General features: G+C 33.3%; 4 protein-coding genes across 4 annotated transcripts; 1 reads left to right on the forward strand and 3 right to left on the reverse strand.

The window, feature by feature from the left end:
- Positions 1 to 19,667: 19,667 nt before the first annotated feature.
- LOC129894154 (V-type proton ATPase subunit C) lies at positions 19,668 to 30,286 on the reverse strand. Its single transcript, XM_055969696.1, has 11 exons — positions 30,063 to 30,286; positions 29,907 to 29,975; positions 29,530 to 29,657; positions 29,359 to 29,458; positions 25,496 to 25,563; positions 24,258 to 24,399; positions 23,904 to 24,020; positions 23,626 to 23,751; positions 20,822 to 20,905; positions 20,638 to 20,717; positions 19,668 to 19,997 (listed from the first exon to the last, which is right to left on the reverse strand). Exons 1-11 carry the CDS (start codon positions 30,180 to 30,182, stop codon positions 19,901 to 19,903), a joined length of 1,131 nt encoding a protein of 376 aa, XP_055825671.1. The 5' UTR covers positions 30,183 to 30,286; the 3' UTR covers positions 19,668 to 19,900.
- Positions 30,287 to 31,572: 1,286 nt separating this feature from the next.
- Positions 31,573 to 37,753, forward strand: LOC129895398 (sialyltransferase-like protein 2). The gene is made up of 12 exons (XM_055971112.1): positions 31,573 to 31,929; positions 32,020 to 32,093; positions 33,682 to 33,771; positions 34,050 to 34,127; positions 34,268 to 34,368; positions 34,765 to 34,957; positions 35,037 to 35,127; positions 35,203 to 35,267; positions 35,985 to 36,139; positions 36,259 to 36,340; positions 36,803 to 36,912; positions 37,047 to 37,753. The coding sequence occupies exons 1-12, from the start codon at positions 31,842 to 31,844 to the stop codon at positions 37,261 to 37,263; spliced, it is 1,344 nt and encodes a 447-aa protein (XP_055827087.1). The 5' UTR covers positions 31,573 to 31,841; the 3' UTR covers positions 37,264 to 37,753.
- Positions 37,754 to 39,403: 1,650 nt separating this feature from the next.
- LOC129895555 (uncharacterized) lies at positions 39,404 to 40,707 on the reverse strand. Its single transcript, XM_055971282.1, has one exon. It carries the CDS (start codon positions 40,550 to 40,552, stop codon positions 39,731 to 39,733), a length of 822 nt encoding a protein of 273 aa, XP_055827257.1. The 5' UTR covers positions 40,553 to 40,707; the 3' UTR covers positions 39,404 to 39,730.
- Positions 40,708 to 43,205: 2,498 nt separating this feature from the next.
- Positions 43,206 to 45,789, reverse strand: LOC129895159 (uncharacterized). The gene is made up of 6 exons (XM_055970821.1): positions 45,552 to 45,789; positions 44,475 to 44,573; positions 44,246 to 44,354; positions 44,081 to 44,152; positions 43,940 to 43,945; positions 43,206 to 43,537 (listed from the first exon to the last, which is right to left on the reverse strand). The coding sequence occupies exons 1-6, from the start codon at positions 45,725 to 45,727 to the stop codon at positions 43,418 to 43,420; spliced, it is 582 nt and encodes a 193-aa protein (XP_055826796.1). The 5' UTR covers positions 45,728 to 45,789; the 3' UTR covers positions 43,206 to 43,417.
- Between the last annotated feature and the right edge of the window lie 26,300 nt (positions 45,790 to 72,089).

Raw genomic sequence — 72,089 nt, forward strand, 5'->3', positions numbered from 1 at the left:
CGTTCATGAAGTCTCTCAATCAATGTTCATCCTTATAAACCACAGCCTCAAAACACATCACTGGACCACAACCTTACTCACTTATTTTGAATCACAGAGTTTTCCTAGTCTGACTACACATCCCTTCCACAAGTATATCACTTCCGCCTCAAAATCAAATCTAACACCAAAGCCATGTGTTGACATCTCAACTACACATACGCAATACTCATCACGAGTTATCTCTATAGGAGAGAGGATGAAATAAAGCGATAAAAATTAGATCGAACCAAAGACGATAGAGAGTCAAGTAGTGAAAATCTTTCCTAAAAGTCACCATAGCCTCTTGAAGATATGTACAAAAGTCTCTGTATCGATCCTCGAGACTCTATTTAGACGTGGTGTGTACACATGAGACTTATGAACCTAGGTCTCTAATAATATTTTGTCACAATCCAAAATTGGGTGTGATGACACTTGTCCTATCCCGCCAAGACAAGTCAGCCTAAATCCAACATGTGCGAAAAATAATGCGAAAAAAATCAATAAATTATATAAACAAAAACGGAAGTCTATAGTAATCTCAAATAACCCTTAAAACCTGATTGTCACATACACAAACCACTAATAAATACGAAATAAAAGATAAGTTCAAGTCTCAAATGTCTTTGTATCTCAAATAGAACAAAGCCTAAATGAAAACGGACAAGAGAGATCGTCGGAAGTCAATCAACTAACTCTAAAAGTCACCTCGAGGCCTCAGAGGATAAGGGATAACTCAAACTCACTATCGGGGCTCAGAAACTACACAAGTGTAAAAATAAGGAGTGAGTACCAAACAACACGGTATCCAGCAAATCAACTAATAAAACTAGGAAAATCTCATAAAATTCGAGAACTTTCTTCATCCCAACCAAACCTCCAAAACTACAACCTACACAGAAAATCAGTTCAACCTAGAGTTCATAATACACAGTTCATATAAATTCCACAATTACAGTTAATTCATCACAAGAAAGAATCACAAGGATCACACTGATCATACACAAAAGTCAATACATCTCACACATAAATATGCAAGGAAACTCATATACAAATAATAATTGAGTATCAGTCGCATTCACCTGCAATGACCTCGGCTTCACATACTCATCAAAAATGACCTTGACATCACACTCTCGCCGAAAATGACATCGGTAACACATTCTTGCCGACAATGATCTTTGCATCACACTCTCGCCGAAAATGACCTCGGCATCACACACTCATCGAAAATGACCTTGACAACACACTCTCACCGGCAATAACCTCGACAACACAATCTCACCGAAAATGATCTCGACAACACATTCTCGCCAGCAATGACCTCGGCAATATAATCTCATCGAAAAATACCCTAGCATCACAACATGTCCGTCTCATCACAGTGTTCAAGAATAAAATGCAATCGACATGTTCACACAATAATGAAGAATGACAAGTTCAATAAGTTCACAATCACAATGAAACTAAAGCATTTCATCAAATACACATTCATATCGAAATCAAGGCATTTCACACCTTCACAATACAAGATTACACACATTGCCTTTTTGTTAACCCTGTCTTTCAACTTAGATTAAGTCGTGTAAGAAATAGTCCACAACCTCTTTCTCATTACTTCCAACACACACAAAAAAAGAAAATTTGAAAATTCTACAAAATTTAACAGAGTTTTAAAAATTTACTTGCCTCAAATAATTAAATAATTGCTCCGAGACTTGAGCCTTCCCTTTTTGTAACGCTTTTGAACGATCGAAATCTGTTCAAATACATAATTTTTATAAGAATACGAATCCAATGACACCCTTAATGTTATATTTATTTTCGGCTAAAAAAATCAAGTCAAAAACCCTGAATTCGAATCTGAAATTTTCTTCCAGATTATATTCACCCATAATAAAACAAAGTTACATGTCGAATTTCAGCTAAAACGGATCGTTATTCAACCCTCAATTCAAGATTTTATGTTAAGAACTCTAGGGCCATATTTTCTTATATAACCATTATTTCTCCACAAATCTAGCTACCCTAAAAATATGTTCATAGTTACATAAAAGTTTAATAGAAAGACGAGAATAATTAACTTGATGATTTGAATAAAAAATTCTATTTTTCTCTTCTCCTTTCTTTTTCTTTTTCCCCTTTCTTTTCTTTCTTTCTCCGTATTTTTTTTTTCTGTTTCAGCGTCTTCTCTCTGTTCCGCCCGTGTGATGGCTGTTGCCATGAGATCCGACTAATTTATTTTAATAAACAAAGTGGTATAGAATATTAAATAAATTAATAATTTAATTCACCAATTAAATTAATTATCTAAATTACTTATCAATTAATTAATTATAATTATCAAAAATTTCAAAATGTCTAATTTAAATTTTACAAAAAGAATTTTTTATAAAAGAGATGAGTCATTTAATGACCTAATGAATCATTACATCAATATCGCTTGTTCTATTATTTTTTTTTGAAAAAATAAAACAAAATTAGTGGTCGTCTCCTTATCTTTTAGTGATGATTGTATTTATAAAGTCGGCAATTAACTTTCCTGACTTTAATAAATTATGCTTAAATTTATTGGTGCTTTGTCAATCTTGATTACCACAATTCCCCCCCCCCCCCCCCCCCTTTTCTTGCTTCCAACAAAGAAAAACCATTCACTTTATTTTGGGAAATATTCCCTTTTCTTATTTTAGGGGTTAGGGTGGGCGGTGGGCGGTGGGCGGTGGGCGTGGGAGGTTAGGAGATTGGATATAGTAAAATATTCGATAAAGTAATAATTTTGCTAAATAAATATTTTTTTTGATTTTGATTTGGGTCAGTTATATTAAAGAAATATTCTCGCTAAATGTATTAGATAATAATTAAAAATAAAGTATTAAAGGCCCAGAAAAAATATAAAGTAATAATTACTAGAATATATCAAGAATTTATATATATTTAATCAGATAATAATACTAGATCAATAACTATTTTTTTTTAAAATATTATTCTATAGTTGATTGTTTTTTCTTCCCACCAAAACCAAAATTAATCTCATTCTTAACTTTTTGAAGAGCGAACACAATTTTCGAAATATTTTGTTCGGGTTGTACCAAATAGTTTGACAATGTAGTCATTGCTTGAAATCTCTTCATATTCTATATACATGAATACAATTAGAAACATTAAACTTCACTAAATTCGTTTATCTTTTCTACATAATAAATATGGAAAGACTACACTTGTTAGTTTCCTAGATTTAAACTTTTGAAATTCTTAATTCAAATATTTTTGTTTCTTTCTTATGGCACATACTGCAAAATACTCTCTAAAATAATAAATATTTATTTATCGATAAATAAATATCTTATGAATTTATCGATAAACTAATAATCTCGATAAATGAATATTTTTTTTGATCACAAACATATGCATTTATAGATGTTTTACTGTACTCCGTTTATACAATAACACAGTTCGATTTAATGAATTATCGATTCGATTTATTAATTTTTAATTTTTAAATACTCTAAAATAATAATCAAATTAATAAGATATTTGTTATCGGTGTATCAATTTTTGGTCCTTAACGGTTCGATTTTGATTTAACCTATAAGAAAATGCTTTCAAAACAAATATACGACTTCTCCAACAATTTCACGCGATACAGACATAAAGAGAAACAAGTAAATCAAACGTTCTTGTTGTGAATACTCACAATTCACAATCCTAGCCGTAGTCTAACCCTTGATGTTGTCATTGGAAATCATAGTCGTCGCCGTTCTTAGTCCTTTAGGTTTTGACGTTGCGAACCTAAAGTAATACTAAAGTCTAAAGGATAAATACAATGTGAACTGTGAAGTAATGTAAACTGTGAATTGTGTAGGGTTTTGATAGTCTGATATGATATAGTGATTATATTAATATCTTTTGTTTGATACTTTGACATATATGTATAAATAAAAATAAAAATAGTAAATTATTATAGTCTTAATGGGTTATCAGTTGATCCAATAACCCAATATTAAAAAATCAATACCGAACTGATAACTCAATAATTATTGTTTTTTATAAAATCATTAAATAACCATTAACCCAATAACCCAATATCAATAAATCAATAACACTTTTTTCGATTCGATTTATTGGTCGATTCGATTTTTGCACACTCCAATACCCCACATAATAATGTTAGGAGATAGTATCTCTATCTTAAAGATTGAGAGATTGTTTTCAATACATTCTTGACTCAAGAAAAATAATTCAAAGTGGTATAAAAAGTAAAATAACAGAATTAAAATAAGTCATAATAAAATATTATAAAAAGCATAATAATTCATTCGAAACTGTAAGCTTCTATGTTTTTTATAAATAGATAATTTGAGTATTCCAATTTAACTCCGAATATTTTATAACGAAATTTTGTTGTTCCTTCAAGAACTTCCTGACCAGGGAAGTGTGTATGATTGCTTAAGCACGTACTTGGCTTTGATTATTCACAAAATCTATTCATTTTTATTACTTTATATTAGTTTATTAACTAAAACTAGTACTTGTGCTAAAAAAAATTAATTAGCTAGATGGTTTTAGTTCTTGTACTAAAAAATCAATATTATTTCATAAAAGCATATTGTTAGTTCAAAAGAATTACTTTATAAGCCAATCATAAAATAATCACTCGTTCCAATAAGTAAAGAATAATTTTGATTGTCCAAACCAAATATATCCTATTGGGATTAAAGAATTTACATTAATAAAATAATTTTATTTTTATTTTTAATGCGAACGACTAAATAATGCGTTCCTGAAGGTACGTGAGCCAAATCTATCTATGGGCACCATATAGCCATTTTTAGGACCACTGTATAAGTTTTAGCCAATATTTGTATATTATTTAATATCTAATCACAGTTTATAAAGCGATAATTAGATATTGCTTTTTTATCTTCGTGGGGATAATGTGTCCTTAAGTTTTTAGTTCAAAACTTTAGAACATTATCTACTTGAGTAGTTGAGTTCAGTTTTTTTAGTTCAAAATTTTAGAAAGTCTCGTGTCCTTAAGTTCAGCCGTTACATTATACGACCTTTTATCATTATAAAAAAATAAATTTAATAATTCAATACAATAAAATATATGTCGCTTAAACTAACAATACAATACAATAGGTACCAATCATCCAAACAGCAGTATGGCATTGGTTAATTAACAACAAAAGTTACTAATTTTCCATTCAAAAATAAATGTCGCTTTAGAAATTCAAGACAAAAATACTACTGTTATTTCTAATTATACTCTTATATTAAAACATTAAACTATATCTTTCATGTGATTGTTTTCCTTAATGGACATAAAATGAAATGAAATATTAATACTTATTTTGAGACGGAGAAAGTAACTAAATTCAATAATTGCTGACTTTTCAGTCTGGAATTCTTTTCTTAATCGATTAGGTTATAAAATGTAGTACAATACTAGTTAATATCAGGTTTCAACAAGGAAAAGTAATGGCTATCATCATGTGAAAGTTAATCAAATGTTGGAACCTTTCAAACTCGAGTAGAACCCTTCTGTTTAGCCAGCACAATAGCTTCATTCAATTCGTTATCGTTATAAATAAAAGTCCTAAAACTTTATCAATAAATTATTTAATTTCAACCACAACATTATATTCTTACTAAAAAAGGCAAAATGATATATACTTACTATTGGAATATAAACTCTTGGATATTTAGCATGCCGTGTCATCATTCAAAAGTCACCTGCTGATGTATACGTGCCAGGTTTTCAATCATTGGGTTTCTAAAATGACCACGTCAACAATAATTAATAATTCTCCACGTAGTCAACAACTTTTTCATGCCCTCGAGGTTTCTTGATCTTCAGTACAACGGTGTTTCTAACTTTTTATTCCTTTTTGAATTCTATGTCGGTATTCAATATTTATATTGAAGTTTAATTAATTAAAATTATGTATTGTGGAATTTATTTATGAGAACAAATTAAAAATATCTAATTAAAATTAATGGATTCCAACTATTCCATAACAACTTAAATATTGGTTCTATGATGATTTGACTATACATATTACAAAATGTATTTATATGATTATTCATCTAATCTGACTGGGACATGTATAGCTTTTATATGAATGTCGGTTTTCTTGGTTATTCAGCAATTTGTATCTTACGTGGGTAGTGTTGTAGCTTCTTTTTTTCTCTATAAATTTAATTTTGGTTTTACATTTCCTTACTATTTGGATGATTGTTACAAGTTCATAATGTTTTGTATTACGTGTGTTTTATTGTATTGTATTATCTAAATGAATATAATCTTTAAATAAATTGTATTATTTTTTGGCATTACATAAAATTACATATCAATAATTTAAAAAAATAAACTTATAAAAAAATTAAATATATATAAAATAGAGCTACTATAAAAAGACAAAGTAAATAATAAAATATTATTAGTATAATAAAAGACAAAATGAGAAAATGATAATTAAGGTAACGATTGAAATGTCCTTTCTGTGTATGGATTAACAAAGGGGATTGCTTGTACTTTCTTTGAGTACATTTACTTGTATAAAGTGTTCGTATGATATAATTATGAAGTTTTCTGAAAATTCAAAGTCATAACTCTCTATTATATGAATATATGTAAGTCAAAGTTGAAAAAATCACAATCATTGATTTACCGTACCACACATATATAAACCAATTGAAAGAAAACTACGCACCAACAGTTATTTCTAGGAACCTGGTTCCTAGAGTCGTGTTAGAACAGAAAGTGTAGGATTTCAAGCAACCTCCACTAACTTCAAAGAGCGATTTCAGATTATAACTGTATAATCTAAGGGACTAACTCTAGTACCTCAACTCAACAGTTCACTCAAACTATTATAATTATTCTCCAAAAAGTCAAACTCGCTTCTTGTTACAACCCTCACCCACACAATTACTCTCTTCAATCTAGGAATTATTACAACTCAATAATAATCCTATTACAAACCCAATTAAGACTAATAACCCTGGCCTTTAATTGATCAAACTTCAATACTCAATAATTCAGATTCGAATACAACTCATGAACCAGGTTTCAGTGTTCCCATGACAAAGTCTTGCAGTTTTACTTCAATGACTATTGCTCTCAAGATGATGCATTTCGTGAATATGCAATAGGTGGCTCTCAATGGTCTCCATGTTATATATATACTAGAGATTTGTCATGCCCTAATATATCACGGATTAGGACTTTTACTTTGAATGGAACTTGTCCTCTTATAAGGAAATTTATGATTTCCTTCCTTAAAAGGAGTTTTACTCTATAAAGAAACTTGACTCCTCTTTGGACTTTAATTTTAATTGTACTCTTTATTTCTTTCCTTCTTTACTCTTTTATTTCCTTCCTTCTTTGCTCCTTTATTTCAGCTATTTCTTTATTTCTTTTTTCACTCATTTATTTCTGCAATTTATTAGTTTCTTTCTTTGCTGCAATCTCCCATGTTGTCTACATTCATATCTAGGGACTTGGTTCACATGATAGAATACTGTTGGAGAACTACAGCAGCACGAAGAGAAGAAGAAGACAGCAAAGGAGAAAGAAGAAAGAAGACGAGCACAAAACAAAAAGAAAAAATGAGAAAGAAGAAGCTGAAGAAGCAAGAAGAAGCTGAAGAGGTTCCAGACTCTTCCACTTCTCTGATGATATCCACGTGGATATCATCTTGTCCACACAACACAACAAATATTAGATAATATATTAGAATATGATTATGCTCATATAAGTTATGGGCAAATAAAATAAAGCAATGACAAGTTAGACAAAATTAACCCATTTCTCTTTGTCTCTGTTTGGAAAAATCTGTATATAAGTAAATGTACATCTTGATGAATAAACACACAGAAAATTCCCTTTTCTTCAGTTTCTTATCCTCTAAATTTCTACATGGTATCAGAGCATCTCTAAGCTCCATCCAAATCTGTGTCAAAACATCAAAGCCATCCTCAAAATCCCAGAATGCCTGAAACAACTGAAATTAAATCAGACAGTGGTGAAAGAGGAGTCATGTATGAAAACAATCATCCCTATTACTTAAGCAATTCTGATTCACCTGGAATGACTCTAGTCAATAGTGTTTTTGATGGAAGAGGATACCTAGGTTGGAGAAGATCTATCCTCCTATCTCTATCAGCCAAGAGAAAACTTGGTTTTATCAATGGAACTTGCAAGATTCCAGATCAGAATTCTGCAGACTTTGAGCAATGGAACTGTGTCAATGACATGATCATATGTTGGATATCAAATGCATTATCTAAGGATATTGCAGACAGTGTAATGAGTTCCAAAACTGCAAAAGCACTTTGGGACAGCCTAGAGCAGAGATTTGGCAAATCAAATGGTGCCAAACTCTACCATCTGCAAAAGGAATTAACAGGTTTAGTACAAGGCAATAACGACATTGCAGGATACTTCACCAAAGTTAAGAGACTATGAGATGAATTAGATGGGATGAATGCGATTGCCTGCTGCTCATGTGAATGTACCTGTGATGGGAAAGCAAAGTTAACCAAGTCACTGGAAGATCAAAGATTGATTCAATTTCTGATGGGACTGAATGATATATATACTCAGGCAAGGGGAAATATACTTATGATGAATCCATTACCTGGAATAGATATTGCATATTCCTTACTTTTGCAGGATGAGAACCAAAGGGAAGTATATGCAAACATAAATGTCACTTCTGATTCTGGATCATTTATGGCAGTAGGACAAGCAAACCAGCCAAACAACAAGTTGATTACTGAGTTTGCAGCATTCATGGCTAATGGACAAGGAAGGTATGCACAGAGGATCAAATATCAACCAATGAGAGGAACAAACACATATCAGAAGTATGCTAACCAGAACCCAAGATCTGACAAGCCACAAAACAAGTTTAAGGGTAAGAAAAAATATGATCCAAACCTGTCATGCACTTACTGTGGGAAAACAGGACATCTGCATGATGATTGCTACAGACTGCATGGGTTCCCTGCAGATTTTGAGTTCACCAACTCCAGGAACTATCAGCCTCAGATTAAAGCAAATGCAAGTCCTGTTCACTGTCCAGTTTCAAGTCTAAATCAGCAGAAAGATGAAGACATGGGCAGGACAGATTTTGAAATCAAAAATGGAGATCTTGAAGAACAGTATAGCAAACAACAGATTGCAGAGATGATGCAAATGTACAAGCAAAGCAAATTGACAAAAATAGGAATGAATGCAAATGCAGTAGCTGGTACCATTCTTAAATACTCAAATTCCATATTCACTAACCTTAAACAGAATTCCTGGATAATTGATTCAGGAGCTTCAGAACACATGTGTTTTGATCCCAATTCCTTTTTATTTCTAAAACCTCTCCCTGTGCCTTTGAGCATTAACTTACCTAATTCTTTCAAGGTAAGTGTGACCCATGTAGGCAGCATCTCTATTCTGCCAGGTCATGTCATAACTGATGTGTTACTTGTGCCAGATTTTAAGTACAACTTACTGTCAATTCACAAGTTTTGTATCCAGTTTTAATATGATGTCCTATTCACTGCTAATGGATTTGTCTCCTAAAGAAGTCCTTATATGGTTTAAAGCAAGCTTCCCGGCAATGGTATGCTCGGCTTGCAGGAGCCTTAGCTTTCAAAGGATATTCCTCCTCTTTAAACGATTACTCTCTCTTTTTTAAACACAATGGCACACTTATTTCCCTCTTAGCAGTCTATGTCGACGACATACTACTCACAGGAAATGATTTGCATGAAATTGAGAATCTCAAATGCTTCCTCAATACAGAGTTCAGAGTTAAGAACCTGGGAGAAATTCACCATTTTCTTGGCATGGAAATATTGCGAGAAGATCATGGATTTATTGTGAATCAACGCAAATTTACCCTGGACCTACTTCATGACTTCGATGTTTCTCATCTGGCTACAGTTACTTCTCCACTGGATCCTTCCTTCAAGATTAGAGCCGATGACAGTCCCCGCCTGGAAAATCCCACTCTTTATCGTCACTTGATAGGGAAATTGAATTATTTAACCAACACTCGCCCAGATCTATCCTTTGCTGTACTTGCTCTGAGTCAACACATGCAACGATCCTGTTTGTCACATTTCTCGGCTGCCTTACGCGTTTTACGCTACTTGAGCTCCGATCCAGGTCAAGGTATACTGCTATCTTCCAATCCCTCTTTTTCTTTGCTAGCATTTTGCGATGCAGACTGGGCATCTTGTAAAGATTCTCGCAGATCGGTTAGTGGTTTTTTCATTACCCTCGGAGGAGCTCCCATCTCTTGGAAATCGAAGAAACAAGTATCGATCTCCTTGTCCTCCGCAGAAGCTGAATATCGATCCATGCGTCGTGTTGTTGCTGAACTTACTTGGTTGGTTCGTCTCCTTGAGGACCTTTCTGCTCCTATTTCGCTCCCAATTCCGCTCCACTCTGATAGTCAAGCTGCCATACATATAGCTCGGAATCCAGTCTTCCACGAACGCACAAAACATGTTGAATTGGACTGTCATTTTGTGCGCCAACAATTTCAGTCCGGCCTGATTACTCTTTCCTTTGTTCCCTCTGAGGATCAACTTGCCGATCTATTCACCAAGCCCCTCTCTGGGATTTTTCACCGTGCGATTTTACACAAGTTGGGGGTCATGAATCTCCCCTCCAACTTGAGGGGGGATGTTGGAGAACTACAGCAGCACGAAGAGAAGAAGAAGACAGCAAAGGAGAAAGAAGAAAGAAGACGAGCACAAAACAAAAAGAAAAAATGAGAAAGAAGAAGCTGAAGAAGCAAGAAGAAGCTGAAGAGGTTCCAGACTCTTCCACTTCTCTGATGATATCCACGTGGATATCATCTTGTCCACACAACACAACAAATATTAGATAATATATTAGAATATGATTATGCCCATATAAGTTATGGGCAAATAAAATAAAGCAATGACAAGTTAGACAAAATTAACCCATTTCTCTTTGTCTCTGTTTGGAAAAATCTGTATATAAGTAAATGTACATCTTGATGAATAAACACACAGAAAATTCCCTTTTCTTCAGTTTCTTATCCTCTAAATTTCTACAAATACACATAAGACAACAAATAGCGAACCGGGTTCACTTTATCCGTCATCAAAACTACTTATATGTTCTCCTATTTTTCAACAATATATTTATCAAAATGGAACTTAATAATATTTTTGATAAAACTTTTGAGTATAATATTTTCGTTAAAAAGGTGAAAAATCTGTAAAACTTTTGACTACAATATTTTGGTTTTTAATTAGCGAATTAATAGTCCACAAGTTTTCTTAGCAAAACCTCACATCACCATCTCTTTTTTATTTTCCTTTATTTCATTTCATGCCATTGTTTTTTTCTTTTTCAAAATTTATGGTCAAAAGGAAAAGGAAAATAATGTGAGGTTGTCACAATCTCATGGTAAGTCCAAAAGAGTGGCTAGAATGTTAATATATAACATGTAATCAAATGAATGGACATGTGTGATACTTGTCCATATACATATGACGAAGAGGATTACATTCATGAGTGGCTACTTTTGTTCCCTTTTTTTCTTTTTAACCTATTTTGGCAAGTGAATCACTTTTAGAATTTCAAAAGTATAACAAATTAAGAAAGATTGGAAAATCATATAGTAGTTTAATTTGTTGTTTATTCAAATTTTTATTTTGTTGGTTAACGTTCGATTCCAACGTATTCTAATTTCTTTCTTCATATCCCTTTTTTCCTATCCCAATTTTTTTTAAAAAAAAAGGGATTTTTTTCAGTCGTTAAAGTTTTAAAATTAGATTGATAATGAGTAGAAAGAAAAGTAATGCTGAAGTAACCAAACCTTAACCTCCATTCCATTAGTCAGAGATAATACATGCGTTAGAGTGCTATCATTGGTAGGAACATTTTACTTTTTAAAAGTAAAATTTTTTGATGTAAATTAGACTAGTCGAATTTGAAAATTGTAAGTGCCGTAAAAAGAGGAAAGAACTATCATTGTAGGGGATTTTTTTATAAATAACATTATTTATTACTACATTGTATTAGGAAACATATAAGATCTAATCTCAATTAAGACGGCTGTTTCCGAAAGACCCTCGGCTCAATAAAAGCATAAAAAAAGGTTAGATAAGACTTTTTTCAACTAAATGGTACACTAATTATTTTTAGCCAAAAATCTTCTATAATATTTATTTATTTTTGAATTTTTCGTTTATTTTTAAAAAAATCTTTAAAAGAAATCCAATTCTTTTGTCTCCAAGAACATGTTCAAGTAAGCATTTTCAAAAATACTTTACCTAGAATTTATCCAAAAATATATGGCGCGAAAATAGAAAATATGTACTAACATATTAGATAAAAGAGAAAATATATAAATATACCAGGTTTTTTAAATAGCAGGAGTATATATCAAGTAAAAGAGAAAATACGTATATATAATATGCTTTGATTTTTGATTAAAATGGAGATTATGTTTTATCGATTTCCCACTCGATATTCGTTACCTATATTAAAGACAAACTAAATTTAAATTCACGTAAAACTTATTTTTTAAAGTGGTGCTTTCAATTGGATTTTTTTCATTTCGAAGAGTTCAATCCTAAACCTTTAATTAAGAATGACGAAGATCCAAATCATTCCACCATAATTTATATTTATTTTTAACCATCATGAAAATTAATAATATTATCTCTAACCCCTCAACCTACGAATTGATTAATAAAAATATTCAATCACTAGAGCAATTCTCGAAAATTGTCGTGTATATGCACCTTAATGTAGTTTTGTCGGGTACCAAGTTTTGGTCGTTTCCTTTGGGCTTTGGCAATGAGCTCTCCATTCCTCTTTGTCACTTTTCATATATGTTGCTTCCCACTTGGACTTTTTTGTATTGCCATTTGAATCAAAATTACTTTCGTTTTTTTAACTTATCAATTATGTTAATTATTTTTAATTTTTAGTATATCAAAAAGAAAAATATGTCTTCCGTATTTTATCTTCAATATTAATTAATTATTTCTTCTATCACTTTTAAAATTAAAAACTATGTATTAATAATTAATTAATTAATTAATATAAATATTAAAGATAAGTGTCAAAATTATTACTTTTTTCTGAGTTTCATACCTAAACTATTGGGAGTGTGAGTTTCATACCTACACTATTACTTATTAATTTGAAAAACACATCTTAGTTGTGTGTGTAATATACTCTCTCTTTTATTTGAAAATGACTTGTCACATGGTATTGCACATGAATAAAATATTCCACCTTCACAAAATAAAATAAACTTTTAATATATTAATTAAAAGTTAAAGATCAAAGTATTACTATCCAATAAAAAAGATATTATTTTTTAAAAATAAAATTTAAAATATTTTTCTCACTCAACTCTACCACCTCCCCCCTACTCCATCCACCCTGTCCCCCACCCCATCCCCCACCCCCGACAATCCCCCACCCTTATAGTTTTTTAAATTTCTTTTATAAAATATTTTTGAAAAATTATGACTTCACCTCCTCCCCTACTCCTTCTTAAAAAAAATTGATATTATTTTTATTTTTCTCGTTTTGTGTTAGCTATGTACATATATTTTTAGGAAAATATTTTTTCTACTTGCATAACCAATATAACAAAAATAAAATTTATTTTAAAAAAAGTCTTGCGGCAAGCAAAAGATACACACACATACACACACACACACACACACACACACATATATATATATAAACGAAAAAAATTAAAAGCGAAGGATTAGGTAGTTGGATAGAATTATTTCTTTAAAAAAATTAAAACAATATCTAAATTATTATATGAGGGGGTGGGGGTGGTGGAGAGAGGGAGGAGAGATGAAGTAAGAATTTCTTTTACACTTTTTACAAAGAAAATTAAAAAATAAACTAAAAATTTGTGGGGAGTGGGGTGGGGGGTATGGTGAGAGGGAGTGGTGGAGTTGGGTAAGAAAAATATTTTATAATTTATTTTTTGGGATATTAATACGCTAATATTTAACTTTAACTAATACTAATAACTTATTTAATTTTTGTCAAGGTGAAATGTTTTGTCCATGTGGAGTGTGATGCTGCCTTTTTAAAATAAATAAAAGAGAGAGTTTAGTACATACACCAAGATAATAGTGTAATAAAAAAGAGATGTGTGTTTTTCAAATTAATAAGTGATATTTTAGGTATAAAACTCACACTTCTAATAGTTTATGTATGAAATTCAAAAAAAGTGATAGCTCAGATGTGTTTGACACTAATTTCTAAATATTATGATAAAGAAAACGTTAACATAGGTAAATTACATTGACGTGGTAAATAATGTTACAAATATAAGTGTTTTCTTCTTTTCACTTCCTCCATTCTTAATTTTCCATCTTTCTCATTAAAAAAGAAAGGAATAATGTATAAGTAACTTTGAATTATGATCGAAATTCCAACGATAAATTTTAGTTTAATTAGGATTATATTATCCCCTAAATTATTTTATAATATAATAAATATACTTTAAAAGCTGACGTGTTATAGAAAATGTGTACACTTTCTTGAAGATAAGTAATGAATAAAAAAATTGAACATTTAATTTGCTTTGCCCACATTTACGTCTTATCTTAATTAAAATGTGGGTGAAGCAAAATAAGTAACATAATTGGCCGCTAACAATAACGTTAAGCATCACCTAGTAGTAGATAGCCAGAATTTAATTTAATTAGATTTCGGGCAGTCGGCTGAAGAGATTTAGTAATAATAACTCACGTTCCACTAAAAACAAATTGTTGGAAACATTAGGAAGTGTTCATAATTTGTTATACTGACATAAGTAGTATTGCATCTGTTTCAATTTATTTGTCTGATTTTTGATTTGATGCAAAATTTAAGACATTAAAAAAAACTGACTCGTGTGGTCTCTAACTAAAAATATATAAAATTTATCAAAATATTTTTTAATTTTGTGGTCTTAAACATGTCACGTGGTTAAATTTAAAAAGTTATCAAAAAAGAAAAAATCTATTTTAAATAAATTATAAAAAAATAAAATAAAATAAGACAAACAAATTAAAACGAAATAAATCGAATATATTATTTATAAAAATAAAATTTCGGTGGAGGGCACTGCGATACACTTTGACATGCATCTCATCGTCAATCCCTTGCAAGCAGGTGGGTCGGTACTGACCTAAACAGAGACACGTAGGGTGAGTATGGTTTGGGTCAATTTGAAATTTAAATGGAAATTTGGATAGTTTGGATAGTTCATCTGAATTTTTGGATTATGGATTTGATTTTGAATTTTGTTTTCAAAGTTCATGAATATCGGATTTTTGAATATCCAAAATTCTTATGTTTTATATTCAGTCATACTCATATTAAATATGTCCAATGCTGGCAAGTGGAAAGTTTAATTTCCAAAGGTCCAATAGAATATTATCGTACAACTGTATTCATTATAGTATTAAGTTCAATATGAAACTTCACAACATTAACTGATAAAGTGATCTTAATTTTTTTATAAACTGTACAAAGTTATACATTCTAAAGAGTAATCTATTAAGTGAATTGAAGTTGTTAATTGTTATGATTTGCCTTAAAAGTTCAAAAGTGAAAATCAATATATCAAAATTAGTTAATCCAAAGCCGAACTTAAAAAATCCAATCAAATCTAAATTTATTTGGATTGTAGTTTCTTCAATCCAAAAACTGAAAATTCAAATCGAAATTTTAATGTTCAATCTGAACAATCCCGAACACCCACCGCCCCCTTATATAAACCAATGCAGAATTTAAATACATAGCGTTTTAAGTTGATCCAAAGTGGATCTTAAATAATACACACTTCATTTTAATTTATTTGTTTTACTTTTTTTTAATCCGTTACAAAATGAATATTATTTTTTCACAAATACTTTAATTTCAATTTTCAACTTGTCGAAAGAGATTTTGGGAAAAGCCCTATGGGGGAGAAGGTCCCACATTAAGCTCCTATATTTTGGCCTTGTGTGAAGCAACTAAGCAGGCCCTGTATGGCATATTGGCTTTGCTTATTTGCTATTATTTGCCTTGTCCCCTCTGCTTTCTCTAATGTCTTTCTCTTAGTTTGGGACCCCAGGAGGCTGAAGATGACATTGATTTTTTTTAATAATAATAATATGGTGGCACGTCTCTTAGCTAAGGCATACCTTTCAAATTTAATACTAATGATTAGGGCTGTTCACAGTTTTGGTTAAAATCAAAACCAAACCGAAAATTTAACCAAACCGAATAAAAAAATCGACATTTGGTTTGGTTTGGTTTGGTTTGGTTTTAAATTTAAATAACCGATAATATTTGATTTGGTTATGGTTATAGGAAAAAATAACCGAATAAATAACCGAACCAAACCGATAATTATATACATAAAATTTATAATTATTTATATGTATAATATTAGTTTTTCATAAATAATTAAAGATATTTTATACCTTTTAATTATTAATTTAATATTAATCTACTTATTTTTAAGGCCCAACAATCCAAACCCAACTCTCAAGCCCAATTCTAAATCTTAAATTCCTAATAAGCACTAAACACTTAAGCAGCAGGCAGCAACATAAGGTAAAAGTTAAAACTTTAAAACCCTAGTATCTATTTTTCTTTTACATTTTTGTTCCTCTCACGTTGGTTTCTCACAAATCACAGACTCACAGTCATAGACTAACAGTGAAGGCTCAAAAGCAACCTCAACTTCTCAACCCCAAGTACAAGATTGTCAAATTTTGAAAAGGTTTATAAGAAGTTTTTCAAATTTTAAATTGATTTTAAGTTGTTTTCTTTTTTGTTTAGAATGTTTAAGTTGTTTTCTTTTCTGTTTCGAATCTCTGTGGGCCGTGAGAAAAAAAGAGCTTCGTAAGAATTTGAAGAATGTAGAGAGAGAATATTTGAATTGTCTCGGCTAGTCATAAACCGAATAACCGAACCAAACCGACAATAACCAAACCCGTGGTTATTATTTTACTTGGTTTGGTTATGGTTTTAGACATTTAATAACCGATTAAATTGATTTGGTTATGGTTTTAATCAATAACCGACCCAAATCGAACCATGAACACCCCTACTAATGATTAGGTATAATATTTCCAATGTGCTACTTATTACTATTCTCTCCATTTATTTTTACTTGTCATTATTTGATTTGGTACACTTATTAAGAAAATGATTATTTATATAGGTATTTTATCACACTATCTCTATTAATTAATGTTTAATATTAGGTCTTGAAAAATAAGTATTTAATGTTAAGGGTAAAACATGGAAAAAAAATATTTTTTCTTGATTTGTCAAAAGCGACAAATAAAAATGAAAATCTATTTTAAGAATAAGTGACAAATAAAAGTGAACGAAAAGAGTAAAAAATTAATTACATCAAAAGTAATATCTACGAAATCAATAGAGCTTTGCTCCTTGCTAGACAGAAATCAATGTTATATTTTTATTAAGCGGTATTTTTTATGCCAAGCATTTTTCACACTCTTAAGACCAATTTGACAAACAAACGCTTATTTAAAATAAATATTTCATATTTTATTCATGGCTAAAAGACTTCTTACATGCGTAATGAAATTTATACAAACAAATGTATATGGTGTTTGACCTAAAATTTATAAGCTAATCAAACTAATTTATAAACGCCTTTTGGCTTATCTACACATAAGCTAACGATCAAGTGTCTGTCCCCTTTACCGTGTGACGCCTTTTGGCTTATCTACACATAAGCTAACGATCAAGTGTCTGTCCCCTTTACCGTGTGAGGGTTGGGGAGTTGTAGCTTATAATTAAGTACTTTTGGTTTGATAAAAATATTTTAAAATTTAATCCCTAATATCTTTTATAACCTTTAATTTGAAATAGTACTCTTTCAAGAAAATTTATTACTCTACCAATTGCCATAAGTTTTCGAATTAAACATTTTAGATTCTATTCCCAAATGTGACATGGGATAATGTGAGTGGCCTGGTGCTAAGAATGTGAAAAACCTGAGCCGTGGCTACTAGGACCACACATACTCATTATGGGCATTTGTGCTAAAGGAAAATTATTCTGCAGAGACTTGCCTCTTTCACAAATTTATTACCTTTTGAAAGAGTAAAGAAATAATCATAAATGGGGTCAACTCACCAATGACTATAATTATTTTTCAGATAATCAATGTCTTTAGATGAAGTAGTTTAAATATGCAATATACGTAGTCAATATATTAATTTTTACATATCAATGGGTTCAAAACATTTTCAACATGATGCATGACAAAAATATATCAAATTCAAAAGTGTAAAGAATTTAACAGTAAGAACCTAAAGGTTGAATCCACGTCTCATGAGGATCGAGTAAATTGACATCAAATCACAAATTTGTATATATTGGTACATGAAGCAGACACAAAATTATCCAATTTGACAACTAGTTCGAAAGCACTAGCTGTTTGTTTTGTTTCCTTCCAATAATTGTGTGATGCCTATGTGAACAAACTCTAATGACAATGTGCGAGTATATAGGGTTTATGTTGTGCATTATTGACACAAAAGGGAACTGTAAACTTTAATTTAGAAGGTCAGATTTCCAACAAAAAAACTATACAAATTGCTCATCATTTGCCGACTAGCTAACTAACTTGACAGAGCCAACGTGTAATAATATGTATAAGAGGGCCATTGCTAATTAATGGTGAAAGTGGGTCATAATTTTGTTGGATTACAGGGCTACACTCAAAGAGATACATTGAGGAGCTATGAACCAAACCCAAGTTTTTTGGAGTTTAGACTTTAGACATACCTGAGAAGGCCCCAAACATCTATTTCAACTACAGCCTTATATGCTTTAGATCCTTATCCCAACTTGCCAGGACCATTACCCTACTACACCGGTGGCGGTCTTTTGGTACGCCGGATAAGGTGCGATATTCCAAAATTAAGACTGGGATAAAATTTATATTGTATTTGGTTGACTGTATAAATTTTTGGAATATCCCACCTTATATTATTGTATCCCACCACCACTCATGTGGAATAAATTAGCCCAAGAATTATAATCCCATGATAATTTAGTCCTCGAACTAAACAAAAAGGTTCCATAAGTAGGGGGGAAGAGAAGGGTTATATTTTTGCAGTTGACTTTACAAATGCATTTAAGTATCGCTGCAACTGTGTGCTCTTTTGGTTTCAGTTCTTGCAGAACTTACCCATTTCCTGCTCATTGTTTAAAGTGTCAAACTGTCAATGATCTATTATAATCAGTTATCTTGGCAATTAACTCTGAAAGTTTGCTCTCATTGTCTGTCATAAAATCGAACAAAAGTAGCCCACATAAAACTAGACAAATTTCCATTTACAAAATGTTTGGGATCGAGTAATCGGAGTTGTCGTTATGGCAATTGTGTGTCCAGCGTGCTCAACTTTAGGTCTTGCCTTGATTCACAAAGATCAAGCTAACAGAGTGAAAATACATTACTATATACCAAAGAGGATCACATTTAAAGAAAGCAATAACGAGATACAGCCTTAAAACAAGAGCAAATAACATTTTTAGTTTCTCAATTGGAAAAAGGTCCCCCCCCCCCCCCCCCCCCAATCCCCAATACGTAGCAAAATATCTTTAAAATTTTCGATCCAGTGAAGTAGCAAGAGTTGGAATACAATCAACCCCTATAAAGGAGGCAGGATGAAGTAAAAATAAAATAATATGTTTTACAATAAGCATATAATATTAAAAAAATAAAAATTGGACAATCCTCTCTATTGTACAAGTGCGCAACCTGCCCTTATTGATGACAGCAACTAGAATCAAACCAATGCAATGGACAGACAAAGCCATTCCTCGAACTCAAACAAGATTTATGGTGAAGGAGACGTAAGGATGAGTCTCTGTATCACCTCCCAAACCAGCCATTCCTCCTTCATCCTCAGCTTTCCAGAAATTGCTGAAATTCAATTAAAAAACAATATAAATGGGGAACATGGTAATAGAAACATTTAATAACCGTCAGTCAAAGGTTGAGCAGAAAAACATGTAAGGTCCAAGGACCACATAGATGTGGCCTATTGCAACTGAAGAAATGCATGTTCTTTTTCTTACAATTTACTCAGTGGACCATTATCAAAACTTTCAGCCTCAAGTAAAGATGCATGTACTCGGGACCAGTAATGGTCAGCCTAAATAGTATCCATGTTAGGTATGTTCCTATTCGGCGGAAACAACAACAATAACAACTAATCCAGTGTAATCCCACAGGTGGTGTCTAGAAACTTGGAGAAAAATATCATGTGCTTTAAAAACACCACTGACAGTCATGCAATAGAATTTTAATGTGTTAAAAACTTTACAACAGGTTCCTTCGGGGTGGAGTTCAGGGGAAAATATCACATGCTTGTAAAACCCAGTTCTTTTAAGGAGAGGAAATACGCATTATTCACAACAGGGAGGGAACCATGGAAATCTGGGAGTTCCAGTCATCCATTCCCAACCACATAAAACTCTTGCACATATAGTGTTTTGATGCATCTAGATCTAGGAGGATATCACTGTCAAATATGGTTAGGATTGGATTCTTTATCACATACCTGTTTGAACTGTCGCAGAGTGACTCGAGGATAGAACGGACTTTCTTCTCACTTTTGATTGAGGGTGCCAAAACAACAGACTGAAAATTTGTGTCAGTCCTTAAGTAATGATTAGTGATAATGATCTAAATACAACAAAAAGAGTTATTGAAAAACATAATATTGGAGGGTTCAAATAAATTACCAAAAATGATGGAGGCAACCCGTATCTCAAAATGCTCTCAGCAAAGATACGCACAGCGCAGAAGTGCATCCAGGAGCTAAAAACCTGTAGGATGATGACAGGACTTTTTAGACAAGGATTTCAATCACCAATTACGATACGGTTGGATTCGAAATGAAAATAAATCAAACAGCACTAAGGAAATAGTGAACCAAGATCGAGTTGGATAGTGAAATCCGAAAAGTAATTACGATTTACTGCAGTCGCAAGAACAGAAATCACAATAGGGTACTTAGACCATTAGTATATTTACAATGGTGCTTTATTACCAATTTCCTCTAAAAAAGGCAACATAACTAAAAGAATATTTACAATGGGCCATAAGTATGATCTCCAGTTTATTACTGATCTCCTCCGAAAAGGGCACATAACTAAAAGAATATTTATGATGGGCCATAAAACCGATCTCCCAAATTTTCAAACTTTTGTTGGAGAAAAAATAGGGGAGTAGGTTGTGGAATGAGATGGGAGGGGGGGCGGGGGAGGGGGGGCGGGGGAGAGACAAAGGGTGGTGTAGGTGAAAAGGGTGAGGGTTGAGTGGGAGCAGTTGATTAGGGAGCCGTCATGGATCTCCATGGGAAGTGGGAATGAGGGAATGTGTAAGATGGCAGACGGTTGTTTTGTTGTTTTTCCTTTTTCTCAATTTCCAGGAGAATAAACTACAAAAATATCCTTAATTTTTTTAGCAAGGTAAGGGCACAACAACAACAAGAACGAAAACATTCATCGTGAAATCCCATATGCAGAGCTTGGGGAGGGTAGAGTGTACGTAAACCTTACCCCTACCCTAATGGAGGTAGAGAGGCTGTTATCAAAAGACCCTCGGTTCAAGTAACGCATAACAAAGCAATTTAAAGAAGAAAATACAAAAATAGAGAAGACGTAGCAAATAATACAGAAAACATTATAAAACATTTAACAACAGCAAACAAGGAACAATAATACAACGACAACAACAACAACATACCCAGTGAGACCCTTACCTTTGCAGGGTAGAGAGGTCGCGACCCTTGGCTTAAAAGTTGTAATCAAAACCAAATATTGACAACAAAATAAGTAGAAAACCGAAGCATAAGAAACATCATGTAGTAACAAAAATCGAATGACAAAACACTACGAGAATAATGTTAATACTACTGGTATGTGTTAGAATTTCCAAGGATTATAGTGTCTATAACTAAGGTCTTAGTGTAATTATATATATACAATTCAATAATATTTTTTATCCTTTATTTCTCACGCAGTATCAAAGCCAGGTCAATTCCCATTTAGGCTCCCGATCCACGCTCCAGTTGGGCCTAGGCGTGAAGGGGGTGTTAGAGTTGGTTAAGCCCACATTGGTTGGGGAATGGACTGGTGGTCTGCTTATATGAACTTGGACAATCCTCACCTCATGAGCTAGCTTTTGGGGTTGAATTAGGCTTGAATGTCATACCTTTAAATGGTGAATAGAGCTTCTACAATCCTAGTAGAGAATCCAAGAGCTTCCATTGTCGGCGGGCAGCTACGACTCATATATGTCACATGTCTGGCCAATGATTGTGAGAAAAGCTCAACTCTACCCCTCAAAATCTCTCCTATTTCTCTCTCCGCACCACCCACATAAATGCTTATGGAACCAAGTTCCATGCTCTACACCTCCTTCCAACTGAACACCAATTCTTTCACCGTTCTTAATATAGCCCAGGAAGTACCAAATCATTCAAACATATCCCACCATAACCTCATGGAAAGACCACAATGAAGAAGAAGATGATCTACATCCTCTCCCGCCTCCTTGCACATATAACACCAATTGAAGCAAACAACCTTCCGCTTTCTAAGATAAGGAAAATTGCATGTTCTGCTGGCCCTGTTCCCCCCTAATTAAGAGAGCTTGTCCTCTCTCCGAGCCATGATGCATTTCACTCTGTCAAGTACTGAAAAGCTTAATAGCTTTACTATTGGTAGAAGAAGGCTATGAAAAGATCCACCAACATTTAATTAGAAAAGGAATGAAAAGATCAAGAAATAACTCCCAAACTTGATTGATACCAATTCACATTTGGTAAATCCTCCCACCATAGCCTGCTCCCTTCTCCGCTTCAATATCTCTCCCCATTTTCTCATTTATTCCTTTTTCTTTAGTAAATCATTCTCTATTTATTCTTGTTTCCTCATTCTTGGTTGGTAAATACTTTAGGTCTCTACAATCATTGTTTGTTAAAGTTCTTCCAGTAGAGAATGCAATTTTGGGTTCTATTTGCCCTTGATAGGTCGGGGTCTTTTTACTCCTCTTTTCTGGGATAAGTTGATAGGTTATGATCATTATCCATTTATTTTTTCCTTAATTCATTTCTAAATAATGAAAACAAAGATTGCAAAGGCTCTGGAACCACCGCAGGCATTGCTACTGGAATGGTGTATTATATCTTCTTCTATAGTTCATTCCGAAAATTCATGCAACGAATTCAGGAATATATTCTCTTAAATCTCATAATCATTTCACTTCCACCAAACTCTATCAGATCACAAATTCTAGTAGAGTGAACTCATTTCGTCCCTTCGAAATAATCAAAATCCGAGTTAGCATCTGATTGAAAAGTGATCTTGGTTGACCCATAGACTACATCCAAGTTAGCCCAAACTACAAAAGAGACTTCAAGTCCTTATATAAAGTAGCCAGTACTACAGGGAGAAGACTATGAATCTCGAAAAATTAACAGTTAGCAGAAAATGTATTCAGAAATGCTTAGAAGTCCAATAGGTTCTTAAGAGGGGAATACCTCCCCATAACTGGTATAGCACCACTGCAACAGAGAGCTTCTGAATGTCTCTTGATCTTGCATCAATTTTTCCAGCTCTTGTTTCCGGCTTTCTTGTGTCTCTGGATTATGTTCAAAATCGCGAATCTGAATCAAACGTAGCATAAGACTCTCTTTAGACGAGGACTTCCTCTATCAATAGTTCTTCCCACCGCACAGTTTTACATATTAAAAAGCTATTTTCCCACCTGGTGGGTGTCCTCGAGAAGAGAGAGTTGGAAAAGGTAAGGAAAACTCACCTGGAAGCCTCTTTCACGCGCCTTAATCTTGAAATTGTCAGCATCACGGTTGAATAATGTTACAGTATAAAGAGCATATTCATTGTCCTCATAGAGCATCTTAGAAGATCTGGGAACCTAAACAATTAGTTAAATGAAAAAGGAGAACTTGTGGGATAGCACTATAAAGAGTTCAGAAAGAAAAAAAGCCATTTCCAGATTCAAGAAATAAGTTAGAAATCTAGTTTGTCCTCGAAGGAGAATAAACTAATCCAAAATCCATTGCCAAAATCAGAATCACTATGCATAGAGAGACACAATCCAAGTAAATAGAAGAGATGTGAAGCTATAAACTGTATCCAACAAACTTCTTACCACATAGGTGGTCAGAGTCTCGTAACTGGATAACCAGTCTTTCTGTGAGTATTTAGAAACAACAGCAAGGAGAGTTGTTAGGTGTTCTGAGGTAACAACATCTGCTGGCTTTACCAAATTGGACAGATCACGGACAGCTAAGCTGGAACAAAAACACCAAGCACATCAGCTAGAATGCCGCCAATTGCCAAGTTGATACTAATTCAAGAACAATTATAGCAAACGGGATCAGCCATTCCAAAAATTATTTAAGCCACCACCACCTCAGAATCTCAGAGGAATTTCCAATGATTAACTAATTAAAACAACAAATAACAAAGAATCAAACATTGAAGAGCAGTCTCCCTGATCCTTTGATAAGGATAAGTTCCAAGACCAGAGTACCGAACTTCAGAATTTTTGCGGTCTTCTCCAAAAGATTTTAAAGTTTCTACGAGCAACATGAATCTAGCACTCTGTATGGAAGTTCTATTTTAATTTCTGTCATACAGATGGAGATCCTATAATCCCTAAAATTTCATTTGTTAGTGATATACCTAATGCAAAACTATCTATCACCACATAATATTTTTAAATAAATCATCTATCACCACCACATGTAAATTCAAAATTAATTTAGATCATAGGATAATTATTGAAAGGTACATTTTGACAATAGCTACTTCTTCTCTTCCTTTATGTACACAACTCTAACCAACCAGATAATATGAGGGCAACTTTTTTTTTCCGATAACAGAGAAATCCCCGAGGGTCAGTGGCACACGGTCCGAAATTCTGCGGATAATAAGTCCACTACTCTACTCTTTTCCACTTAAATACCAGGGTTTTGTCCGCGGCAGGGTTTAAATTAGTGATGTGAACTTAACCCACACATCACAGGTTGAGTTCTTACCACTAGACCAAAGCCCTGGGGGCATGAGGGACACCTTTAATATCTGTCGACCTTTACCAAATACAACATGGATGTAGTTTCCGTGTTTAATCTTTATCAAAGAAAGCATTTCATGTCGAATAGAAGGCTATTTTGACATAGCCTGTGTTAAGTTAGCTGCCTCTTTTCCTTTTTAAATTCCACAATTATGTCCATCTATGTTGCAAGTGTATTTGACAAACATTAGGCAGTAGGTAAAGCTTCATTGTTGGTAAATCAAAAATGACATAGCTGAATAGTCAAAACTGACAAATCATTATTAATTGGAAGTCCATGTTTATACAATGGAATCCCATCTCTTACATACCTTCCGGTTTGCTTTCGGTTGATGGCATTAAGTTGACTACGCACATTGTTATACTCAGAAACACGAACCTGTCATAGATAACCAACAGAAATTGTAAAGAGAGATCAAACTATCTAATTATTAGCACGTTTTACATGTCAATTTGCAGTAAACCTTTAATAATTTCAAACTATCAGAATAGGAGGTAGTATCATCTGTCGTCATATCATAAGAAAATGACATTGATCGAGCAACATAGCCAATACTATGATTAGAAAACTCTTAGTAGTAATCCAGACACTTAAAATTTAATCCAATGAAGTATCTCATAGAAAACTATAACAAAGACTCCTCAACCCCACCATTGTTGTACTTGATTGAAAAAATGATGTCACTTGATGGTATTGAGGAGGACCAGTTAACTTCTGGGGAAGCACACTCTAGGAATCAGTGGAACCAAAACCGTTAAGGTAATGCTGTTTATTGCATCTTCAACAAGTGCCTAATGCACTTTACTGTTATGGAACTATAGCACCAATTTGGATGAAACAAAAGGGAAACGTGTCACATAAATTTAAGCACTAGAGATGTGGGCCAACTAGGGTTGGTCCATCTAATTCATAAAGGCTAACAAACAACAGAGAATTGTCTTAGGTCCCGTTTGTTCTTAATGGAGATCTGAATCTGAATAATGTACCTTTTAATCCATTTAATGCATTTGTTTTTCTTATCCTTTACGATCAATTATTTGCTCAGAATAAGCCTAATTAATTCAGATTTGGTTTGAAGCCTAATCATTAAGACGTTCACTTAAAAATGCATGTGATATTGTACCGCTACTCTATCAACTACGACAACTACCTCTACCAACAACCACTAGCCTCCAATGCACAGCCTCCACCACCACCACCCACTTCCACTGCATCCCCACCACCAACATCTCTACCGCACAATCACTAACATCAGTCTCCTCCACCAACACCGACCACCACTAGGAACTACCTCCCAATCATCCCCAACAGCTACTACCACCGCTAGCAGTTAAAGTGTGTTCCATCAAACAAATAGGTTTTACAACACCATATAATTGAGATATTTCCATATTATTATTATTTTTGAGGAGGTAAGTAGATTATATATATATTTAATTTTTTATAACCGTGGTGTCTGGGCCACCTTGCACCCACCTCGACTAATTCCACGGATGACTGCCACCCCCCACCAGCAATAGATAACTCTATGTACCAAGGCTAGGACAGATAGGAAGATTGTATATATTTAAAAACAAGGAGAAATCTTAGTACCAAAGGCATAACAAAAATAAAAAATCCTCCTATACAAAAACAAAAAGAAGATTGTTGCAGCTTGCAGTAAAGATGTTCAATGAAGTCTAACTCTAACATACTATCTTCATCATTTATCCTCTCTAGATTACGCTAAAAAGACAACAACCATAAACATTTGTGTTCAACTTCTTGTACACTAACTATCTTTCCTTCAAAATATCTATCATTTCTTTCCTACCAATTACTCCAACATATGAAAAGGATGGAGAGAGAAATAGCTTTAATTAGTTAATGTTGCGATTCAGAGACAATATCTTGATAATAAAAATGTATTAAAATTCAAACATCTTAATCTTTAAAAACGAAGAAAAAAGAAGAAGAAAACAGAGCATAAATTGGTTATCGACATATTAGAGGGCTCCTCATATAGAAGTTTAGGCTTACATTAAACAAAGGTATTTTACACTACAAGAAATAAGGATATTTTATATTAAAGAAACTTTCCTCATTACTAGAATTCCTAATTATTACACAACCATTTAGGATAAAATATATTACTAACTTAGATAATTCCTAACACACAACAACATTAGTTCTCTCAACTTTCAAGGTAATATCTCAAACTCAAGGTAGTGAAGCAACTTGAATTAATCAAAAATAAAAATGCCAAGCAGTAAATGATAAAAAAAGCTATCATTGACAGAGCACTATTCTGAATAACTGCTTGTATACTTCTTGTAATAGCATGTTTTTCTCGCTTCATTTCTAAAATTTATTACATTATCAAAAACTAATCTGAATAGCATCTTGATATAATGTTGTTGAGATAATAGAATATCATTGAAAAGTGTTAAAGAAATGGATCTTGGGCCTAACCCCAAAAGCTAGCTAATGATGGGAGGATTGCGCAAGACCACCCACCCCTTTTTCATCCGATATGGACTCTTCAACAAAACAGAAAGCACTGCTAAAATTCTTTCCTCAGGATAGTCACCCGGGCTGTAGAAGTAGGAACAATGGCACCGGAAATAATATTGTTTCCTTAAAGTAGAGACCTTGAAACGGGATTTTGGACTCGCCCCCAGCTACGTGTCCTTCGGAACCTTCGCCCGCCTGCCACCAATGGGTCAAGGAGTGTAACATGGTTTCCAAGAAACAAGCTAAGGCTCAATGGGGTTGATTAAGATCAATGTTCAAGGAAGAGATTTTATGGTAAAGTGACGATTCATAGAGGGCCTAAGGTCATCTTCCAAGCTAAGCCACATAAGCGCTTGTTGCAGCACCCGGAAATAAGCAAGTTCTCAATTACCAAAAAAGAGCTATGGTGATGTAAATATCGGGGATATTTTCATTGTAAATTGAATAAGCAGCTGAAGAGTAGCCAAAAAAGTTTATAGCAGAGTAGCCAAAAAAAGTTAATGGAACAATGCACAGAAATCCAATAGTTTTCATTGTGGCTTGAGTAAGTGGCTGAGCATAGCCAAAAAATGTTGTTGAAACAATGATAATAAATGCAATATTTAGATGATGAACTTAATGCCTAGACTCTAATGCCATAAAGAAAGAAAAACGGAGAAGACTTCCCAGAATAGTGTCTAGAGATTCAGTGTTCAGTGCAGGACTCAATACCCACACTCTGACCACAAAGAAGAAAACAGGAAGATATTTTTCACAACAGCAGAATTCAACACTAAGAATAGGGACTGATACCCAAACTCTATTACCACGAAGAAGAATAAAAGAAATAAGCTTCGGGAGATATTTTGGTTTGAAGAGAACCTGGAAAAACATATGGAATAGTGGTCGGAAGAGACTATATAATTTTACTAATGGTGGAAAATCCTCCCATATACAAGTGGTGTACCAAAAAACAGAATCTACAACAAAGATATGATTTATGCGAAAGACACCCAATATTTTATACATATTATATCTCATGGGTGCGGGTGCACCCAAAAGAAACTAGGAATAAGAAGTAACTCCTCAAATGCAAAAAAACGTCCTCTGTCTCTTCAAAAGCTCTAATTTCTCTTCTTTCATAGGACTCACTTTAGTGCTAGTGACACAACATCCTAGACCCTCCCTTTTCTCTTTTTTCTTTTATATGTCCAACTCAATAGTGTTCAACATGTCCATTATGTTGCTCCATTTTTTACAGATAAAGAATAGACATCCACTTCATTGATGATAAAGAAAAAGGCTCCTGAGACAGTTACGGGCCTTGAGGGTTGATAATGAATATGTGAAAAACACAAGATTGTCTGGAGTCTGAAATTAAAATGAGTGGTTAAATATATTTGTGTTGACATGGACCTATTCAATTCTTCAAAGAGAAAACAACAAGTCTTCATTGGTCAAAAGTGAAAGTAAGGATTGATATTTCATCTTTGCTTTCTTCACCACACACCACCCTATACATACCCGGGCCTAGTCATTTATTTCTTGTATCGCGAATATTTTATGTGAGACTTGAAATGGAAATCCCTTCACCACCCAACAAAAATCGAAAATTATATAAATAAGATCTCTGACATTCTAATACCCTATACTTCTCCTGAAAAAAATTACTTGTTTCATATAACACAACAGAATAGATACCTTAAGGTCATCCTCAATCTTGGCAACTTGGCTGTGAATTCCATCCACAATCTCCTTAAGAGGTGACATTGTGGGATATTTTGCCTCATCCCATGCAAACCTATAACCAAAATCAAATTCCTTGTCAGAAACAAAGTTCACATGATGAAATCAGTCAAATTACGTGATTACCTAGTGAGGTATGAGTCAACAGGAACCCCATCTACAGTGAGAGAGCTACTGAGGACGCCAGAAACTCTCTCCAACTCCTCGATCTGACGTCGTGTCTTGGAGCAGACCCCTTCAATGAAGCTATTTGACTGCAAAAATTCAAACTTTCCACATCAGATTCGCATCAATACCACGTTAAATAACTAAATTTCTCGATTCCTAAATACAGATAATCAAATTCTACCTATCCCCTTCTTCAATTGCAAAATTGCAGCTAGTAGCTACTAAAAACGAGAAAACGATAACAATCCATTATAGATCACACATTACAAATGCTTCGCAACTGAAATACATAACATATCAAAATGTATAGAGAGAGAGAGAAAAAAAAAACTCACCTTGACGAGATCATCGCTGAGAGCTAATAGCGAATCCAATGTACCGACACGGAGATTGGGGATGTTAAACTGCAAATTCAACGAGAAAAAAATGAAGGTGATCCAAAAAATCAGGCAGATCTCAGTAAAATTGTTAGGGGAAAGAGGGGAGCTTACTCTATAAAGAGGAGTGTCGAATGAATGCTTGGATATGGATTCTTGAAGGCGACTCCATAGAGAAGTAGCAGACGAATTTTGTTGAACGGGAAGAGAAACCACCCAGTACCTGGAAGCCATTATTCCACAGTTGTTCTTCTTGCTTTGATTGATTTTTTTGATTAGATGCAAGAAGATAAATATACGAGTCGTTGAACCTTCTTTAGTCCACCGGGCCTTATGTAGTTGTGACTTTTGTTTATAAGTGCGTTAATAGAAGAACCATCGCATAGTTTCAGAATTACATTAACACCCCCTTCTTGTTTGAATATGTGGTGTCAATTGAAGAGGGACCTAAACTTTTTTTCCTTTTTTTTCTATTTTCTTCTTTGTTATTTTTATTGAATTTCGATTAATTTTAAATTTGAAGTCCGATTGAATTTTTCATATTCAGATTTCAAAATCGAAATCTCTGATTAATGATGAAAAGGGACCTAAGTTGTTCAAACCAACATATGACACTATTACATACGAAGAATATGACATTTATGCGATTCGTATTTTCTTGATAACTATTACGTAACTTTTTGTTACAAAACTAATTTTGTGACTTTAGTGTTACGAATAGTTAGTTGAATGACTTTACAATTACAAAAAAGTAATTTTGTAACTTTAGTGTTACAAAAGAATGACTATCAGAAAACTTAATCCCACTTTAAAAAATCGGCAATAAAATCAACGGCTAAGGTTTAAGATACATTACATTTAATTTGTTGAAATATATAATTTTAAACTTAATTTGCAATAAATCGGGCTGCTTCTTTGTTCTATCATGACCTTTCTTTCTCTTCTTTCCAGTCTGATTGGATGAGCTCCCCGCAGCTTTCGCTTGACAGAGTGGTGCTCTGACCGATTGAACTACAATTTCAGAAAAATTAGGTGTACAGTCTAAAATCAATTTAGATTCGAACGGTGTTTTGCTGACGCCTCGAATCAAGCTTTAAATCTTCTTTTTCTGCAGCATTGCTTCTATGATCTTAGGAGCACAGACATAAACATAAAAAATACCGCACAGAGCGCCCGCTGAGAAAAGAAGTCAAGGAACAAAGTAGCTTTTCTAATATCCTCGTTGAATAGGCAGGCGAAGGCTTTGCACCTGCCTTGTCGAAGTAGAAAATGTGTCATTAGTTCGAAAATACTTTCTTAAAGTGGCGAATCGGTACAACTAAAATTTTAATATATTCAATAAAAACAAAACAAATTATTAAGTCAGAAAAATCTAAAATTGAAATAGACGAACAATGATATAAAAATTTGACAATACAACTTTCTTTTTGATATTTTTTCTGTTACATGATTACCTTTAAAATAAAATATATTCAATGGTAATCATATATATTAAATCTAATTACTTTTAAAAACTCTAGATATCAAGATAAATTTTGTAAATGTCATGTGTAAAAGAGTAGATTGTCATATTTGGGTAATTTCTCTGGGTCTAAAATAGAATAGGTAGTATTTTAATGGGCAGTAGAAGTAATAATACAAGTTTATGAACCTAAACTGAGAAAAGATAAGTTGAAGTCACTGAAACACACGTTTTTTAACTTTTGTTTGCTAAAATAGCAGCTTCCGGTGCATTAGTGATTTGAGAGCGAAAAAATTAAAACAGTTCAATTTCCTTCTCCAGATCTAACGCTCACCACATGAACACTCACCGTAAAGACAGCAATCGATTCATTGATTGATCAACTGGAAGTTCAGAAAATTGGTTAAGTAGTAGTAGTAATATAGATTTAGATGAAGCTATTGAAGCTTGCATTTGCAGTTGCTTTGGCTTCTGGACTCGGAGCTATTCTCATCTACATCACTGGTCTCTCAACTCCATGTGCGTGCATAATTTATTTAAAATTTATACAATTTCGTTGTGCACCAACTTGTGACTGTGAATGAATTGATATATATATATTTTTTGTAGATGGGTCATATCATTTATCAGATGAGGATTTGGAGGCATTACACTCTCTACAATCTGGTTTCCAGAAGTGCGTGGTGAGTTGAACTTTTGGTTATGCGATTTCAGCTTTGTTATCGAAGTTTGTTTTCATTGCTCTAGTTAATTAAGCTCTGAAGTAGCAGAATTGCCAAATGTTTAGGTTAATCTCTATTTTGTGCACTTTTATAGTTACTGCATTGTGGAGACGCTAGAAAATTAAGGTATCGTAGGCTTGATTGGCATATTTCTGTTTATTTACTGCTAGCTTGGATCTCGGGATGTGAAATCTTCGTATGTAATCTTATCTAGCATATCCAAACTTGTCTGATTGAACATCCTCGAACCAGGCTGCAATACTCTACTTTTACCTAGTTTTTCATTTTAAATTACAAAGATGTAGATTTGTTGCTTGCTTTTGTAGCAGTGAGGTAATCTTGGTGACGCTTAGGGGTCAGTGTTTGTTACCTCTATTTATATGTTTTCTGATATCATTAATTTATAGATGTCTGTAGCATTCCTTTTTGTTCAAGTATATGGAATAGCAATCTTCGTAAGTTTAAGATGAAAGGTGAAGAACAGTTTTTTGCTAAGTAAGCAAAAGTTTTCATTAATGGCCAACATCCACACACTAAGGCAACGTGCCATTGCAAAAAGAAATAAACAAGTCTTTACAATCAGCTTTGCTGTAACAAGTCTATGAAATCTACCAGACTATTCTCATGATACACAATGCAATTTACACCAGAGAGTTAACATACTAAACTCTTTAACTTAAAATCACGTACAGTCACAGGTTTTCCTTTAAAATATCTTTGGTTTCTTTGGATCCAAAAAACCCAAGCATGTAGGCTGGTATCTCCCCCACATCCTCTTCAGCTCGTACCGGACTTACTTCCATACCCACAACAAAATATGTTTTCAAGTGACCTAGGAATCACCCCATTCAACTCCAAAAAAATTGAGAAAGAGTACCCAAAATTTGAATGCCACTGGGCAATGCAAAAAAGGCGGTCATTATTCATTTATATGCTCCACACATGTAGCATTTGCTGCATAATATGCTGTCCTCTCCTCTGCCAGTTCCTCTGTATCAAGCAGGTATCATGCTTTGGTCTTCCATATCATTTTCCGCGTCCATTGTAAATCTGAGTCCAGTTTTGGTGAGACTTTGGTAGCAACAATTTACAGTGAACCTTCCGCTATTGATAGCTGTCCAGACCAGTGAGTCGGGCTCATTTGAGATGCACTAACCTGCCCCAAATCTTGTAGCTATGTTATCCATCGTTCAATTAACACATTCCTTCTAAAACCAGCAGTCTGGTCATTCCTAGTTCTGCACTTAGCAATAGTTGCTTCTCTCTCTGCTGCAAAGCTAAATGGATCTGCGTACTTTGGCTTCAGTAGAAGTTGAAAAAGATTAAGAATATTATTTTGTGCAATATTGTCATAGTTATGCCTTTCCCCCTTGGCATCTTCAGTTGCAAAAATAGTGAGGATTTACTTTGTTCTGGTTATTGTTTTTATGGTTTATATGTAAGGCCTGAGCGGAGATTACTGTACTATAGCTAGTAGATCTTTAAGATTGGTTGAAAGCATGTGCCATCCTACATGTTTGTTGTATTAGCTAACTGGAAAGTGATGCAGAGTGCAAATGGATTAGGTTTACAAGCTGCAAGTGGCAGGGACTACTGTGAGGTTATAATGAAGTTTCCCGGTGAAACAGTACCAAAGTGGGTAAGTTTTCTTCCGTTCACTGCACCCCCACCCCTCCACCCCCTCTTTCCATATAGGAATATAGGGAAACTATCGCAGCTACCATGGTAGTTTAATCTTCTTCATCATCATTCAAAGCATAACACATTATCTCCTGATTCTCTTTCCTGCAGGCGCACTTGATTTCCATGTCACTTGATTCTTATTTCACAAAATGGGGAACTCATACATAGTTGTTAAATACCCTCAGCTAGTACTTTAACCACTTTTTTTTTTTTTTGGGGTTTCATATATAATAGAAAGATCCAAAAACTGGAGAACTTGAGGGCTTGTCATATGAACTGAACTTATGTGAAGCTGTGGCTACTTGGGAACAGGTCAGTGAGTTTTTCACACGACTACTGGATTAAAGTGTACTATTTGTGTTATTATTGAAATAAGGTGTTCTGCTTCTCTTACAGCTTGCGCCTTATTTTACATACTACAATTGATTTAAATACAGTGGGATGATTGATAGGTGAGGAACAGTACCACAGTACTCACGAAGGAGTACATTGATGCCCTACCAAATGGATGGGAGGACTATGCATGGAGAAGGATTAATAAGGGAGTACTTCTGTAAGTGTGATCTCACTCTTAACCATATGATTGTTGATATTGTTGGTACTATCACTTAGAAGTCCTTAAATATATAAGTGCATAATTAGCTGCATAACCATGATTGCAGTGATTAATTTTTGCTTCGAAAAGTTAATGTAGACACTCTCTTACTGCATCACACTATGTTGATTGTTGCTTGCCTTTTTATGTAATATAACTGGAATATACTATGTGATCTTGCAGCAGTGCCAAATATCTACTTATTATATCGTTCTGTTGTTAACTCCTAATGCTTATAAAAGTTCTTCAATCTTTCATGAAGAATTTTACAATTAGCGTGAACTTCAACTTCCTGTAACTAAAGAATCTGGTGTGGTTTGTTGATTTTTGTGGAGTATCACTTTTCTGGTGCAGGAACCGATGTGAAAATAGAACTCTTTGCATGGAGAAGCTCTCTCTAGTACTTCCAGAAAGACCATCATTATTTCCAAGGCAGTATGGTCGATGTGCTGTTATAGGCAACTCAGGAGATCTTCTTAAAACAAAATTTGGTGATGAGATTGATAGCTATGAAGCTGTTTTCAGGGAAAATGGAGCACCGATACAGGTTTTGCAATCTGATCAACTTCTCCTTTTCACTTGATTTTGTGTACCCCTAACACCTGCCTTCTTTATTGCTTTTACAGAACTACACAGAATTTGTGGGCTCAAAAAGCACATTTCGCCTTCTTAATAGGGGTTCTGCTAAAGCTCTTGACAAAGTAGCAGAGTTGTATGGTATTGACACAATTCCCACTTGTTGTAGGGTTTGATCTTTCATTACGACCATGTTAAATATCTTAAATTCTGCAGAAAGAGGAAAGGAGGTGTTGATAGTCAAAACAACTATACATGATATCATGAACAAGATGATTCGGGTGAGCACTTTCTTCTGCATTTGACATACACAGATGGACTAGTAAAATACCTCATTGTTTTGCATGATGTGTATTAACATAGAGTATATTAAAGAACTATCCACCTGTGAAGGAAGAAAGAGAATATGTTCTATGAATCTTGGTAGGAATTAGATATGTTTTATGGTTAAAGACAATGGAATAAATGGAATCTTTAGTTTTGCACTATTTTGGAACTGAGAGCGTCATGCATGTTGCACAACTAGGCAGAAATTCTGTAATGTAGAATGCTAACAGTAACACAAGTATAATTATAACATTGACTGTAAATGCCAAGCTGACTTGTGTGCTTTTGTTTGGGAAGGTCTATCTACTAAGCCAAATCTTGTGAGTTATTTCTGATCTCTAGTTTGGGAAGACCTTTTCCTTTCAAAATGAAATAAAAACCAGAATTTTGGTTTGGTTGTCGGTGTACTTGAAATAGTTCCTGCATTATGTGTTGCCTATTATTCTATAGCTAATGTATCCACTCCCAAGTGTCTTTCCCAAACTCGATATATGTTTGGCCATGTGATGCAATAAAGTTGTTTCTCAGGCAGACTGGAAATTATTTTCTGTTTGGTAGTGTAGCATTTTGTCGGAAGATTCTCAACCCAGTGTTTCTGCATCAATAAGGTTGTTTCAGACAGACTGGAAACTATTTATTTACACCTTCCTGTTTGGTATGTCTTTCTGTAGGAAGTTCCCATTCTCAACAAAGTATATCTCATGTTGGGTGCATCCTTTGGTTCAGCAGCAAAAGGAACTGGACTGAAGGCTCTAGAATTTGCCCTCTCCATCTGTGACACTGTCGATATGTATGGTTTTACAGTTGATCCAGGCTATAAAGAATGGTAAGATGAAGCTAAAACAACTTATTACAGATATTCTTTGTTCTAAATATTTCTAGAACATAGACATCACATCTTCCTTTTCCTGCATACCTGATCAGAAAGTGTTTATATCATCACAGGACAAGGTATTTTTCAGAGTCTCGGCAAGGCCATACACCTCTGCAAGGAAGGGCATACTATCAAATGATGGAATGCCTAGGGGTTAGTTATAACTACTTTTATAAAGATGCTAATCTGTTTCTTTTTCCTCAAATGATGAGGGCCTTACTATGAAAATAGTATTGTTAACCTCGTACTTCAATTGTTGAAGAAGAAAGTAAGCGCACTTATCATTAAAGAGAGATCACAGATTTTCCAGTAACACACACTCAAGACGTACGGACCCTGCAGATACAACCTGGAGAAACATTTACACAATACTCCTGAAATAGACAACTAGAAACTTGAATTTTTTTCACCATACTCCTAAAATAGAGACAACTAGAAACATTTAGACCATATTCCTAAAATAGAAGCTTGGAAAGAGTCATTAGCCCATAGGACAGCTAGTAATATACCACTTGGATGCTTCCTCTTCCAGCTGTTGTTACTTTTTCTCTTTTAGGGTATAAGAACGTTCTTCGTTGATGTATTGCAAATCTGACATTTATCAATTTCTTAAAGCTTATTAAAATCCATTCTCCAATGCGAGCCGATCCTGATCGTGTTGTGAAGTGGTTACCCAGCCGCAGCACGATCACGGCTGCCCGAATTGCATCAGAGAAATTGCTCAGGTAAATGATTCGGTTTCCTGCTACGGCAATAACCTTTATTTCAACTGTCAAGAAAATCCACACCCCAACGTGCTCAAGTTTCTTTGTTCAAATTGTTCAACAACCTTATATAAGCTCGGTTTGCATGTCTATAGGAGGGTTGGAGCTGGATCGACCAATCTTTTGGCTACATGTTCCATAATCAAGAAGCAGCAGAAAGGAAATGATGTGGACATGTCAAACCTTAGAAAAGCAGCTGTTGAACATCACAAATATGTAAAAGGCACTACAATGTATCCTTTGGAGCATAATCCCGGACATGGCCAACTTTGCACAGTTCCCAACAAGTTGATAGTCAGAAAACTGAACTAACATGAATTCACTAGACCAGATTTCAGGGTTATGCTGTGAAAAAAGCCTTGCGTTTCGGAGGATGGTCTGCCAACTTTTTCTTTTGGTGCATTTGTTGACCACTCTACTGTCTTCAGAATTTGCGTGCTTGGTACCTGAATATTTCACTCAGAGTTGATTTCAAGTCTTTTTGACAAGGCCTTGTCATGTGCAAGGTTAAGGTGGCTCTTCTCTTACCAAAAAATTATACAGCGGAGTTCTCTTTTTATTCATGTATTCTTTTGGCAGCTTGTATGGGATACAGATTACATCTTTTGGTTTAGCCCTTCCAAATGTATATCAGCAACCGGCTCTCTTCTTGTGTTGTTGGTTTTAGCATGAAATGGAGAAATCATGCAATTATTAGCATTAGTTATGGATTAGAAACTTTAACGTCCTTGTCCATTTAATTAATGGCGTCATTCAGCAACAAATTTTTCATCTTGAGATATAAAATTCATATTTTTTGTACTTGTCCCGTATTTTTCTTTCCCTTGCCTTATTCAGAACATACATCGTTGGAGTTCTTCAACTCTATTTTCAATTAGAAATGGCAATGGCTCGTACAACTTCTGACGTATACAGTTGGAATACACCTAAATCCAGTTCTGAATGAGAAGCCAGAAATGACCGAGCATGATTCAGGTTCTTTGGAAAACAAAAACTAAAAGACAAACATGATTCTGCACATTTGGTCCAGAACATCAAGAAGCAAATTCAAGACGAGGTGAAGCTTATAGCATAACAAAACAAAGTGGCATCTAAACAATCATCAATTCATTCGTTTCAATAAGATTCAAACATTCTCAAAATGCATATTTGTGAAAAGCAGAACTCTCAAACATTCTTTGAGCCTGTTTCCAAGACTAAATGTGGGAGCAGGTATAGATTACAGAATAATCAATAACCTGGCAGAATAGCTCGCTTTTTATACCACTGACCAGCAAAATTCTCCCTCCCAAAGCCTATCAAAAACCAACCAAAAGAAAGGAGGCACGTCCGACCAAAATTTCTGCAGAAAATGAAATTCATTCAAGGAGGTTTGGAAGAGGGCCAGGCAGGGGAGACTGCAAGAAAGATGTAGTGGGTGTGTTTGCACTTTGCACCCAACTGTCAATGTCAAAGGTGCGGTGGATGCAAGCGGTAACCTGCATTCACTTGACCTAAAATCCTAAATCCATTTTGAGAGGAAAAGGGTTGGCAAACATCTTAATTTTGGAGAGGACAGGCCCATCTTTTGCATAAGCGTCTGTTTGCTTGTGGCTGTCATTCCAAGGGGAAAGAGGACAAAGATATTCACTTCACCATCTTGTTGTCCTGCACTACTTGGTTATGACAAGCCAACTGTTGTGATTGGGTTAATAAATGACCATCTTGATCAGGAGGCAGACCTAAGCTCATTTTCTAAAGAAGCATTTCAGAGACATCAATATATGCAACTCAAAGTGCTTTGCAGGGTCGCTATAACTAAAGTATGTCTACGTGTGTTCTTGTGTGTGGTTCATCATTCTATCTAAAAGTCCCACAGCAGCATTTCTACATGTCAATGTGGATGCATCCCGCTATAGTTTCATTTAAGCAACAAATCTTTGAGACATTAAACGTGAAGCTTATAATTCATATCACAATTGCCAACTCCTAAAACTTAGCAAAAAGTTAAAAGTACCACACAGTTCCTATAAATATGATCTTAACAAGGACATACATAATAAGCATAAGAACACAGGAACTACAAATGAATTATAAGAACATTCTCAGAGTATTAGTTTCAGATAAATGATATAGACATGACAATGTTACAAGCATGTCGATAACCAAAATTCTACAGCATCATGTACAGAATTGGCTGCTGAATCAACACTAAGCAGACATTAGATAATGGCCGAAGAGAATGTTCTCTACAGCGCAGTCCCATCATCAATAAAAAAAAATTACCCTATCACAAAGAAAATATTCTCTAGAACTCCTCATGCTTTAATAGATTGAAGATACAATTCACAACGCTGCAGGTACTCAGCAATAAAAGGATGTCAATGGCTCAACCCAGGTCATTTGGAAAGTAGCAGCAACACACATTAAGCAACCAAATAAGAGTTGTGTCAGCTTAAGTAAGATTGCGAAATGAAGATTGGACATCAAACTTTATTAGGAAAACTAAAGGAGTAACAACTACCATTCATTTTCTTGAATGATGCATCTCTATTTTGCAGGTCTCAAAAGTTTTGATCTATTTAGGACCAAATCAACAAAGATGTTACTAACAGTTAGAACACTATACACTTCATAACCATTGCTACTATATCAGAATTGCATCTGAACTACAAAAAGAACACAAAATCTGCAAAATTAGAGGTTAAGCTGCAAGTAATGCTAATATCTGGCAAGATTTCAACCATAGGCTTATGTAGCTACAAAAACCTTACAGGGAGACATTTTCCCTGGTAGAAACTCATGAGAAACCTTTATTGAGGTTCTGAATTGAGCAATACATTTTCCTTCGCGATCCAACCGCAGTGATTCCCATATCCTTTAGATCCTCCAATGTTAGCATTGGTAAAACCTCATCATCAACCTCATGAATCTCAAACAGAGAGGCATACTGACCAAGTCCCAACTGGTCCAGCCATACCTTAACCCCATTCCTCTTCCAATCTCGGGCCTCTGTATCAGTTGGGCCATCCTGAGAAACCCTAATTGCCCTCTTCCTACTATTCACATTATCAATTCTCCTATCAATGTCAATAGTACCCATGTTCACATTATCATTAGTTTTGTTATTGTCATGTGAATGAACTGGGCTATGTCCTGAGTTTTCATTATTATCCAAATCTTCGACATCAGTACTGAGCATTTTGTCATCTTTTTCACTATCATCAACTTTGGGAGTCCAACCCGACCTCATTTTCTTGGTCACTGGACCCTTGTTTGATTTCAAATTCCTAATCTTCCAACTACCAATTATAACATCATCCAAATTAGCATCTCCGATATCCTCTTCATCAACATTACTCCAATTTTTCCTAGAATTGCTACTTTCATTAGGGTTAGTATCAACAAGAGTAAGGGTTTGATTACTTGATAAGTTGGTGCGATGGCGATTATTCTTGGATGAGGAATCCTTCCAGAGAGACTTGGACTTCCGTTGGTCGAAAGAAGAAAGTTCACCGCCAATGTCGCCTAACCTGACGCTGGGTCGACGGTAGCGCTTGGAGCCGACGTTGTCTTGTGCTGACATTTCTCCGCCGTCCTCCGGTGACGGAAGCGCCGACATTGAAATCTCCGGTTAGGGTTTAGGGAAGAAGAAAGTGAAGAGAAAGGCGTTACATTGGGGAGTAGGGTTGATTTTATATGAAGATAAATTTGTGAAATGGAAAGTGAAAGAAGAAATTTGGAAGGCAATTTTGTTGATGAACAAAGTGAGGGCAGAGAGTGGGAAGCCTTTGGAACCTTCGAAGATGGATAATATATATAAATACTAAATGCATGCCACGTATGCAGGATCATAGAGTGGGCTCCATTTGCATGGCTGGCTCCATCACCGATTACATCTTTTCATTTACGTTACTTTAAAAATTGATATTTTATTTTAGAAATTTTATTATTATTTGGATATAATTAGACATCAATATCATAATTTGGATATTTACCATTCATAACTAGTATTTGAAATGCTGAGCAAAAAAAAAAAAAAGAAGCCCCCTCTCTCCATCGCTTTCTTTCCCGTTCTCACTCACCTCTCTTTCTCTCTTATATTTTGTATGTATTTTTATCTTTTTATATTTCTATATTTTTTGGATTTTGTATCACTTGTATTCATTTATTTTTGTATTTATTCGCTTTTGTATCACTTATATTCCTTCGCTCTAATTATACGCACATTTAAGTTATATACATTAGCTCTTGAATCACATTTATTTATATATTCGCTCTTGTATCGCTTTTATTATTCATGATATAAAAATATAGAAATACACAAGAGATTACGAAAATACAAAAATATAGAAAGTGAGCGCCTATAAGTTGAGTCATTTCGGAAATTTTCTCTAAAAAAAGATACTATTCACTTCAATCCACAATCACACCATCAAAACAAAAAAACGAACAGATGCTGAAAAATTGAAAATAAAATCGGACTTTAATTGAAAACAATTAACAAGATAAGGGAAATATGTATGGATGCCAGAAGATAGATAATAAAGCAAAAAAAATGGCAGGGAAAGTTAGAGCAAATGTGTGTAAACTCTGGAAAAAATTGAGATAAAAATGTAGAAATTCAGATGAAATATTTTTTTTCTTCTTTTTGGTGTATGAAATTGGAAAATTTAAGAAACACGTAAAAATCAGTGGATCAATAGAACAATAAACAAAAGGCTAAAACGTACGAATTAAAGGAATGTATTACAGAAATCGTAGTGAAACCAATACAAGAAGAATGATGAATTAGAAGCAACACATTTATGGATTGATCGAGAGGGGAAAATGTAAGTTGTGGTGGATTTGATAAGTATTCTAGAATAAAAAAGTTATTTTATTCTAATAGAGGCAGGGAGAGAGGGAGAGAAGGGATCGAGAGAGGGAGAAGGAGAGAGAAAAAATATACAATTGATATAAACACATAAAATCATATAGGGGTGTTCATGGTTCGGTTTGGGTCGGTTATTGATTAAAATCATAACCAAACCAATTTAATCAGTTTTTAAATGTCTAAAACCATAACCAAACCAAGTAAAATAATAACCACCGGTTTGGTTATTGTCGGTTTGGTTCGGTTATTCGGTTATTCGGTTTATGACTAGCCGGAACAATTCAAATATTCTCTCCCTACATTCTTCAAATTTCTTATGAATCTCTTTTTTCCTCACGACCCACAAGGGCGAACGTTCCTGCATATTGAGGGAAAGACATGCTGATGGCAAATCAGGTGGACCAAACTTGAAACGTAGTTTAGATTTAAAAGAATAAGTCAAACAGAAGTTCCAAAATACAAACAACTTTGTCAATTAAAATGAAAAAATTACATATTTAAACTAAATTAACTAGAGAATCCATAATATAATCAAAAGTTGGGCTTGAATTGTTGGACTTGGACATATGCTGCTTAGTGCTTACGACTTATTAGAATTTAGAGTGGGGATTGGATTGTTGGACTTGGACATATTCTTTTAAGACGTCTTAAAAATAAGTAGATCAAAATTAAATTAATAATTAAAAGGTATAAAATATCTTTAATTATTTATGAAAAGCTAATATTATACATATAAATAATTATAAATTTTATGTATATAATTATCGGTTTGGTTCGGTTATTTATTCGGTTATTTTTTACTATAACCATAACCAAATCAAATATTATCGGTTTTTCAAATTTAAAACTAAACCAAATCAAACCAAACCAAATGTCGGTTTTTTTATTCGGTTTGGTTAAATTTTTGGTTTGGTTTTGGTTTTAACCAAAACTGTAAACAGCCCTAAAATCACATATAAAAAAAAGGTGAGAAAAGGAGAGAGGCAGCGAGAGAGGTGTACAAACACATAAAGCAAAATATAAGAAAAAAAGATTTACAAAAGAGAAAGGCGATCGAAATTGGGAAAGAGGTGCTAGAAAATTATGGCTTAAAGTTTGACCTTATCACGCAGTGTATTGTATTAGTACCACTTAAAAATTATTCGTGACTGACGCAAAATTTAAGTATCTTTTTGAAAATGAGAGACTAGTTTCGAGAGGACAGAATATTCTCCCCTTAATATTCGTAATTATGGCCTAAAACATTTGAATAACATAAGTGAGACTGGTTTTAAACTCTTCACTCTATAAGTATCGAAGGTTAGAGTTACAACTATGATACAACAATTTCAAATCCTTTAAATACATGACAGTAAACTTTTATTTAATTGATTAGCATCTCAATACGATTTACATGTAATTAAAGTAACTTAAATGTGTAAATATCTTGAGTAAAGTGACTCAAATATTTCATAGAGGCCAAGTGAAATCATCCAATACATTTCAGTTCATCAAAATGGAATTACACGGATTTATACGCGTTATCATACTGAAATGTTTTCCTTCCAAGCTCTGTATTCGGATTCAGGCCTTGCCTTTGTAAAAGAGAAGTTTGCTACAACTGATGGACGATCAGTGTCTTTTTTTTGCGTTTCCAGCACTTGATTTAGCTGATGGACTAGATATAATACGCACGAACAAAAAGACAATGACAACTAAAGAAACATGGGATCCATACTGTGCAAGCAACTTCTGCACAAAGAAAACAAGTACTAATATTAAAAAGAGATTTTCGCATCACCTTGGCAAAGAAAATTTAACAGAGAAATTTTTGAGACGGTGACACAATCCGAAACTCGGTAGATAATGAGTCTGCCCCTCTACCCTACTCTATCAACACATAATGTGATGTGCTCTTACCACTTACCACTACACCATAGCCCAGGCACAGGTAATTACTGTATATATGCTAGCAATTACTTCACTTGAGAACGTTTGCTTTAGAACTATTCCAAATAGGAAATAGCTTCCGGATTGGTCACCACAAGGTACTTATTAAAATCTTTACTTGTTTTCTCTGTTTTGTGTCTGTGAAACTGAGAGACTTCGAGCAGTGCACAAATGGAATAGAATAAAGAAGAGGTCTCAAGTTACCTTTGCCTGAGTTGAGCAGCCAGTCCAAAACAACCCGATTGGTAAAAGAAGAAACAATGTTTAGTCAGAACAGCAAGAAATGTTTGCAAAACAATTATAAGGAAACCATATCGCATGCTTGTGTAAGGAGGGCAAAGTTACCAAATCTAATTTGTAGGTAGCAGCTTTTTCTGCTAAGGTTTCTAGTGCAGGAATAGGGGTGGAATATGCTACCTGCAAATACTCAACACAAAGCAAAAATAGGACTGTGAAATAAAACGTTGAAGGCTACAAATTGGTTCTTAACAGATCTTCTATTAATCAAACCTGTAGTTTTGATTTCGTAGGGATACGATATGTTATGACAGCAGGCGCACTGTAGTAAGTTGTTTTCACTTTAGATTCCAACTCAAAAGTGTGTGAAACATGAGAGCCACTGCCAATCACATACAACAAATGAAAAGTAGTGAATTAAACGAAGAAACTAGAGAAAGATTTGAGAGGCTCAAGGAACAGCATATGAATACAAGTTTGAATATGCAAAAGTTTCACTTACGCATCAAGTTTTTCCCATGAATTGGACGTGTTTCCAGACACAAAATCAAATATTTCTGTGGACCAGCTATCATCAGCAAGACTTACATCATATATAGCACTGCATAAATTCAGAAAAGATAAATGAAGTTTCTTCAGATAGACTAAACTTATCATCCTTTCAAATAAAGAATAAAAGAACAGGACCTAGTAGTAGATTTGCATGACTACAACCACAAACACACTCAAGTAAACCGGAGTACAATATCAGCCCAGTATAGTTGCTGCATACATGTTTAAAAATTGTAATAAGAGAACAATACGAAACTATGGAAATTAACTTGCAGATCAACAAAGATAATAAGAATTTAGTGTTAAATGAATATGTATCCATTCAAGAGTAATATTTTATGAACCGCCAGAAGGATCACAGCTCAAATTCTCAAGCACAACTAGAAAGAAAAATTAGAGAAAAGAAGATGCAGAATTGACTATTGACAAACTACCAGAGCCCTAAGACCGTAACAATCTCCAAGCAGTGAATGATGGATTAGAAGAATATATAGGGGTAATTATTGCTTGGGAAGCATAGATACACCATAACTAAATATAATACCAACTTTTTACTGCCTGTAATTCAGCAACATGATTTTCCCCTGCAAATTTGTCATCTTCCATCTATTATGATTATTACATGCCAACTCCTTTATACTCACCAAAAACTTTTATAACATCGCGTGTTCAATTGAAACAAATAGACGAGAACAACATAACACATCTTATTTCTTACAGTACAATTTTAATTAGAGGGACATGTAATTCATTCAATCGAAAAAACAGCAGAAAAAAAAAGACGACCGGATTGGCAGATGCTTTTTGCACTAAATGTTCTGGTTGAGCAATGAATGTAACGGTCTCATTTTACAGGAGTTAATCGATTCTACTTTAAAAAAAGAAAAACAATCAGATTGTTCAAGCAACAACAAATGCAAACAATTAGAGAACAGTGACAACTGAAAAACAGATACAGATACATAAAAACACCGAATTTGAAAGTAAGCGTGCAAAATGAAGGGCGGAAAGAGCAAGGAGTACTGACATAGATCCATGATTATAGACGTCGATGGAAACGGAGACCCGTTCGGGACCAGACTTGAGCTTTAGAAGTGAAGCCTTCTTGTGGGACACCACAAACGGAGTTTCCGCTGCCGCCGTTAAAGAGGAAACTGTAAAAACAGCAAAAATGGTGAAGATTATCAATGGTGCTGTCGTCATTGGTGGAGATGGAAAATGATAAGAAAAAAAACGTAAGAGGAAAATGTATGTATTAGGGTATTCAAAAAGAAGCTGATGAAGTGGGCTTTAGTACACTGACCCTACCTCAATTTGTCCTTTTATGGCCCACTAAAATAAATTCATCTGCTTCTAAAATTAGTTTAATTAATTTTCTAACGTTAAATTAGAGAAATTTTTCCAAACTCTTTTAGATTAATAATTATTTTTTAAAAAGATTTTTTTATTTCGGTCTATAGCATATTTATCTTAATTAATAACTAAAATTACTTCATTACCTCTCTCTCTTTCTCTCTCTCCCTCTCTATTTATAAATTTAATTATAAATCAAAATCTATTTAACAGAATTTTAATTAAATAAATTGAATATATTTTTTAAACACGTGGCGGCCATCTATTGGTTTCAATTTAATTATTTAAAATTAATTATAAATTAAAATTTATTTAACAGAATTTTAATTATGGAAAAGGGTCTAAAATACGCTTGAACTATTGGAAATAGTACAAAAATACCCTTCATACCCTTTTCCGTTATAAAAAGGGTATTTTACTTAAATCCCATAGTGAAAAGGCTCAATTACAATTTATCCCGACTTTTTTGGTAATTACCTGAATTCCCTCTTTTTTCCAGATTTCTGATACATACGAATGACGTTGATACATCGCGATTTGATACATAAGTCCTTTTCATAATACATCGCTAGTTGATACAAACCAAACATTGTAATATCAATAAAACTTATGAATCAGCTTATAGCACCTAATATATCATGAACACAATAAAAATAGCAGTATAACTTATGTTTTACTGATACATTTTGTGTTTGGTTTGTATCAACTAGTAATGTATAATGAAAAGGACTTATGCATCAAATCGCGATGTATCAGCATCATTCCTATGTATCAGAAGAGGGATTTTTGAAATTTTTATAAATGGTAGGGAATAATTGAAAATATAGAAATATAAAGTGTGTAATTTGGTAATTTTTTCTTATAAAAGGATCATTTTAGGACCTAAAGGTGGATGTCAAGGATATTTTAAGCCCAATAGATGGATGAAGGGTATTTTTGTATCATTTTCAATAGTTCGAGGACATTTTAGACTATTTTTCATTTTTTCTATCTATTCTTTCTCTTTCTCTTTCTCTTTCTCTCTTTTTTTAAATTAATAATTAATTATCCTAATTTAAATAGTATCAAAATATTTGAAATTCACATATAATACTTATAATATATTTGTATTAAAAGTATTTTAATTATATATTCACCACATTTATTAAAATATGCCTAAAATATGTATCATAAATTGATTTCAAAATGTATTATATGTTATAAATTAACCAACTTAGCAAATAGCAAAATAATTGAAAAGAGATATATTGAGAGAAAGAGAAATAGTGGAAATTGTAGTATATGTATCCGTGCGATCGTTTGTATAACAACAGTGGCTATTTATAGCCACCGCAGGACGAAAGTAAAGCAAATTGAGGAGACAGATTTGAGTGAAAGGAGGAAAAAAGGAAGAAAGAAACAAAGAAAAGTAAAAGTAGTGGGTAGTGGATGTGGACATCCATTCCACTATATCTAACACTCCCCCTTGGATGTCCACGTATAATGTGTCTCGTTAAAATCTTACTAGAAAAAATCCAGTGGAAAAATCCTAATGAAGAAAAAAGAGTACACACATCTGGTAATACGCCTTGAGTGCTACCTCATTAAAAACCTTACCAGGAAAATTCAGTGGGACAAAACCTTGGTTAAGAAAAAAAGAGTGCAGCGTGTATTTTACTCTCCATGATGAAAACTTCATTTAATATTTTGAAGACGACGCATTCCAACCTTATATCTCAGCTTCTCAAAAGTCGATGTTAGTAATGCTTTTGCGAATAAATTTGCAAGATTATCACTTGAACGAACTTGTTGTACATCAATATTACCATTCTTCTAAAGATCATGTGTGAAGAATAATTTTGATGAAATATGTTTTGTTCTGTCTCCTTTTATGGAGCCACCTTTTAATTGAGCTATGCACGCGATATTGTCTTCGAATATTATTGTAGGTACCTTGACATTATTTTCTATGCCATATCTTTCTTTGATTAACTGTATAATCGATCTCAACCACACACATTCTCTACTTGCTTCATGAATTGCTATTATTTCAGCATGATTTGAAGAAGTAGAAATAATGGACTGTTTTGTAGATCGTCATGATATAGCAGTTCTTCCGTGTGTAAATAGATAGACTATTTGAGATCGAGCTTTATGTGGGTCTGATAAATAACCGCATTTGCATAACCAATAAGGTCTGCACCATCTTTGTTAGTATAAAATAAACTCATATCAATAGTGTCACGACCCAACCCCGCGGGCCGTGACGGGTGCCCGAACTGGACACTCGCATATACCCCTGCTAGCTATAAGTATACATGTCTCCTATTTGAGTCATAGCGTGCCAACAGGCAAGACAATATATAAGCCGACGAGGCTATCGTAATATATAGGCATAACTGTTCACACATACATATACAACCCACATACATGTATACATAACCCACGTACATGTCCACCGACCTCTAAGAGTAAGAACAGTAATATAAGGTGGGATAGGGCCCCCGTCGTACCCGTAAACAAATAAATATATACATCGAGAGTTAGTACCAAAATCTAAAATTCGGCACAATGGAGCGCTTCTGAACTGCTGAGTGGGACTACTACGCCGGCGGATCCCCAAAGTATGTATCTGTACCTGCGGGCATGAAACGCAGCCCCTCCCCCAGAGAAAAGGGGGTCAGTACGACATATGTACTGAGTATATAAGCATAGACATCATAAGGAAATTACAGTTGGCTTAGGGATGCAGGAGCAAGTATGACATCTAATCATTTACTATACCTGTAGCTCATAATACAAAGTCGTACATACTATCATCACATACTATACCCGGCCCGTTCGGGGACCCGGTGTAACAACTACATCACTCTGTTGTCGTAAGCATCTTGTGTTATTCGTGTTATCTCATATAATAATATCGAGGGACGTACGGCCCGATCCATTTATCATATAGTAATGCCGAGGAACGTTCGGCCCGATCTCTATATAGTAAAATATGCCGAAGAACGTTCGGCACGATCCGTATATCATATAGTAATGCCGAGGAACGTTCGGCCTGATCCATATATAGCAAAATATGTCGAGGAACGTTCGGCCCGATCCGTATATCATATAATGCATATACGTGTACGTAAAACACTGTAACATATCAAACATCTCTTAGATATCACCATAAAGTATGTCCAAGAGCCCCTAGGTATATGAGCTTACATATCCCATCACTATTCAGCCTATAGGAGGCTTAAGGGTCGTAGTTCAGCTACTTTAAGGCCGTTATCATTCAAAAAAATGAGTACAAGGCATGAGTCACATCCGGAACCTATAAATGGAACTACCTCTAACTCATACCGTACATCATTTCACTTATATCAAGCCATTTCAAGAGAAGGAAGGGATAGGCTTCACGTATACTACTTTGTATCACGTAGAAGGCTTACAAGACAATAACTCAACTATCGCAAGAGTTCTAACATCAAGAAGTGAATAAGATTTACGAACCATACTCGGAGTTCTATGAATGGATTTTATCCCCACATTACATATACCAACCACTTATGGCTAAGACATTCCAAGAGAAAAGAGAAAGCTTCACATACTCTCTACTTTCCCTCATATAGTCGTCAAACACATATGTGCCGTGGAACGTACGATCCGATCCTTAGATAGTAACATATATCATACTTGGCCCATCAAGGGACTCGGTACCATAAATATTTCATCATAACATCATAACTTATGTCAAATACATATCAAGAGAGAAGAAGGGTAGCTTTACATACTTATGCCAAAAACATACCAAGAGAAGAAAGGGCTTCACATACCTTTTTCGGGATTGATTAAAATCCGGATTGCCTTGATACCTTCTTAACCTATTTAATATAAAATTAATACTAAGGTTAATAGATTTTCACGTTCCAATATCCCACTCTACAACCAAGTACTAATAAGAGTCATTTTCTATCCATTACCCTCGACTAGTTTGTTACTAGTTCCGAAGCAACCGAAAATCGGACAGCATTTCCCCTATAACTTCAACATTTCTGAGATTTCAACTCGGACACAATGTCAACAAACATACCAACAACAACAACCAGCGGCATATTTACAAGTAATTCACTTCAACTTTACACAATACAAGCTCCAAACAACTAGCTCCAAACTACGATACAAAAATAGAGTTTTTAATCTTTATTTCACAAAATATTTAACCATACCAAACTGAGGGTCGTGTGGCTGCAACCAGAAGCACCCACACCCTTTTTAAATCACTTTAAAGCCCTGCAACACGTAACCCCATCAGCTGCACCCACAGCACCACAACGGCAACACAACACGCGACTTTAATTTAGCTACTACGACTTTAATCTAGTTGTTTCTATCGTCAAGCATACTTATGCAATTTTTCTACTTCCAACCTTATTTAATACATGTAATATACCCCATAACATCATCATAACCTCCAGTTCGAAAGAGAAACTTTACCTTACCCGAAACTCGCCAAAACTTGCCGGAACTCATCTCGGAATTTCCTTTAGCGCAGCTGAAACTTCGGGGCTGTTTGGTAACATTTTGGGCTGCTCCAAACCATAAAAATTTTATTACTAACAACTTCATAACATCATGGTATACCCTAGATAATTAATTCACGGAACGAAATCGGAAAACTTACCTCTTTTCTTCTCCAAATCCGTGGGTCTCTCTCTTTCTCTCTAGTTTCTTCTCTTTTTTCTTTGTCTAGAATTTTTTTGAACTCTTTTGATAACAAAACCTAATGGATAAAGATGACTTAAAAGTCATCAATATATATATATATATATATATATATATCTTCCACCACTTATCCATATTTATAATTAAGTCCCTTAATAAGAATATAGACACATGACCCCCTTCTCCATTTTTCTAGAATTTTCTTTTAAAAAAATAAAGATGACTTAATTGTCTTGCCATGTACACTTTGGTTCATATATATTCATCATATGGCCATAAAAGAGTGGTCCCTTACATGAATTTTCTTGAACACTTTGGTCTTTCAAGAACATTCTTAAACATTTTGCGAATTTTTCTTTTTGCCCTTTGCCTTTCCTAATATTTCCACACTATTAATGTTCATAACCAACTTGTATATTAAAATAAATTTTAGAAGATGGTCATTCCCGTAACTTCACCACGGCTATCTTAAAATATCCAACGATATAAAATACGGGATATAACAAATAGTACCCTTTAGGTATCGCAAAATATGTTTAATACCGTTCAAATGCCTTCGCGTTGGCGATGAAATATACTTTGCTAGGAAATTAATAGAAAATGTTATATCAGGCCTAGTTGCGTTAGCAAGATACATAAGTGCACCAATAGGAGTGAGATATGGTACTTCAGGACCAAAAATTTCTTCAACCTCTTCTGGAGGTTGAAATTAATCTTTTTCCACTTCAAGTGATTGAACAACCATTGGAGTACTTAATGGATGTGCTTTGTCCATGTAAAATCTTTTTAAGATTTTCTTTATGTAGGCAGATTGATGAACAAAGACCCTGTCTGCTAAATGTTCAATTTGCAGACCCAGACAAAATTTTGTCTTTCCAAGGTCTTTCATCTCAAATTCTTTTTTAGATATTCAATCGCCTTTTGGACCTCTTTAGGGGTCCCAATGAGATTTATGTCATCAACATAAAGGGCGAGTATAACAAACTCTGATTCCGTTTTCTTAATAAAAACACATGGACAAATGACATCATTTATATACCCTTCATTTATTAAGTACTCACTAAGGCGATTATACCACATACACCCTAATTGTTTTAGACCATATAATGATCTTTACAGTTTTATTGAGTACATCTCCCAAGACTTATTACATGCTTCAGGCAATTTTAATCCTTTTAGGATTTTTATGTAAATTTTATTATTAAGTAAACCATAAAGGTAAGCTGTAACTACATCCATTAAATGTATTTCAAGATTTTTATGAACAGCTAGATTGATGAGATATCGAAATGTTATTTCATCCATAACAGGTGAATATGTTTCTTCATAGCTGACCCCGGGTCTTTGAGAGAATCCTTGTGCAACAAGACGTGCCTTGTATCTTACAATTTCATTTCTCTCATTTCGTTTTCGCACAAAAACTCATTTATAGCCAACTGATTTTACACCTTCAGGGGTTTGGACTACAGGTCCAAAAACCTCATATTTAGCAAGTGAGTCTAATTCTGATTGAATTGCATTTTGCCATTCTGGCCAATCACATCTATGTCGACATTCTTCGACGGATTTAGGTTCAAGACTTTCACTATCTTGCATGAGGTTAATTGCAACATTATATTCAAAAACATTATCAACCGTGATTTTCGATCGGTCTAAATTTATCTCATCACCGGTAGAACTTATTGAAAGTTCTTCATTCACTTGAGTCTCAGGTTCACTGATTTCTTTAGGAATATCAGGATTACTCAAATCTTGACCTTCTTCATGAGGTTCTTGTGTAGTATCATCTTTATTAATCCTTACGCTTCTCTTTTTAGGATTTTTATCCTTTGAACCTAATGGTCTACCACACTTCAGGCGTGTTTGGGATTTTGAAGCTATGATACTAGTAGATGATGCTTTTGGGACATCAATCCAGATAGGCACATTCACTGCAGGGATATGTGACTTAGTTATCCATTTCAAATCAGTAAATGCATCTGACATTTGATTTGTTATTTTCTGTAAGTGGATGATCTTCTGGACCTCCTGCTCACATGTGCAGGTACGTGGATCAAAATGAGATAGTGATAAAACTTTTTACACAATTTCTTTTTTGGGTTCCTTTCTCTCTCCCCTTAATGGCAGAAAAATTATTTTATCAAACTGACAATCTGCAAATGGAGCAGTGAATAGGTCTTTAGTCAACGGTTCAAGATATCGAATTATGGAGGGTGAGTCAAACCCAACATATATGCCCAACCTTCGTTGAGGGCCCATCTTTGTACGTTGTGGTGGTGCTACAGGCATGCATACCGCACAACTAAAAAATTTTAGATGGGCTATATTTGGCTCATGTCCAAATACTAATTATGACGGAGAGTATTTATTATAATGTATCGGTCTGAGATGTACAAGTGTTGCTGCATGTAAGATAGAATGACCCCAAATAGTAATTGATAATTTTGTTTTCATTAGTAGAGGTCTTGCTATCAATTGTAGGGGCTTTATAAATGACTCTGCAAGGTCATTTTGAGTATGAACATGAGTAACAAGATGTTTAATTTTTATCCAATTGATAAGCAATAAACATTAAAAGCTTGGAATGTAAATTCTCCAGCATTATCAAGGCGAATAGCCATAATTGGATAATTTGAGAATTGCGCTCTCAATCTTATTATTTGTGTTAACAACTTCGCAAACGCTAGGTTGCGGGATGATAAGAGGCACACATGAGACCATCTAGATGATGCATCTATTAGGACCATAAAATATCTAAATAATCTACTATGTGGATGAATATGTCCACATATATCTTCATGTATACGCTCTAAAAAGACAAGAGATTCGATGCCAACCTTCAGGATTGATGGTTTAGCAATTAATTTTCCTTGATAACAAGCAACACATGAAAATTCATCATTCGTCAGAATCTTTTGGTTCTTTAACGGATGTCCATTTGAATTTTTAAGAATTCGTTTCATCATTATTAATCCAGGATGACCTATTCGATCATGCCATAGAACAAATGTATTTAGATCAGTAAACTTCTGGTTTATGATCATATATGCTTCAATTGCACTAAGTTTTGCATAATATAGGCTAGAGGACAAAGTTGGTAATTTTTTTAAAATATATTTTTGGCCTAAGACACTCTTAGTTATACCAAGATATTCAATATTCATTTCATTTAGTGTCTCAATATGATATCCATTTCTGCGGATATTTTTAAAACTTAATAAGTTTTTCTGGGATTTAGAAGAGAATAGTGCATCTTCTATAACATTTTTTGTCTTCTTAGACAGAATTATAGTAGCTCTTCCGGAGCCTTCTATCATTTTTGAATTACTAGAAATTGTAGCAACATTTGCTTTTCTTCTTAGTAAGTTAGAAAAATATTTCTCATCTTTAAATATAGCATGGGTTGTTCCACTATTAATTACACAAATATACTCGTGATTGATCATTGATTCAAATAAAATTTGAGGCATATCCATATATTTCTTCAAAAAAAAGAAATAAAGTAAATATTATCATTAATACATGGTTCATTACATAAATTTTACTTGAATTGAAAAATACAAACATAATATTTAGTACAGATAAATATTTTTTTTTATATATTATTAGTCTTATCAATATTCGTATTTTTATCTGGAAAATTAAAAAAGTCAGCTACATCAAGGTGCATAGGCTCTATATTATCTTTAGAGATAAAGTTTATCTCTGGATTATTTTCTACCCTCTTTAATGATGCTTGATATAGCTGAACCAGACGTTTTGACGATCGGCAAGTCCGCGACCAGTGTCCCATACCTCCACATTTATGACATATGCTTTCTAAATTTTTCTTTGGTAAAACTTCTGACTTTTCACTCTTCTTTTTGTACTGCTGATTATTTCTCGATGCCAGCCGAGGATCATGATTAAATTTTATTTTTTGACCACGACTATGACCATGACTGGGGTCATGACCTTTTTCTCGTTGGTTATAATTTATCTGATTCACTTCAGGGAGTGACAAAGAACCAACGGGCCGACTATCATGATTTTTCATTAATAATTCATTATGTCGTTCAGCAATAAGAAGGTAAGATAGTAATTCAAAATATTTTGTAAAACCTTTTTCGCGATATTGCTGCTGCTGGAGTATATTCGCGGGTGGAAATGCGGAGTATGTTTTTTTGAGTTTATCTTGCTTAGTGATTTCGTCTCCGCATAAATTTAACTGAGTTATAATTCTAAATAAGACAGAATTATATTCAGCTATATTTTTGAAGTTCATTAGTCTCAGATTTAACCACTCATGACGTGCTTGTGGAAGCATGACCAACTTCAGGTGGTCATATATTTCTTTTAAATATTTTCACAATTTCAAGGGATCCTTTAATGTAAGATATTGTAATTTGAGCCCCGCGTCAAGATGATGGCGGAGAAAAATCATAGCTTTTACACGGTATTGACTAGATGTCGTGTTATCATCTTTGATGGTGTTTTCACACCCATCGATTCTAGATGAATTTCGGCATCTAGTGCCATGAGGAGTAGCCTTTTCCAGAAATGTCCAGAGCCACAAATTCAAGTTTTGAAATATTTGCCATTTTATGAAAATAAAATTAAATAAAATTCTTACCACTTTTTGTTACCTTAAAAAAAATAGCCGGAGCCTCGTGCTGATAACGTGTTATAAATTAACCAACTTAGCAAATAGCAAAATAATTGAAAAGAGATATATTGAGAGAAAGAGAAATAGTGGAAATTGTAGTATATGTATCTGTGTGATCGTTTGTATAACTGCAGTGTCTATTTATAGCCACCGCAGGATGAATGTAAAGCAAATTGAGGAGACAGATTTGAGTGAAAGGAGGAAACAAGAAGAAAGAAATAAAAGAAAAGTAAAAGTAGTGGGTAGTGGTTGTGGACATCCATTCCACTATATCTAACATTATAATTATTGTTTGTTTTTTTCTCTTATTAATGGTGCTAAAATATGTTATTGTATTATAAATATTTTAGTTATATATTCACCCATGTGCATTGAAACACTCCTATAATATATTGAATTCAAAATCTATTATAATTATTTTTTATTTTTTTCTCTTATTAACGGAATATATTATTGTATTAAAAATATTTTAGTTATATATCCACCGCGTGCATTGAAATATGCATATAATATATATAATATATTGAATTCAAAATCTATTATAATTATTTTTTATTTCTTTATTATGTTAGAAATGTATTATATTTGTCTTTTTTATCTCTCTCTTTCTCTTTCTCTTTCCCTCTCTTTTGCATCCTTCGTTTCTTTTTTTGGGGGTCCTTTTCTCTCTCTCTTTTAAAAATAATAATTAGTTAATTCAATACATTTCTAACAACTTAAATTAATTTAAATAGAACTGAAATGTTTGAAATTCACACATAATACTTATAATACATTTGTATTAAAAATATTTTAATTATATATTCACTATATTTTAATTATAATATATTTAATTCAAAATCTATTATAATTATTTTTTATTTTTTTCTCTTATTAACGAAATATATTATTGTATTTAAAATATTTTAGTTATATATTCAGCATGTTCGTTGAAACATGCATATAATATGTATAATATATTGAATTCAAAATGTATTACAATTCGAATTCAATATTATATATTGTTATGAGTTCGATTGTTGTTATTTCAACAAATATAATACATTTTTAACAACATAAATACTTTTTTTTTTACTATTTCGGGTAAAAAAAGTACAGTCATTTTTGATAAAACTAAAACATGTACTAAAACTCGTAATTAATGCTATATACTATATTATTTATGTAAATGACCCTAAATTAGATTAGACTAACTTGATATTTTAAATTAAATTTTAATTATTTAAAAGTTATACAAAAAAATATTATAAACTACATTTTACATTTTAAAATATTGATTAAAAATTATACTATTTGACTTTAAAAACATTGGTAACAAGTGGAGTATATTGGAACAGTAGTAGTAGTTAAGAAGAAACAAAAGTTAGAGCCCAAATAAAATAAATTGTGTCCTTTCTTGGAGTTCCCATCTAAAATTCTATATTTTTATTTTTTCGGTTAAATTTGTTTTCATTGATCATTGATGTGCTTAAAGTTACCTCTAGTGAATTTGATTGATCAAATTTTGTACATGATCATCGAGAGGAGGCGCAAGTTAAATAATCTACCCAAAAAATGAAGGCTATATATACAAATTCTTCAAGGAGAATCATAAACATACTTATTTGTTAGTTTGCCTCTTTTGATTCTAAATGATAACGGTGAAAACAAAATTTACTTGATCAATAAAAATGTTGGAGACATGGATCCTATGAAAACTATGGCTTAGACTTGCTATCTTATCAACAGGTTTATTTATATGCTTTTTTGAGATAGTGATAAATTCTGAATCCATGTTGTTCAACTAGTCCCTGAATCTCACTAATGATATTACGTTGCTTATTTTCCAATGGACTTTTCACTCTCTTCTTGTGCATTTCGTGTCAGTTTCCCCCAATGTACGTGTAAAATCATTAGAACCACAGTATTTTTATTATAAGTCCAAGAACCATTGAGGCAGATATAATGTATCTTGCTAGTTAGATTTGGGTAATGTATAACAAAAGATAGTGTTCATTTTACGAAAGAGAAAATAGTAAATTGTGTTGGAAAAAGTAAATAAAATGGGGTTAGATTTTATGGAGTTCTTTCTTTGAAGGTAACAAAGAAGAGAACAATAATGGTGATTTTTTACTGTTATGCACAACTTTTCCTCTAAATATTTCTCCAACAAAATTGTTCAGACGCCACCTTAAAGATCAAATTATTTAGCCAAATCAAACATGTGCTATGTTATATGTGCCACTCAGACCTCACTACATTATCTTTTCTCAAATGGCAACCATAATGCCTGTCCAAAATTGGGAAAAGGGATTTAAGTATAGTGCGTCAAACATCTGTTTCATCACCAGCTGAAATTTAAAAGACCATTAAAAAGGACTTTTTACAACTAAATTTTGTTATTAATTATAGGCTAGCTAAAATATCATCACTCAACAAATTATCTTTTATCATAACATGGCATTTTGAGGTACAAAAAAACCTGTTTAATATGCTTGAATGAGCCTTCTTAGTAGCCTTGGAGGTTAGAACTTTTTTTTTTATTAATATAATCGTGGTGTTCGAGCCGACTTATGCGCATCTCAACTAATTCCACGGTATATCTGTCAGCTCCACCGCAACATGTACTAGGTAACTCTGTCCATCAAAGCTAGAACAGATAGAAAGAATAAAGCACCTAGTATTTTTGTCTAGACTAAGAATTGCACGTGAGACTTCATAATGCTCCACCCACTTGATTAATCACTAGATCACACTCTTGGATGTCTTAGTTGGTGGTCAGTTAATTAAAAGACAATTGCAAGCAATGTTACATATATAGTTAATAAGAAATATTGATTAGTGATGCTAGCTAGTAAAATGATGTGTAACAACAATAACATACTAGTAAAATTCCACAAATGGACTTTAGCTCATAGTATACATGGAAGAGAATGAAGGTGTTGCATGAAAGATAAGTGCCTCTCAGATTAGCCTCAGACGACGCCTAAAAATCCCAATTGTAGGATCATATAATATAAACTTAAATTTTAGTAACTAAAGTTTATTTAATTAATGACCCTTCATAAAAGGGTTTTAGGCAAGTCATCCTTGGCTATCAGAGCAAGCACTTTATCTTCATACAACACCTCTCTTCCACCTTTAATTTGACATTCAATCTATTAATTGATGATGCCAATACCTCATCCAAAAACTTACTATATATAGGCCTCGATCCAGCGCAATAACATATAATAATACTCTTAGATGCTTTGAAAGACTCAATTCCCACCAGTATATATGACATTTTTTTAATATTAGATAGATATTGTATGAAGAATCAATTTATTCTCGATCCAGCTGGAATAAAGTAACGTACATATTCTTGTTTTTGTGTAAGGGACCAATCATATCCATTTAATGTTCATTCAACTCAAGATGTTTTTGTATTACTGATATGGACTTGTTGAAGATAATAGTAGGAAGTAGAAGGGAAAATAATAGGGAGAAGAGTAATTAATAGAAGTAATAAAGTACGTAAAGGGCTTAATCATTTACCCTAACAACATATTCAGTCTGATCTCATAAATGGTGGAGTCTAGAGATGGTATACACAGCCTTACCTTATCTTGTGAGGGTTAAGAAGTTGTTTCTGATAGATCATCGGCTCAAATAAAGCATATCAAATCAGATATAAAAAGGGAATGCGGTCGATACAAAATCGAGTTGAAAATAATCGAGAGAAGAACAATAGCAACAATAAATACTAAGATATATAATTGAAGTCAAGAAAACATTAAGTAATGCTAAGATCGAAGAATAGGATAATAAAAGAGTACTAATAATAATATTCATGAGAAGGAAAACTAGTTATACAATCTTCTACCTAATCTTCGACCTCCATAACCTTATATTTAAGCTCATATTTACGATAAGTTGTAAATAATGATTAATCATATCTTATCTAATCGCCTCATTCTCATAGGTAATGGCCAATCCTATAGATTTATATAGTAATTCTAGGTATGACAACTATAAACAATGATGGAGTGTCTGTTAGTACTATTTTTAACTTATGTATCTGACAATGTAATTACTTTAATTTACACATTACAACAATGTTATTTGCTTTATTTTCTGGATTACCCAATCAGATTTATTACATATAAAGTTACTTGATTGTTATAATTGTCGTAGATAACTTTAACCTGGTTGTATATATATTTTTAAAAAATTGTCACTAATCTATAAATGTATATAAGTTATTGTTTATTTAATTAGGCATAATATATAAATAGGATCCTAAATTTTGCTTCAAATTTTAAGTCTGATTTTTAACTTTTATAGTGCACAAGTAGACACTTTAACTATCCAACACTTAAACAAAAAGACATTCTAGTCCCACAGCCAAAATGCGTGATATACAAACACTCCTACGTGGATTATTGAACCACTCAGTGGCTGTCAACTAATCAAAGATTTTACACGTATTTTTAGAATTAAAAAAAATAATATACAAAGATATATATAAAAGGGATTTATTAAGGGTGTACTTACCATTTCCACACTTTTTTTTTTATCATTTTGGACCTCGAAACTTACTCCGGACGCGCGTGAATTGAGTGTTGAACACGCGTTTTGTCAAGTGGGACTCGAGTGATTTTTTGTTTAAGTGTTAGATAGTTAAAGTGTCTACTTGTGCACTATAAAAATTAAAGATCAGACTTAAAATTTGAAGCCAAGTTTGGAGTACTATTTATGTATTATGCCATTTAATTATTAGGTCTATACATACCAAGAGGGCAATCAATTTAATTTGGCGTTTAGACACTTGGAGATACACGAAAATGACCCCAATTTGGACCTAGGTAGCTCCCTCAAATCAACTCTTAACAAGTGTCTCTTGTTTGACATTCCCTTAGCTTGAAAACAAAATTTGATCTCTTCTTTGAAGAAGAATCATCACGAAGAGAATACTAATCTATCTAGGATTTGCATACAAATCTATCCCACTTTTTCTTTCCCTAATAATTAACTTTTGTAAGTTCCTTATTCCAATACTGTCTATTTCCCTTGCCATTTGTTGTCGATCTGCCCATGCATGCCCCTACATTGTCAAAACCCATAGACTAAAATTTAGCTTTAATTTGTGCTATAATTTGACTTGGAACCAGTCGATTATTGAGTTCTCAACATGTACCTTTTTCCATAGCTCAAAAGTTTATTCCAAGCTTCTTCATGAAAAAAGATTTAATCACATGGTCAGCCCATTGGTTTCAATTAGTATTATTGGTTCTGAGGTAAATTATTAACACTCAGAGTCAGTCTGTCAGTATGATGATTTTTTATATCATTAGGTCAAATTATATACCTATTGTAGCAACCTAACCCATCTTATTTTTAAGATTATTAATCCAACATTTTAAGAAGGCTATATACTTCAAATGATTTGATATATAGTTTAAAAAGATTTATACTGGCGATATATATCACTTAAACTTTATTGGTCCTCTCATGCATGGAATTTTGAACTTGCATTGAAATTGAGACTTTTTTCTCAATCTTGACTTATGTTGATGCTTGTTGGAAAGAAAAAAAACGTGTGTCGATGCTCAGAAATATGTTGACATAAGAATATGAACATACAACTTTAGGATCAGATTCACACACTGAGGAGTAAATAGTTCTATGTATGTAGATTAAGTTCGTTAATTATTACTAGTAATTTTATTTTTATTTTTATTTTTTGGGGGGAGGGGGGAGAGGGGAGGGGAAAGTCCTTGTTAGGCAAAGGACAACCTGGGACATTCGTTTCTCTTTTAAAACTTTAATTAAGTCTAAAGAAGTTGGGCAGAAAGCAGTTTCTAATGATCTTTTTCCATCTAGAAGAAGCTAAAAGAACACTTTTGCTAGAAAAGCTTTGGATTCATTTAATTTCAATCGGTCATAATCTAATTGGATTAACCGTAAATTGCTATCCCCTCCGTTTCAATTTGTTTGACCTATTTTGATTTGGCATAAAATTTATGACAATTATAAACTTTTGAATCATATGCTCTTAAATTAAAAATATGTCAAACGTATCAAAATATTATTAATCTTGTGGTGTTAAACATGTCATTCGAAAAATTAAAATTAAAAATTGGCTAAAAAGAAAAAGAGTCATTCTTTTTTAGATGAAAAATTTATCAAAACAACAATATTTTATCATTAAATAGGACTCTATAGCTATAGTTTGCTTAATTATGGATAATAGCAAAATATTAGGGGAGGAGCGAAGAGAGAGGCGAGAGATCTGGCAGAGAGAGGAGAGAGTGTATTTTTTTGTTGATTTTGGAGAAAAAGAATACAAAACAAGCTGATTTGTATCAAAATGAATACATTTTAAGAGGAAAGGGGTGAGCGAGATCAAGAGAGGGAGGAGAGAGGCAAGCGAGATCGAGAGAGGGAGGAAAGAGGATTGTATTTTGTATCTATTTTGCATTGTATTTTATATTTATTTTGTATCGGTTGAATTCGAAATACAACGAATATAATTTTATTCATCTTCTCTTTGATTGGATACAAATACATTTGACAGAGAGAATGAATGCATATTGTATTCGTATGAATACAAAATACAATTGATACAACAAATACAAAACACAATTTTTCGAATACAATTAAAACAAAATACAAAGCTCTCACATGTATTTATTAAATACAATTAATACATAATAAATCTAAATGTATTTCTTCTCATTGGCAGGAGGGAGAAAAAGGGCAAGAGAGGAGAGGGAAAGAAAGAGGGGACAAATAGAGACAGAGTGAGTGCGAAAGAGAGGAAAGGGCAAGAGAGAGGGAAGATAGATAAGAGGGAAGGGAAGTGTTTACTATAATAATAACATATTGCTCTTTTTGATAATATTTTAAAAGTGTAGCTATTTTTCATAAATAAGTTGTTAATTTTGATTAGTTTGATGATATTTCCTTTTTAGATTATGTAAAAAAAAGGCTAGTTTCAAATATATATAATAAAGTAATTATTTTATTAATAAATATAGTCATTTTTTATTTACAAAAAAAAAATAATCAAATTCGGCCCAAGACTGATCATGGACTCAGGACTACAATGTTCAAATCGGCCTAAGGTAGGCCATGGGCTCATGATTAAAAACCTCAAATCAAGGCAGAACATTTTTGCTTCCTTTTCTTTCTTCTTTTCAGTATTTTTTTTTTTTTAAAAAAGTAATAATTCTGCTATTATTTTTTATTGCATGTTTTTTTAAAAAAAAATTACAAGACCACGCAAATTATTTTATTTATCAATATTGTATAAATTATGTATAAACATGTCTATATAATATACAAACAACTATGTAGTGTATATGTAATGTATCAATATTGTATAAATAGTGTATAAATGTGTATCAATATTGTATAAATTATGTATAAGCATATATATATGATGTATAAATAATTATGTTATATTAATATATTTATATTGTATAAATATGTATATATGATGTATAAATAAATATGTAGTGGATGTGTAATAGATTGATATTGTATAAATGTGTATAATCATGTCTCGATATTATAAAAATAATTATGCAATGTATCAAATATTTATTTGACTATCATGTATTTCCATCTTAATAAATAAAGGAATAAACAAAAAAATGACATAAATATTTATTTTTTCTACAAAAGAAGTGAAACAATTATAAAAGAAAAAAAATTAAAAACCAAAAAGAATAATTAAACTACTAGTTTTTGTTCTTTAAATAGCACAACAAAAAAATATTACTAATCAAAAGTTTTTTTTTTAATATGAAAGAAAATGGCCAAATGGCCAAAGTAATGCAACCACCAAAATGACATTACTATGACAAATTATAGGCAATGACCATTTTTGGGTAAGACAAAAGATTATGACTGTTATAAAATTAACTTTGCAATTGATTAGGAGAATGAACAGTGAGAGAAAGGGAGATTTAAACAGAGAAACAGAGAAAAGAAATATGATAGTATCTGTATTCTACCGTGTGTTCTTTATCTGTCTTTCATTGCCCATATTTATAGGCATAATAAAAGTATTACATACCAAGTGGGCTAGTTGCCCACTTTGAGTGGGGCCCACTTGGGAAAAAGACATCCACTAAACAAATGCTCAATACCTAACACTCCCCCTTGGATGTCAAGAATATTCTAGTTAAAGAATAAATAAATATAGTTATCCTGAGCATCTATAAGTCTTGTGCCTCTTTAAAACCTTACTAGAAAAAAAACCCAGTGGGAAAAAATCTAATAAACGAAAAAGAGTACACATATCTGATAATACGTCTTAGGTGCTGCCTCATTAAAAACCTTACCAGGAAAACCCAGTGGGACAAAACCTTGATTAAGGAAAAAAGAGTGCAGCGCGTATTTACTCCCCCTGATGAAAGCTTCATTTGATATTTTGGAGACGGCGCATTCCAACCTTATGCCTTAGCTTCTCAAAAGTTGATGTTGGTAATGCCTTTGTGAATAAATCTGCAAGATTATCACTTGAACGAACTTGTTGTACATCAATTTCACCATTCTTCTGAAGATCATGTGTGAAGAATAATTTTGGTGAAATGTGTTTCGTTCTGTCTCCTTTTATGAAGCCACCTTTCAATTGAGCTATGCACGCGGCATTGTCTTCGAATATAATTGTGGGTATTTTCACATTATTTTCTAGACCACATCTTTCTTTGATGAACTGTATCATCGATCTCAACCACACACATTCTCTACTTGCTTCATGAATTGCTATTATTTCAGCATGATTTGAAGAAGTAGCAACAATGGACTGTTTTGTAGATCTCCATGATATAGCAGTCCCTCCGTGTGTAAACAGATAACCTGTCTGAGATCGAGCTTTATGTGGGTCTGATAAATAACCTGCATCTGCATAACCAATAAGGTTTACGCAACCTTTGTTAGTATAAAACAAACCCATATCAATAGTACCCTTCAGGTATCGCAAAATATGTTTGATACCGTTCCAATGCCTTCGCGTTGGGGATGAACTATACCTTGCTAGCAAATTAACAGAAAATGTTATGTCAGGTCTAGTTGCGTTAGCAAGATACATAAGTGCACCAATAGCACTGAGATATGGTACTTCAGGACCCAGAATTTCTTCATCCTCTCTTGGAGGTCGAAATTGATCTTTTTCCACTTCAAGTGATCGAACAACCATTGGAGTACTTAAGGGATGTGCTTTGTCCATGTAAAATCTTTTTAAGATTTTCTCAGTGTAGGCAGATTGATGGACAAAAACTCCGTCTGCTAAATATTCAATTTGTAGGCCTAGACAAAGTTTTGTCTTTCCGAGATCTTTCATTTCAAATTCTTTCTTTAGATATTCAATCGCCTTTTGGACCTCTTCAGGGGTTCCAATAAGATTTATGTCATCAACATAAACGGCGAGTATCATAAACTCTGATTCCGTTTTCTTAATAAAAACACATGGGCAAATGACATCATTTATATAGCCTTCATTTATCAAGTACTCACTGAGGCGATTATACCACATACGCCCTGATTGTTTTAAACCATATAATGATCTTTGTAGTTTTATTGAGTACATTTCTCGAGACTTTTTACATGCTTCAGGCAATTTTAATCCATCTGGAATTTTCATGTAAATTTCATTATCAAGTGAACCATAAAGATAAGCTGTAACAACATCCATTAGATGTATTTCAAGATTTTTATGTACAGCTAAACTGATGAGATATCGAAAAGTTATTCCATCCATAACTGGTGAATATGTTTCTTCATAATTGACTCCGGGTCTTTGAGAGAATCCTTGTGCAACAAGGCGTGCCTTGTATCTTACAATTTCATTTCTCTCATTTCGTTTCCGCACAAAAACCCATTTATAGCCAACTGGTTTTACACCTTCAGGGGTTTGGACTACAGGTCCAAAAACCTCACGTTTAGCAAGTGAGTCTAATTCTGATTGAATTGCCTTTTGCCATTCTGGCCAATCACATCTACGTCGACAATCTTCGACGGATTTAGGTTCAAGACTTTCACTATCTTGCATGAGGTTAATTGCAACATTATATGCAAAAACATTATCCACCGTAATTTTTGATCGATCTAAATTTATCTCATCACCGATAGAACTTATTGAAAGTTCTTCATTCACTTGAGTCTCGGGTTCACTGATTTCTTCAGGAATATCTTCAGGAAGTTCGTGTGTAGTATCATCTTTATTATTTCTTATGCTTCTTTTTCTAGGATTTTTATCCTTTGAACCCAATGGTCTACCACGCTTCAGGCGTATTTGGGATTCAGAAGCTATGATACTAGTAGATGGTCCTTTAGGGACATCAATCCGGATAGGTACATTCACTGCAGGGATATGTGAATTAGTTATCCGTTTCAAATCAGTAAATGCATCTGGCATTTGATTTGCTATTTTCTGCAAGTGAATGATCTTCTGGACCTCCTGTTCACATGTGTGGGTACGTGGATCAAAATGTGATAGTGATGAAACTTTCCACGCAATTTCTTTTTCTTTTTCGGGTTCCTTTTCCTTTTTCTCTCCCCCTAATGGCGGGAAAATTGTTTCATCAAACCGACAATCTACAAATCGAGCAGTGAATAAATCTCCAGTCAACGGTTCAAGGTATCGAATAATGGAGGGTGAGTCAAACCCAACATATATGCCCAACCTTCGTTGAGGGCCCATTTTTGTACGTTGTGGTGGTGCTACAGGCACGTATACCGCACAACCAAAAATTCTTAAATGGGCTATATTTGGTTCATGACCAAATACTAATTGTGACGGAGAATATTTATTATAATGTGTCGGTCGGAGACGTACAAGTGCTGCTGCATGTAAAATAGCATGACCCCAAACAGTAATTGGCAATTTTGTTTTCATTAGTAGAGGTCTTGCTATCAATTGTAGGCGCTTTATAAATGACTCTGCAAGGCCATTTTGAGTATGAACATGAGCAACAGGATGTTCAATTTTTATCCCAATTGATAAGCAATAATCATTAAATGCTTGGGATGTAAATTCTCCAGCATTATCAAGGCGAATGGCCTTAATTGGATAATCTGGGAATTGCGCTCTCAATCTTATTATTTGTGCTAACAACTTTGCAAACGCCAGGTTGCGAGATGATAACAAGCACACATGAGACCATCTAGATGATGCATCTATTAGGACCATAAAATATCTAAACAATTCACTTGGTGGATGAATAGGTCCACATATATCTCCATGTATACGTTCTAAAAATCCAGGAGATTCGATGCCAACCTTCAGGGTCGATGGTCTGACAATTAATTTGCCTTGATAACAAGCAGCACATGAAAATTCATCATTTGTAAGAATCTTCTGGTTCTTTAACGGATGTCCAGTTGAATTTTCAAGAATTCGTCTCATCATTATTGATCCAGGATGACCTATTCGATCATGCCATAGCACAAATATATTTGGATCAGTAAACTTCTGGTTTACGATCATATTTGCTTCAATTGCACTAATTTTTGCATAATATAGGCCAGATGACAGAGTTGGTAATTTTTCCAAAATATATTTCTGGCCTGAGACACTCTTGGTTATACCAAGATATTCAATATTCATTTCATTTAATGTCTCAACATGATATCCATTTCTGCGGATATCTTTAAAACTTAATAAGTTTCTTGGAGATTTAGAAGAAAATAATGCATCTTCTATAACAATTTTTGTCCCTTTAGGCAGAATTATAGTAGCTCTTCCGGAGCCTTCAATCATTTTGGAATTGCCAGAAATTGTAGTAACATTAGCTTTTCTTCTAAGTAAATTAGAAAAATATTTCTCGTCTTTAAATATAGCATGGGTTGTTCCACTATCAATTACACAAATATCCTCGTGATTTATCATTGATCCAAACAAGATTTGAGGCATTTCCATATTTTCTTCACAAAGAAAGAAAGTCAATATTATAATTAATACCTGATTTATTATACAAAGTTTTATTTCATTACATTGAGCTAGAAAAATACAAACATAATATTTAATACATACAACAACAAAGAGAATTATTTAAATATTATCGGGCTTATCAACATTCATATTTACTTCTGGAAAATTAAAGAAATCAGCTACATCCAGATGCATGGGCTCAATATTGTCCTCAGAGATAAAATTTGTCTCTGGATTATTTTCTGCCCTCTTTAACGATGCCTGATATAGCTGAACCAAGCGTTTTGACGACCGGCAAATTCGCGACCAGTGCCCCACACCTCCACATCTATGACATATTGTTTCTGAATTATTCTTCGGTAAAGCTTCTGGCTTTTTACCCTGCCTTTTATATTGCTGGTTATTTCTCGGTGCCAGCCGAGCATCATGATTAAAATTTCTTCTTTGACTACGACCACGACCACGACCACGACTGGGGCCATGGCCTCTTTCTCGTTGGTTAGAATTTGCCTGATTCACTTCAGGGAATGGCAAAGAACCAACGGGCCGACTATCATGATTTTTCATTAATAATTCATTATGGCGTTCAGCAATAAGTAAGTGAGATAATAATTCAGAATATTTTGTAAAGCCTTTTTCGCGATATTGCTGCTGCAGGAGCATATTCGCGGGTGGAAATGTGGAGTATGTTTTTTCAAGTTTATCTTGTTCCGTGATTTCATCTCCGCATAAAGTTAACTGAGCTATAATTCTAAATAAAGCAGAATTATATTCAGTTATATTTTTAAAGTCCATCAGTCTCAGATTTAACCAGTCATAACGCGCTTGTGGAAGCATGACCAACTTCAGGTGGTCATACCTTTCTTTTAAATTTTTTCCACAATTTCAAGGGATCTTTTAATGTAAGATATTGTAATTTAAGACCCTCGTCAAGATGGTGGCGGAGGAAAATCATAACTTTTGCACGGTCTTGACTAGATGCCTGGTTATCATCTTTGATGGTGTCTGCCAGACCCATCGATTCAAGATGAATTTCGGCATCTAGTGCTCATGAGGAGTAATCTTTTCCAGAGATATCCAAAGCAACAAATTTAATTTTTGAAATATTTGCCATTTTATGAAAATAAATTTAAATAAAACTCTTACCACTTTTTGTTACCTTGAAAAATTAGCCGGAGCCTCGTGCTGATAACGTGTTATAAAATTAACTTTGCAATTGATTAGGAGAATGAACAGTGAGAGAAAGGGAGATTTAAACAGAGAAACAGAGAAAAGAAATATGATAGTATCTGTATTCTACCGTGTGTTCTTTATCTGTCTTTCATTGCCCATATTTATAGGCATAATAAAAGTATTACATACCAAGTGGGCTAGTTGCCCACTTTGAGTGGGGCCCACTTGGGAAAAAGACATCCACTAAACAAATGCTCAATACCTAACAATGACCATGTTTTTTGAAAGGAAAAAGGCTTAAATATGCTATCGAAGTTGAGAAAAGGCTTATTTATGCTATCTGTTAAAAGTTTGGCTCAACTATGCTATTGCCGTTTGAGAAAAGGCTCATCTATGCCATTATTTTTTAACCCCAATTTTGCAAAACCACTTAAACAATTTTTAACACTTTTCTACTAGAGTTTTTGAATCAAATGTACTTTTTTTACTTCTTCTTCCTCAAGAACACTAAGAACACATGAAGAACACCAAAAATGCTAATTTTCAACTTCTTCAATTTTTCACGAAATTATCTCAAATTTCAATAGTAGCATCCCTTCGAGTTAGATATCAAAACTCAATATCTTTTAAGCTTGAATTCAACATAATCCAAAAGACATACTTAAAATTTTTTCAAAAGTTTTAAAACTTTAACCCCCTTTAATGGTGGAATTTTCGCCACAGTTTCAAATTACTTAAAAATTTTAACGTAGATCCAAAAAACATTATTTTAAAGTTTACTATGTCTATATTCAAAATTTCTAGTGAAAGGGAATTGTGAAGAAAATTCTATCATTAAAAGAGGTTAAAGTTTTAAGAATTTGAAGAAATTTTAAGTGTGTCTTGTTGGGTTAGGTTGAATTCAAGCAGTTACTACCATGTGACCAGGAGGTCACGGGTTCTAGTCTTGAAAACAGCCTCTGGTAGAAATGCAAGGTAAGGCTGCGTATAATAGACCATTTGGTCGGGCCTTCCCCGGATCCTGCGCATAGCGGGAGCTTAAGTGCACCGGGTTGCCCTTTTTTTTTTCGTGAAAAATTGAAGAGGTTGAAAATTTGGACTTTTGGTATTCTTCACGTGTTCTTGGTATTCTTGAAGAAGAAGAAACAAAAAAAGTACATTTGATTCAAAACTTCAATAAAAAAATATTAAAAGTTGTTTAGATGATTTTGCAAAATCGGGGTTAAAAAATAATGGAATAGATGAGCCAAAACTTTTAACGAATGACATAAATAAATCTTTTTTCAAAGTTCGATAGCATATTTGAGCCTTTTTCCTTTTTTGAAAATAAAATTTGCTGAAGGGGCTATAAGGCGTAATTAGCCCCTCAAAAAAATAGATCAGAGAAATTGAAACAAAGAAGCATATGCCTAGACCAAAGTTTTGGGCCAAGAAATGTACGCCTTTATTGTTGAAAAAATGCCCAATTGAAACTCAGCTAGAATATGTATCTAGGTTATAATTGTCTAAATGGGCCTTTGACTCCTTATGCAGCCCAACATAATCGATTTGCACAAATAGTAGGAGAGTAAGAAGTTTTGCAGTTCATCCTATGAGAAAATTATTGGAAATAGATTTTTTTTTTAAAATTCACATCAAGAAAAATGGAGGATGAGTTGGTAGAGGACATGATGAGGTGGAAGATTCCCTATTGTAATACCTCCAGATTTCATCCTTTAAGACCTTAACTTTGTTCTTTTATCTTTATGCTATAAAGAAGAATGTTTCAAATAAATTCTTGATTAAAAAAAAATGAAGTAGAGCTCGAGGATTAAAACGATAATCTGCCGCTGCATTTATATTTGCACAACTTTGGACATGAATAAACCTCAAAAAACTAGCTAATTAATTATTAAATAAAAATTGGAGATCAATTTCGTCATCCTCGTCGAGGATAAGCTGGCAGTATGAGATAATTCTATTGGTCATATCACAAGTTTAGCTAAGCTTTTTTTGAAAAATTATTGTATATAGGTAGATGCTTAATATATCACTAATCTACCCTCCATCAGTTTGAATATAATTAATTAATAAATAAATCTAACTAACTACACATTTTTATGTATTTTAAATATTATTAATTTATTACTGATTTAAAAATGATTTTTTTTTGTAAAAAAACAAAAAAAGGGAAGAAAAGATCACAGACAATTGCTTCATTTTCAATAATCATATGACTCATGAAAAGTCTTTCAAATTTTTTTTATAAGTGCAATACTGCAATTAAATAATCAGCTTGTAAGCAGTTTCAGATGGTGACACATAGCATCCAATGACACTTAATTGGCGGCTTACAATTTTTATATTTCATTCTGAATTTCTTAGTGAGTATATCAAGTTTGAAAGAAATAATATTTCTTCTCCTCTCAATTTCTTTTGGTACATTACTTATCTAGTAATTTTTGATATATTATAGCATGGACCGTATTTTAGAGTAGCAATAAAGATATATCACCACTAGCATATATTGTACGGCAAGTATAAAGAGAGGAATTTTAAAAATGGAATATAATGGTATGATCAATTTATGATTGCATTTGTCAACTCAACCATCAATCAATTACATATAAAGTGTATTACGTACGAACATTTTTATTTTTTCGAAGCAATCTCCTTTTTATATATTTTCTTCTTCTTCTTCTTTTTTTTCAAAAGAATACTTCCTACATTTTATAGTATTTGATTTTTGTTGATCTGATATATTTTTTTAAAAAAAAAATAATTAAAATTATATTTTATTAAATTATCTATATTACTGATGTTATATAATTCTAAATTTAACTAATACAAAATAAAATAGTTATTTTTAATATAGAGATCAAATAAAATAAAGGAAAATTACGCGAATAAACAAATATATATTAATTAATTAGTTAACATAATTATAATTTAGCTAGTTTACAATTCGATACTAACATTAAGGGTTAAATATGGTTCGAGTTTGTATAATTCAAAATTTGTATAATAGAATTTATATAACTTTTATATAATATAATTTGTATAACTATTTAAAGTTTATATGTTTGTGTTTGTATAAATTCAAAATAACGAATTTATATAAAAATATCTCAATTATATAAATATATCAGCAAATTATATAAACTCACGAATTATACTAAAATAAAACGGAAAGTATATAAAAGGGGTAGTCGATGTAGGCTATGGCGTGCCATTTGGCACAATAATCTCGGCTGTGAAGGAGGATGTTGTTTCTTTAAATAGAGTATGAGTGTCCCGCTTCGACCTACTCTCACAAAAAATAATACTCCATATTATAAAATAAATAATCATAACAATAACAATAGCTGTCCTAATAAATATTTTTATTTTCACTAGTCAATGATGACCATAAAAGTATAAATTAACAATCCCCAACCCCAACCCCTCAAGGAAGATTATAAATTTAGTGGCCAATAAAGTGGAATAGTAATTATAAAAATATCAAATTTAAATTTATTATTGGTTTTAGTTTTTAATTTTGATAAATAAAATTATCTGATATTTGTTAATAATAAAAATAATAGATATCTCATAGAATTTATTGAGACAATTATAATTATATATTAAAAATGAATTATAAATTAAGAGTTGGCTCAATATTCTAGAGGTTGCAATCTTGTTCCCTCTTTTATTGGGTCAATGTGAAAAAAATAAATTGAGTCAATATTGTAATGTGTACTCATTCTTGTCAGTGTAAGGATATCTTTAAGTCAATTGTTGTTATAAGTAATTTTCGAGAAAATGACAAAAATGGTCCTTTA

Source organism: Solanum dulcamara, chromosome 7, assembly GCF_947179165.1.
Source record: "Solanum dulcamara chromosome 7, daSolDulc1.2, whole genome shotgun sequence".
In the NCBI taxonomy this organism is placed as follows: Eukaryota; Viridiplantae; Streptophyta; class Magnoliopsida; order Solanales; family Solanaceae; genus Solanum; species Solanum dulcamara.

Coding starts and splice junctions, on each gene's coding strand:
- LOC129894154 (XM_055969696.1), bottom strand. CDS start 30,182: ATGGCTTCCAGGTACTGGGTGGTTTCTCTTCCCGTTCAACAAAATTCG. Junction 29,658..29,906: donor TCAGCGATGATCTCGTCAAG/GTGAGTTTTTTT, acceptor GAATTTTTGCAG/TCAAATAGCTTCATTGAAGG. Junction 25,564..29,358: donor AGATTGAGGATGACCTTAAG/GTATCTATTCTG, acceptor TATCTATGACAG/GTTCGTGTTTCTGAGTATAA.
- LOC129895398 (XM_055971112.1), top strand. CDS start 31,842: ATGAAGCTATTGAAGCTTGCATTTGCAGTTGCTTTGGCTTCTGGACTC. Junction 34,369..34,764: donor ATTAATAAGGGAGTACTTCT/GTAAGTGTGATC, acceptor TTTCTGGTGCAG/GAACCGATGTGAAAATAGAA. Junction 34,958..35,036: donor AAAATGGAGCACCGATACAG/GTTTTGCAATCT, acceptor TTGCTTTTACAG/AACTACACAGAATTTGTGGG.
- LOC129895555 (XM_055971282.1), bottom strand. CDS start 40,552: ATGTCGGCGCTTCCGTCACCGGAGGACGGCGGAGAAATGTCAGCACAA.
- LOC129895159 (XM_055970821.1), bottom strand. CDS start 45,727: ATGACGACAGCACCATTGATAATCTTCACCATTTTTGCTGTTTTTACA. Junction 44,574..45,551: donor GTCTATAATCATGGATCTAT/GTCAGTACTCCT, acceptor GAATTTATGCAG/TGCTATATATGATGTAAGTC. Junction 44,153..44,245: donor CTACGAAATCAAAACTACAG/GTTTGATTAATA, acceptor GAGTATTTGCAG/GTAGCATATTCCACCCCTAT.